The 72,089-nt window shown below is 38.0% G+C and overlaps 4 protein-coding genes and 1 pseudogene across 4 annotated transcripts in view; 3 read left to right on the forward strand and 2 right to left on the reverse strand.

The window, feature by feature from the left end:
- Nucleotides 1-14,222: 14,222 nt before the first annotated feature.
- On the reverse strand, nucleotides 14,223-14,834 carry LOC145067923 (uncharacterized). The gene has a single exon (XM_079014948.1). The coding sequence runs from the start codon at nucleotides 14,832-14,834 to the stop codon at nucleotides 14,223-14,225; it is 612 nt and encodes a 203-aa protein (XP_078871074.1).
- Nucleotides 14,835-22,868: 8,034 nt separating this feature from the next.
- LOC145068838 (uncharacterized) lies at nucleotides 22,869-23,862 on the forward strand. The gene has a single exon (XM_079015817.1). The coding sequence runs from the start codon at nucleotides 22,982-22,984 to the stop codon at nucleotides 23,675-23,677; it is 696 nt and encodes a 231-aa protein (XP_078871943.1). The 5' UTR covers nucleotides 22,869-22,981; the 3' UTR covers nucleotides 23,678-23,862.
- A 25,555-nt stretch (nucleotides 23,863-49,417) lies between these two features.
- LOC145067925 (secreted RxLR effector protein 161 pseudogene) lies at nucleotides 49,418-50,047 on the forward strand (annotated as a pseudogene).
- An 18,294-nt stretch (nucleotides 50,048-68,341) lies between these two features.
- Nucleotides 68,342-69,342, forward strand: LOC145070705 (uncharacterized). Its single transcript, XM_079017662.1, has one exon. It carries the CDS (start codon nucleotides 68,443-68,445, stop codon nucleotides 69,145-69,147), a length of 705 nt encoding a protein of 234 aa, XP_078873788.1. The 5' UTR covers nucleotides 68,342-68,442; the 3' UTR covers nucleotides 69,148-69,342.
- Nucleotides 69,343-70,008: 666 nt separating this feature from the next.
- Nucleotides 70,009-72,089, reverse strand: part of LOC145066355 (mannan endo-1,4-beta-mannosidase 2-like) — a 5,823-nt gene continuing 3,742 nt past the window's right edge. The window contains exon 5 of the mRNA XM_079013586.1: nucleotides 70,009-70,668. Within this exon, the coding sequence (XP_078869712.1) occupies nucleotides 70,260-70,668 (409 nt within the window). The 3' untranslated portion in view covers nucleotides 70,009-70,259. The remainder of the gene's footprint in view (nucleotides 70,669-72,089) is intronic.

The following is a 72,089-nucleotide window of genomic DNA, read 5'->3' on the forward strand; positions in this document are numbered from 1 at the left end:
AAGATACTCACCACCTCTATTAGATCTGAGCATCTTGATCTTACTGCCTAATTGATTCTCGACTTTTTGTTTGCACTCGTTGAACTTTTCAAAGGTTTCTGACTTATGCTCTATTAAGTAGATATAGCAATATCTACTATAATCATCAGTAAAAGTCATATAGAATCGATTTGCATCTCTTGTGGTGGATCTGAAGGGACCACATATATCTATGTGTATAAGATCCAACAATCCCTCACCTCTTTCACAAGAACCAGTGAAAGGTGATTTTGTTATCTTTCTAAGTAAACAAGATTTGCACGTATCATCCGACCTTAATTCAAACAATTCCAACACTCCATTAGACGAATCAATTTGTAAAACACTATTGCCTAAATTGTCTACAACCATCATAGTTTCATATATGCCATCACAAGGTAAAGCTTCAAAATAAAATACACCATTTTTAAAAGAAGAAGTATATTCATTCTCATTATTGAAAGAATATCTAAAACCTTGTTTATATAAAACATGAAATGAAAGGATGTTTCGTGTCATCTCTGACGAGTAGCAACAATTAATCAAATCTAAACATAACCCACCACTAAACATTAAGTTATAAACTCCAATCTTGGTAATAGGTGAAGATTTCCTATTGCACATGATCAAGTTCATTCTCCCATGCTCCACATCCTCACCTTTTCTTAACCCATGTCGAGGTTGGATTCACCTTGCCATCCTTTATGTCTTGCAAGTATTTAGGGCAGCTTCGTTTCCAATGTCCTTTCTTGTGGCAGTAAAAGAAAGTAGCTTCTTTAGAATCAGAGGCAGTGGGAGCGTCAGAACTGTCCTTTCCATAGGGTCCATTGCGTGAGGACCCAACTTGGGACTTTCCATTCTAATTTTGATTTAGAGGACCTTTCCTCTTCTTCCCTTTTCCTTGCCCAATGGCCAAGTCAGGAGTGGAAGCAGGAGTGGAGGTAACACCTTTTCCCTTCATTCTCGCTTCAGCAGTTCAGAGCAGCTTGGTCTTATCTTTACAGTCGGCAATTGCCGGTGAGTTCTCCTCACTATATCAATAGGGTCTACGGCACCAAGGCCGACCCTTTATCGGATGGAAATTCGGGTATTGTTTGTTATGTTATTGCTTTGCTAGATATGCATCTTGGTAATTAGGATGGTGTTATGTTAGTGACCTGGTCAAGGTCGGTACCCGGTATATAGGGTAATGTTATGCAAGTGACTACGTTTCTCACCCTAGAGAACCCCAGTCATATTCTTCCAGAGATCGACGGATCGTATTGTGTGTACCTCGGTTATTGAGGACTCCGTCAAGATTTTCATAGAAATCGTTATCTCTGCCTCGCATAGATGAAATGGTTGAGCAAACACAAGGAAATAATTACTTCCAGGAATGGACCTGAGATCCGAATATCACCAGTTCGAGTGTTAGGGAAAGATGTCCGGAAGACTATCTCCTGAACTCGATGCGGACACTTCGAGTCCGTAGTGATACCCTTCGGATAGGACCAATACGCCCATAGCTTTCATGAGCTAAACGAGTAGGGTACGTCTTCTTACTTGGATCAGTTCGTCATTTCTCCATGTAATGACTTACTTATCTATCCTCGTAGTAAGAAGGAAACCCATGGAAACATTTCCTTCAGAGGAACTTTTAGCGATGTTCTCAAAGCACGAGTTTTGAAATAGAAGAGTCAAATTTCTAAGACACACTGTTAGTAATGTGGGGGAAATTTTGAGTACTCTTTCAACTTGTCAAAGCCGTTGAGCATTTATCGACACCAGAGACGCCGACAGTCTTTCGCCAAATTCTAGGTCTTACCGACCTATCGCCTTAGTTCATTCAGAACTCCTCGCAAGCTACAGAAACTCGTACGACTTTGACCCAGCAAGGGGTGGCCTTTGACTGGGAAGTTACGCAAGAAAAGGAACCTTTGAGATTCCAAGTGAGTGACCAAGTTCTTTAGGATAACTCACTCTGGGAATGGCTTAATACACTTCGTAAAGCGTGGAAAGCTAAATCCAAGATAGGCAGGACCTCCGAGATTCTTATCAGAATTGGTCCTGTGCCTCGCACAAACTAGACCTACTCCGCGAACTCAGTAACGTACTTTCTACTCTTCGCATCTCGATCGTGAAACCATACCTTTCCGTTAGGACTCTTGCAAGTCCACTCGTCGAGATCCTCGCCTTCGTATTAGAACCGTAGTGACCCTCGACCGAGAGGTCAAGCGGACGAAGCAACGCCGTCGCCAGTTAGTGAAGGTTCATTGGAATGCCAACCGAGAGCCCGTTTTCACTTAAGTGCGCTAGAACCAATCGATTAGGAAGTTTCCTCCTCACGACTCGATCATTCGTGCATACTTCCTTGCCTAAATTCTAATTTCGGGACGAAATTCCCTTTAACAGGGGGATGATGTGACAACCCGAAATTTCCATTCTGAAAAAACCATATCAAGCCAATAGATGTAGATCAGTTACAATGAAAATTCAGACTCCGAGTGTAAGTTAGGCAGTTTCCAGGATTTACACTTAAGAAGATATTAGGAGAGTGGTTGCACTAGGGTTTTGTGCAACACTGTTATTCCATTACTCTAAGACATTAGAGTTCGTTCCAGGAATAAAAATATTTTCTGCCAAAAATATTTTCGGACTATAAATAGAATTCTGAACCAAATTGGTTCATTTGTTGAATTCCATTTAGAGAAAAGCCAAATTTCCTCTCACGGATCTTCGGGTTTTTATCCCAGATTGTGAGTATACTTCTCTAGTTGTTTTATACTACTTGTTTTAAGCTTAATAACATAGATTGCTTTCCAAATAAGTGAGATCCGGGAGTTTACCACCCAAGAACGTTCTTGGGGAGTAAACTCCATTTTAAGGTCCTTAAGGGTTCAAATGACCCTCAAAGCTTTAGAACTCGAACTAGAAGCCTTAAATTCATGCTTTATACCAACAAAACCATTAGGAATCATGGCTAGAAGGGAGTTTACGGCCAAGAAGCTTCTTAGGCCGTAAACTCCATGTTTTAGGTGCCAAAATGCCTTAAAACTTTCCCTAAGGCTTAGACTTTATTTTTGGCATGTACCCTAAAGTGTTTAGAACCTGGAAAACTCATGGAAACTCAAGTGTGGAAGAGTTTACGGCCAAGAGTATTTCTTGGGCCGTAAACTCCTTTAAAGGGGTCAAAGCACACCCTAAATCCTTCCTTAGGCCATGAGACAATTTGGGCATGTACCTAGATGAGTTTTGGACTAGTTAAAATACTTAGAACACCAATAGTGAGGGAGTTTATGGCCCAAAAGGTTCTATGGCCGTAAACTCCATAAAAATGATGCTAAATGTGCCATAAACCCTCCTAAAGCCAAGTACTAAAGTCTAGATTTGTTCCTAGAAATGTTTGAGACTTGAAAGCACCATAAGAACCCTCCCAAGGGAGTTTACAGCCGTAAACTCCAAGGGATTATGGTCCCATGGTCGTAAACTCCTTAAAGGAGTTGATATGGCACCCTAAGACTTGATTTAGCCTTGAAACAATTCACCACATGAATTGTATAATTGATAGACTTCATTTAGGTGCTTGTTGAGAGTTTACGGCCAGGAGCCTACTCCCCTGGGCCGTAAACTCCAAGACATATGGTCCTTAGACCATAAACTCCCATTAAGGGAATTACACTCCTTTGTTGCAACCCTTCAGCCTCCTAGCACTTGACCAAAAGTGTTATCCTCGCGCTTAAATGTTATTACTTGTATAATTAGTGTTATAATCACTAATTATTTATATACATATGTTTTCATATGTAATTAGGATCATTGTGTGTGTCTAAGTCTCCACTTGACACCAAGCACTTGTCTGATCCTTCCGTACGATAACAGTCCGTTCAATTCCAGTCACTTGCTGCAGGTGAGTTCATACCCCTTAACTAATGTTTTAAACTATTTTAAATGTTTTATGGGGGCGATACAAGTAGAATCATGCTACTTATTATGTCAATCACATGTGATTAGTAAGTAGGATTATATTACTTATTACATCAATCACATGTGATTAATATACAGCATTCAAATGATTTGGCTACTCATTAGCCGTTTTACCAAACAGTTTCCTTCAAATGATTTTTATAAACATTTTATATGTTTTAAACTCCTTATTACACAGTACATCTTACTCCGTACATTACCTTTCAAACTTATTTACAACTATGTTTCAAACAAATGTTTCCTTATACTTAAACTGTTTTATCAAACTTATGCCTTCAAATTGTTTTATAGATTGACATCAAGTCGATCTTTTCTTGAAATAATATTTATGTTTCAAATGTCTTACAAAACTTATTTATGCTTTTATATTATAAATTGCATGCCTCTATATGTATAGTTATATAAGGAATGTTTAAAAGACTTAGGAAGGCTATCCACCCTATTTCCTTTTCGCGCTTGAGATGTGGTCTGGTGGGATATCGGGTATTCGTCCGAAAGTCGTTTAAATATTAGTTATATATCATGTGTACATATATAGTCATAAAAGGTCCTTCCAGTTCAACATATGCCCTTGGGTAGCAAGGGTATACATCCATGTTCATACGTACTAGATAGATTACTAGTAAACTACTATATGGGTAGTTTAGGAAGATACTAGAACAATTACTAGAACGCGATATCATACAATGAGTCAGTTCATTCATGAGTCAATACTTTCTAGAACATTACAATACATTACATATACAACTATACTAGGAAGAGAACATATACAACTATACTAGAACGATTACATTACTATACTTGCTAGGTAGAGAGCACGTACATTACAGCTAGAACAGTTCATTACATTACAGCTAGAACAATTCATTACAGTACATATACAAGAATATGCTAATTATTGTGATTTAAATCGGAGCATGACTTAAATGTCATGGCTCGAGTTGTAGCCAGAATTCTCTTGGAGGGAGAGCGTGAGTTTGCGTATAGATCTATACTGGATTGACAATCCTACACCTTGCTACTAGCTACAGCCAGAGCTGCAGGTCTGCGGGTGCCAAACGTCATTCCGTTATTACGACCATTCATTATGTCGTTGTTACTAGTCGATAGTATGGTGCAATTTATCACATAATGCCTTAATATAAATCTGGTTTAAGGTAATTAGTACGACAGTAGTTCTTATAGCACTACACCATAGTACTATTTCATTTTCCCATTACATTCACTTCGTGAACATTCACACGACGCACAATAATGTAGAAACTATATTTTTGGATAATGATAGTTATACTTGGGAAAATACATACTCTTACAAGAAACACACATTCAGAGCAGTTAGGTCTTGGTAGAAGACTACATTCAGAACAGTTAGGTCTTGCTAGAAGACACCTTCATATACTAGTAGGAATCATAGGGATTCTAGGGTTTTTCAAACACTTATAGTTCATATACACTTTCAATACTTACAAAACATAGACATACAAATTCTTACATACAAATACTTACATACAAATTAAGACACTAAATACTTATGATCACACCAGCTTCAAAGCTGATACTCGCTTTCAAAATTACTTGTATCCTCAGGTTATCATAGACAGGTACCGATGCGAGGAGAAAGGAAGATGGAGCTTGTTCAAGACTTATCTTTCATTTTGATTTATGCTTTAGTGTTTATCAAAATTTGACAGAACACATTTGTATAATAATTATATTATTAATGCAATGGATGATGTTGTTGCTTGTTTACTACTTTACATTGTTGTTGATATTATACATGACGTCCTCCACCCCAGAACGTTTCCGCCGTTCCTGGTTTTGGGGTGTGACATCCTGGTTTAGGATGGTTGCTATGTTACTGATATGCTATGTGATTTGTTAGACTGTTTGTCTGGTTAAGGATTGTTATGTGATTAATTGTTTATTGTGCATACGATTGGTTGACGGGGGTTGGGTTGAGGCGGGTCCTGCTTTGTGCTGTAGGCCAACATACCCAGGGCGGACTGGATATTCTGAAGGCCCAACGAGCGGTCCGGATAAGCTGAAGGCCCCAAGAGGGCGGACCAGACATGCCGAGGCTCGAAAAGTGGACCAGGCCGACTGAAGGCCCGGTATGGGCGGACCAGTCATATTGTAGACTCAGAGAGTGGACCAGGTGGATTGAAGGCCCAGTGCGGGCGGACCAATCACACTGTAGACCCGATGTGCATGGGTGTTCTATTTGCGATATGTTATGAGTATGTTTGCATGTGGTCGGTATTTTGCGGGTAACTCACTAAGCTTTCGGGCTTACAGTTCAGTGTTTTGTTTCAGGTACTTCAGGAGAACGTGGTAAGGCGAAGGCGTGATCGTACCGCTCCTTATGTTTTATGATTTATGTGATATGGTTCTGGGGAATACTCTGATGTTTAAACTATTTTGAAAACAAATGTATTAACTTAATGGTTTTTGAATGAATTAAAACGTTTTAATTGGGCTCGAATTTTATGGGTGTTACAAGTTGGTATCAGAGCCTTGGTTTGAGTGAATTGGAGGAACATTCGTGTGAATCCAGTCTCGAATCAAGGAGGGATTTACAAAATGGTTTTCAAAAGGTTTCGAAATAAGTAAAAGAGGATGCAGAGGGTACGATCAGCCAGATCTAGTAAGTAGACCCCAAAATACCACACAAGTTATTTGATTGTGTGATATGTTAGAACAGCATGCTAGTACTAGGCTAGGGATCTTCAGGAATTGCATGATAGAATTGCCTGATTTTATGATGCCTATTAGCCTAGGGTTTTCCCTATATGAAATTGACATCCTTACTGTAGTTGTTTAGTGTATGCATCACGGCTGTGCATAATCAAGATCTTATAGCCTGAGAATGTTTGATTCGAACTTAAGGTATAATTGGATATTCGAAAGTCTATTGGGTCAAGCGTTATGTGTGGCTAGTATACACTAATGTTGTAAGGTCGGTGGAAGTTTCATGGATTGGGTGGGTAGTGAGAGGCCGGGAGGCCAGATATGAGATGTATAGCATTCCTCTAAGAGTGAGAATTTAATCGCTCGTTACATTTATGTATATTGTTAGGACGTTGTGATGATACTTGAGACAAATATGGGTAGGTGTGGAAGGTAGTATGAGCCCGTACTACTGAACGCATAGGACCCATACGCGTGGCAAGGAAGTCACAACCCTTAGGGTTGGGTTTTGGAGTTGTTTCCCTATCATTATATAGGTTATTAGAGACCTTCTAGTGTATTGCCACAATAGTGGTCACAAGACGTCTTGTGACCAGATCTAGGCTAGGATCGGGAGCTGGCAGCCAGGATAGGCCAGCATTGTCAAGGGATCGTGTCAGGGAGATCCTCCGGGAGGAGACGATGGAGATTGTTCTGGGATAAATTCCGAAGATGATTGGGTCTTTCAAGACCGCCATGGTTGGGTATTTTGTCGAGCGTCATGCAGACATTGCTGAGATGGTGGCCGTGGCAGCTTTGGCAGCTATAACGACGGCGGGGAGAGGAGCTGGACGAGCTTTCCAGGACCAGGACATGTTATCGGTACCTAATCTGATGAGCAGAAGGATACAATTATCTAGGAGCAGGAAGATGACTTGTACTCGTTATATTCCCGCGGGTTGAGCGGGAGAGTCTAGCTTGTGGGTTTATAGATTTGAGGCTCGGGGGGTTTGCTTGAGGCCAGGTTATGGGTCGTGGGAACTCCGAAAAGGAGTGATGATTATGTTCAGCTGGGGTTTGCAGCTGGAAGTGAAATGGTTGATTGATGAATTGGACCGTCGTTTGGTAGGGCAAGGATTGCACCCTCTCAGTTTCCAAGCTCAAAGGAATGAGCAGGCTTGTAACCCCAGGATCAGGTGTATTCCAGCTCGGGGTCAGTTGGTTACAGGAATATGCAACCTTATTTCAGCGACGGTGAGCTCAGGACGGTCGGCGTGGCATAAGTGTTGTGAGGTCCGGTTTTCCTTGGATCTCTTGTATCGGATGGAAAGGATTGATTGTGCGATCTATTGCACTTTTGGGACTGTAGACTATGTCTTGGGAGTGGTGTGTAGCCCGGTTTAGGGCAGAGGTTTATTCAGCTGCTGGCGTTCAGCTGTGGGCGTTTGAGTTAGTGAGTAATTCAGGGTGTGAACCCTGATGAGAATTATTTCTAAAGCCCGAAAGTGGGAATCTTGTTTGGAACACCTTTGGAAAAGGGGTTTTATGTGGGAGGACTACGGATGGAGTCCCACAAAATAGTTATTCATCATTGTCCGGATTTAGTGGTCAGCAACCATTAGTGGTTGACAGATTAAAAGCGCCAAGAGAAGTAACTCGTTGCCGAGGTATTAGTTGGAGCATCTATATGGTGGCCTTCAAGAAGTGAGTGTGGAGTCATTCACGCATTGGTGACTATCGGTTTCATTGAGGTTCAGGAAGTGATCATCTGATTCTTAGAAGTGTGTGATGAGTCAGGTCTAGCTAGCAACGGAACACTAGTGGGAAAGAGTTGGTTGTCATCGGATAAATCTATGGAAAGTGAGGAGGATTGAGAATCCTCCAATCTTCATGTATTATGAAGGCTTAGTAGAATCTAAGTGGGGGAGTGTTACCCTGAGATGCTAAAGTGGGAAGGTTTTGAAACGAGGATAATTTTCACAACCCGACAGGGAGAACAGAGGCCCTATTGGCTGCTTAGTCGGGGGTTGTGTTGTTTGGGGGTCGGAAAAACTCCCCAGCATAAGAGCACGTCTTCTGGATGCTTGATAGCAGAAGTTGGGTAACCAAGTTGGGTTCCTAGTCAAGAATCAAGTTCAGTTCGAGTTTTCGGTCGAGGGTGTGCTCGACTCTGAGGGTTTTGGATTGATAGATTGAGGGTTTTGTTAGATGTCAGGGCTCAGCAGTGCATTCAGCACGGGGGTGTGGGTTATTTAGCGTGTATGGTAGACATGCGGGCCAGGGAACAGACCTCGGATTTTCAAGAAGGTGGACGATTGACGGAAGGCCTGGTAGGGCGTTCCAGTCATGCTAAAGACTCTGTTTATGTTTGTAGATCTATGTTCGGGTATTGAGTAGATTGTTACGCTTTAGCACTCAATAGGTCTGTTCCACGTTTTGAGTATGCTGCTAGAGTAGGCTGAGGACTCCGGTGTACCTTGGTTGATCGGAAGTTATTATTAGGGGTCGGACGGAGTTCAAAGAATCTTGGTGATCTCATCCGTTCGGAGTGTCTCCGAGGTTTCATCTTCTCAGATCAGGTAATACTCCGGTTAGGGACCGAGAATGGATCCGAATGGGTGTTTTAATTAAAATGTTGGATCCAACGGTGTTGTTAGCCGAGAGTGTGGCATGATGGGAGCAAGCGATAGACAAGTGGGGCAGGGAACAGACCATGGTTTCAGGGAAGGTAGTTGGTCGATGTGAGGCCTGGGTTTAGGCCACGGAAAGGATTCCGAGAGCGGAATGGGAGTTCGGAACCCCTAGAGGGCTAGAACAGACTGCATCGGAGAGATTCCCGGGAAGAATGGTTCAGGGCGACGTACATCAGTTTTGAGCAGTCCGGATAGACTGAGGGCCGGGAGGCGTACCAGTCGAGCCGAAGGCTCGGGAAACGGTCCAAACAGGCTGAAGGCCCGGGAGGGCGGTCCAGACATGCTGAAGGTTCTGAGAGTGGTCCAGATAGACTGAAGGCCTGGAAAGGCGGTCCAGTCATGCTGAAGACTCTGTATGTGTTAGTGGATTGGTATGAGGAAAATAAAGGAATATGTCGCCATGCAATGATAATTGATATGGTCTGCCCCCAAGTATTGATCATGATGATAGAGTTGGCTGAAGGCCATGCGTGGGCCTAGTTAGTTATGTGATCGGATTCGGAATATATGGGAGTTCGAGAATAGCGGTTTCTCTACATGGATAGTGTAAAATGGAGTTTAGCTCAGTGGCACTTTTAGGTGCGGTAAGGGTTGTTGTGTAGACTTCCTGGAAAGGAAAGATATGTAGCTCTGGAAGGAGTGTAGGTCCTCTGAAAGGGAGGCAGCAGAGTAAATGGATGATCGAAAGTGCTTCAATTGCTGGTAGTAAGCACTGGGATTGTACCAGATATATGGAATCACATACGGGTTGGATGCCCGTTGAGGTTATGGAAATGTTGGATGACGCGCAGGCATGTTTTCAGTCTCCTTGGAAGAGGAGGATGATAGTGGTTCCAGAGTGGAGATTTTGGACAGAGGAAGGTAAGAAAGCAGGTTAACAGACTCGGGATTCGCCTGGACCGGTGCTGAGGATTGTATAAGGATATTACAGTCGGAGGTCAAGGACCTAGAGATCGTGATGGCGAAGTGTAAGTGGGTTGCACTCCGTTGTATTGAACCGAAGGGTTCGAGGGTGACGCAAGGACAGGGTCCTTGGTTCCGAGTATGGTTGAGTCGTGAGCTCTGAATGTAGTGGTGTTCCATCCTAGGGATGGTTGGGCCATCGTAGGCATGCCTGGTTTTCCTGCCTGAGGCTGTTTGAGCCAGTTTCGATGTGTAGGAACTTTATAGTTGAGTGTTCGGGAAGGTTGCACGGAAGTTGTGAAAGGTTTCATCGTGTCAGCATGGTAAGGGATTTGATCCAGGGAGGAAACAGGATGATTTTCCATCAGTGCAAGTTGAAAAAGGCAGCGCCAGTTGGGCGAAAGATAGTGAGCTAATACTGGGTCAAGACCCGGTGGTTTAGAATGGTATCCAGTTTTCGCAGGTGGCGAATGACTGCGTAATTCGGAAGTAAGGTAATGCCTTCTGGTGGCATTTAGTCGATGAGTGTTGTTATCAGAGAAGGAAGCCAGTGGCCGGCTTGAAGCAATTATCAGGACCCTGCAAGGGAATTTATGGATTTTAGGGTTTCGACAGCAGTGTTTGAAAGAATCTGGGTTGGTTTGAGACCAGTGGATGCATTGTGGGAGTACCATCCGGAAGTTTGTGTTGTCGCAGGCTTCGAGGACGAAGCCTATTTTAAGTGGGGGAGAATTGTAACATCCCAAGTTCGGAAGCAAGAAGTTGGAGGGTGCTAAGTGTAAATTAAGAATGCTACTCGACGAGTAGGTATGCTACTCATCGAGTCAGAGCGGGATTGATCGCGGGTTTAAGTGGCCAACTCGTCGAGTCAGCGGTGGACTCGACGAGTTGGTGCTGAAGAGAGAAAACCCTAATCTCGAGGGTTACACCCTATTTAAAGGATTTTATGTCCTTCCCCCAGCCTCCTAATCCCCCTGGGAGTTCCAGAAAACCCTAATTTTGTGTGAGGTTCATTGTTGAGGAGATTGGGACTTGGAAGAGGAAATTTTTGGAAGGAGCTTGAGAAATTGGAAGCTAGCATCAAGGGGTGTGTATAGATCTGGCATCTACATCAGATTTGGGCGCATCTCTGAGGTAAGGAGCCCTTATCTTAAGCTATTTCCTTTTTGGTTCATCCTTGGTGGTTGTTTTGGGAGTTCTTTAACTTGTTTTAAGGCCTATCTCGGATTTGGAGTTAGATCTGGGGTTGCTACTCCAGATCTAGACTCATGATGGCCTAGAATGTCATAAAGCTTCAGTCTTTGAGTTGTTGGTGAAGCCCCTTTGTCTAAAACCCAAGCCCTAGTATGTTTTGGACCCATATCTCCTTGGTTTCACGTAAAGTTTGCAAATTTATGTGAGGGTTAGATTGTAGAAGGGTGGATCTATGGATTGGAGCCCTTGCATGGCTGGAAAAGCTTCTGAATGGATTGAGAACTGGAGAGACTCGGCGAGTCACATGGGTGTACTCGACGAGTTGTATGAACATGTGCATGGACTCGACGAGAAGAACAACTCGGCAAGTCTGTTGAAGATTGCCTTGGACTCGGCGAGTCTGGTCGTAGACCCCAACCTCTTTTGGTTAAAGCCTTGGATTAAGTGGGTCGGGAAGGATGGGACTCGGAGATCGTTGGACTCGATGAGTCTTGGAGCGACTCAGAGAGTTGAGTCGTATTATGGGAGTTTCTGAGTGTAGGAACTCGACGAGTCGTCGGGGTGACTCGGCGAGTAGAATCAACTAGGAAGGTTGACTTTGACTTTGACCAAGAGTTGACCAGTTTGACTTCCAAGGGTATTTTGATAATTTTGGGTATTTATGGAATTGATTGGTTGGTAGTGTTCTGTGGTGAAGATCGTGTCGGTGGTCGGAGCAGCTTGGTCTTATCTTTACAGTCGACAATTGCAGGTGAGTTCTCCTCACTATATCGATAGGGTCTACGGCACCAAGGCCGGCCCTTTATCGGATGGAAATCCAGGTATTGTTTGTTATGTTATTGCTTTGCTAGATATGCATCCAGGTAATTAGGATGGTGTTATGTTAGTGACGTGGTCAAGGTCGGTACCCGGTATATAGGGTAATGTTATGCTAGTGACTGGTTAGGTCGGAATCCTGGTTAGGATGTTGCAATGTTATTGATATGCTAGATACATCCTGGTTTAGGGTGGTTGTGATGTTACTGATATGCTAGATACATCCTGGTTTAGAATGGTTGCTATGTTACTGATATACTATGTGATCTGTTAGATTGTTTGTCTGGTTAAGGATTGTTATGCGATTAATTGTTTATTGTGCATATGATTGGTTGACGGGGGTTAGGTTGAGGCGGGTCCTGCTTTGTGCTGTAGGCCAACATACCCAGGGCGGACCAGATATTCCGAAGGCCCGGCGAGCGGTTCGGATAGGCTGAAGGCCCCAAGAGGGCGGACCAGACGTGCCGAGGCTCGGAGAGTGGACCAGGCCGACCGAAGGCCCGGTGTGGGCGGACCAGTCATACTATAGACTCAGAGAGTGGACCAGGTGGATTGAAGGCCCAGTGCGGGCGGACCAATCACACTGTAGACCCGATATGCATGGCTGTTCTATTTGCGATATGTTATGAGTATGTTTGCGTGTGGTCGGTATTTTGGGGGTAACTCACTAAGCTTTCGGGCTTACAGTTCAGTGTTTTGTTTCGGGTACTTCAGGAGAACATGGCAAGGCGAAGGTGTGATCGTACCGCTCCTCATGTTTTATGATTTATGTGATATGGTTATGGGGAATACTCTGATGTTTAAACTATCTTGAAAACGAATTTATGAACTTAATGGTTTTTTAATGAATTAAAATGTTTTAATTTGGCTATAATTTTATGGGTTTTACAAAGATACTCACCACCTCTATTAGATCTGAGCATCTTGATCTTACTGCCTAATTGATTCTTTTGTTTGAACTCGTTGAACTTTTCAAAGGTTTTTGACTTATGCTTTATTAAGTAGATATAGTCATATCTACTATAATCATCAGTAAAAGTCATATAGAATCGATTTGCATCTCTTGTGGTGGATCTGAAGGGACCACATACATATATGTGTATAAGATCCAAAAATCCCTCACCTCTTTCACAAGAACCAGTGAAAGGTGATTTTGTCATCTTTCCAAGTAAACAAGATTTGCACGTATCATCCGACCTTAAGTCAAACAATTCCAACACTCCATCCTTTTGGAGTTGGTCGATGCGTTTCTTGTTAACATGTCCAAGACGACAATTCAACAAGCATGCTTTATCTAAACCATTAGACAAATCAATTTGTAAAACACTATTGCCTAAATTGTCTACAACCATCATAGTTTCATATATGCCATCACAAGGTAAAGCTTCAAAATAAAATACACCATTTTTAAAAGAAGAAGTATATTCATTCTCATTATTGAAAGAATATCTAAAACCTTGTTTATATAAAACATGAAATGAAAGGATGTTTCGTGTCATCTCTGACGAGTAGCAACAATTAATCAAATCTAAACATAACCCACTACTAAACATTAAGTTATAAACTCCAATCTTGGTAATAGGTGAAGATTTCCTATTGCACATGATCAAGTTCATTCTCCCATGCTCCACATCCTCACCTTTTCTTAACCCATGTCGAGGTTGGATTCACCTTGCCATCCTTTATGTCTTGCAAGTATTTAGGGCAGCTTCGTTTCCAATGTCCTTTCTTGTGGCAGTAAAAGAAAGTAACCTCTTTAGAATCAGAGGCAGTGAGAGCGTCAGAACTGGCCTTTCCATAGGGTCTGTTTCTTGAGGACCCAGCTTGGTACTTTCCATTCTAATTTTGCTTTAGAGGACCTTTCCTCTTCTTCCCTTTTCCTTGCCCAATGGCCAAGTCAGGAGTGGAAGCAGGAGTGGAGGTAACACCTTTTCCCTTCATTCTCACTTCAGCAGTTCTCGGGAGGTTCTAAAGTTGAGCCAATGTGGTCTCTTGGTTGTTCAAATGATAATTTTGGATAAACTGATCATAAAAATTGGGTAATGAGTGCAATACTATGTTAATAGCCATTTTCTCATCATAGTTCACATTTAGCTTTAGCAAGCACTCCATGTATCGTTGCATTGTTTGCACGTGGCTACTGACAGACTCTCCATCTTTCATATTGCTAGTGATGAGGGACTTTACTACCTCATACTTTTCTTGACGATCTCGTTGGTGGTAATTTTCCACCAAGTCCTTGTTCGTCTCGTATGGCCAGCAATCCTCGTCGAACCTTTGGATCTCAAGAGTCATAGTAGCCACCATGATGCATTCCACTTTGGTTGCATCATTGTAATGCTTCCTATGCTCAGCTAGTTCTGCGGTAGTAGCTTTGGTTTCATCAATATCGAGAAGTTCCTTTTCGAGCACATACTCTTTGTCCTCAAAATGTATATCCATTTTGATGTTTTGCATCCAATCATTGTAATTGGTGCCATCAAAAGTAACTCTCGAGCAGATGTTTAAAAGTGAGAAGTTGCTATTAGAGGAGTTGTTGTGGTTGGAGGAGGAACCAGAAGCATTGTTGGGATTTGACATCAGAAAGATAAGAAAGACAATTTTGGTTTAAATAGGAGTAATCCTCAAAAGAACACCCAAATGAAATATTAAGGCTAGGATCCAACTAGATATTTCACAACTTAGAAACGGGATGCCGTAATCTAATGACGATTTACCAATTTCACCACGAAAAATGAAATTTAAACAAATTAGGTTTTTAATGAAATTCCTAGATCATTTGAGATTCATTGAACTATTCAATAGCATGTTTAATCTCGATTATGCTCTTCCATTTGTGACTAGGATACCAAGGATCACAAACAATATGTGAATAACCATGCAAATTAGCTTGACACTCTTGATGTCATTTATCATCTCATTTTAACGTGCCGGTTAGCCACACCCGCTCCATTAATCAATGATAATTTACAAAACACCCATTGCCACCCTTTTTAGTCCACATTAGTGTGTTGGTTAACCACACACGCTCCACTAACGATTTATAAAGTGCAATGTGCAATTTCACCGATTAGCATCAAATTCACATTTTCCTAAAGTAACTAAGATTGGGAATTTAATAAAGGAATTTATAATTACTTTATAATTTCACTTATACTTATTAATGAGAATTATTTGTCGTATCAAACATGTTCGGCTGACGACTCTCCACCAATCAAGGATGTGGTGGGTGAGAGTGGAAACTTGTTCAACTACCATTTTATAGGCAGTTTCCTTATACCCTTATAGATCGGCTTCGTGAATGAGACATACTAGCGGTTCGACTGACTTGTCTTATACATATAGTAAATAGTAAACATTTAATTTTACGTATGGTATAGGGTGTACTTTAAACATTTCAAAATACTAGGATTAATTATGAAATTTCGAAAATTAAAACCTTTAATTTAAATTTAAAATTAAACCACATGATTTAATAATTATCTTAATTAAATCAGATGAGGATTAGCCAATTAAATTAATCAAGATAATTTAACCTAATCCACTTTCCCTAAATTTCGAAAATCATGGAGGGGATAAATCAAAATTTATAATTATCTGGAGATAATTACCAAAAATAAGAAACCCTATCAAAACCCTAATTTTCGAAAATAACAACTCTTGGGGAGGAAGGCAAGGATTTCAATGTTTTCCATATTTCGAAAATCTGGAGGGTTAAGGAAACCCTAATTTCGAAAAACCCTAAGTCCAAAAGGGTTTAATTTCCATAAACCATAATTGATAAAGTTCAAACAATTTGCAATCAAATTCAATAGAAAACAAGCCAAGTATCTGATATCATTGATGAGTTTTGAGCATAAAAAACAAGATCCTATGTGTGCACGAAACCCTAATTTCTTGGATCTATGTTTTCTCTAATTGAACATACAACTTTTGAACATCAAATGGAAAACCCTAATTGCACTGATATATTTTCAAAATATATAAAATCAGGTTAAGAAAACATACCTCAATTGTTACATAGCAATAACAATGAAATCCTAGTCTTCTTCAAACTTTGAGAGCAAGCATCACAAGTGTCACGCCTCTAGTAGATCACACCCAAACTAAGAAAGAGAATGGGATAAGAGAGAGGAGGAGGGAGCTTGAAATTTTCGGCTGCTCTTCTAGGGTTCCAAGTGGCCGAAAATGTGAAGGGATAAGGCTCTTTATATAGGTGAGGTGGCTTAGAGCCAAAGCTAGGGTTTTAGGAGGAAATCCTAATTCCTTAGCTTAATGACCAATCAGCCCACGGACTCCCATCCAATAGCCCGTGGACAAAAATTCTAGGGCCTTTCTAGAAGTTTCGTCCAACCTCTTGTAGGGAGGTTCTAGAGTCTCTTTCCTTAGCTATCAATAATTTGCCAAACAACCCTTGCACTCTTAGTTAATTCAATTAATCCCAAAACTAATTCAAATTAATTTATGATTGATTATTAATTAAAAAATATGATTTCTAATTAATATATTATTCCTATAATACATTAATAAATCATTTATTTGAATTTATTAATCAAATAATAAATTCAATGTCTCTCCAAAAGTCATCTTGTTTAGTTTCTAGTTATGAGGGCAACCTAAAAGGATTGTGTTACTATCAATTCAAGTATATACCAATTATAGTTAGGGGCTTAAACACCTAATCCAACAAGTTCCGCATATGCATTAGATGGAACTCTCTTTGTTGATTATTAGAGAAGTATTGGACCATATATATAGTTGATAACTTGTCCAAGTGGGAGACTGTTGGAAAGTGTGTCCAAGGTCATTAACTATTGGTGATATTTCTAATAATAGCAGGGTCCTCTTGGGTTGCCCTCAAGACTCAAATTAAGTATAATAAATAAATAATGGATTAGTTTATTAATTATTATGGTTTGATAATTAATTATAAACTAATTGGAAAAACAACATTAGGAATTAATTAACAGTTTAATTAATAGAAGGGTTGAATATCCATTAATCAACAGTTGATTGATCAAGAATATACTAGAACCCTAAAAAATAAGGGTGTTGGACAAAAATTCCCTTAGGATAAGGGAAATTTCGTTCTTAGGGTTATCCATCCCACATGGGCTTGAGGATAAAACCATGGAAGGTATCCAAGTCTATAAATAGGGCCTTAGGTATTCATTATTTCTTGCTCATTCTTGGCTTGAATTTTCGCCACGTCTTTCTCCTTCTTTGTGGACGAACTCTCCTTATAGTTCATATATTCATATTTATTTTTCATTATACTCATTTGAGTTCATTAGGTGTGAACTAAGAGAGGTATTATGGTTTGGGTTCTTTACATCCAAACAAGGTGGCATGCACGAGAGCTCAAGCAAGAAGGTATTTCATTGCAAAAGAGGTATGTGATTCTTCTTTATATTTTTGTTTTCATAGGGTAGATGTAATTAGTATGAAACCATAGATACTAGGGTGCATGTACACTTAGGTATATTGTGGTTTTGATTTTTCTGCTACCTAGTTTAGAGTGTATTTGATGCATAGAAATCCCAATAATATTTTCAATTAACTTGGATGATGATCCTAAGACCTTTACTGAAGCCATGATGTCTATAGATGCTCCTTCGTGGAAGGAAGCTATCAATGATGAAATGGACTCAATTGTGGGTGAAACCTGGGATTTAGTTAATCTACCCAATGGGAGGAGACCCATAGGATCCAAGTGGATATTCAAGAGAAAATATCATCCAGATGGATCCATGTCTGCCTATAAAGCAATATTAGTTGCTACACGCTACAGGAAGAGAGAAAGGATTGATTATTTTGATACATATGCCCCGTTTGTTAGGTTTAGTTCTATTAGAACTCTCATATCAATATCAGCTTAGAAAGGATTGTATATTCATCAAATGGATGTGAAGACAACCTTTCAAAATGGTTATCTCAAGGAGGAGATTTACTTGGAGCAACTTGAAGGTTTCGTGATACATGTACATGAAAATAAAGGTTTCGTGATACCTGTACATGAAAATAAAGTGTGTAGACTTATTAAATCCTTGTATAGATTGAAGCAAGCTCCCAAACAGTGGCATGATAGATTTGACACCATTGTGACTGCTTTCAGATGTCATCATAATAGTGTTGACATGTGTATTTATTCCAAATTCACTTTCGAATACATAATTGTTATATGTCTTTATGTTGATGATATGTTGATCATTGGCACTCACCTATAAGGTATTCTTGAGACGATAAAATACCTATCCTCGAACGTTAATATGAAATATCTTGGAGAAGTTGATACAATTCTTGGTATCAAGGTGAACAGGACAGGCGGTCTGATTTCTTTGAGTTAATCTCATTACATAGATAAAATTTTGACAAATTTTCAACCTTTGAATATTAAAGAATTCAACACTCCTTTTGATTCAAGTGTGAAACTTCACGTGAATTCTGACCAAGAAGTGGCTCAACTATAATATGCAAGTGTAATTGGAATCATGATGTATGAAACACATTGCACTCGACTTGACATCACATTCGTTGTAAGAAAACTGAGTCAGTATACTGTAAATCCAGGGATGGAGCACTAAAAGGTAGTGGGTAGAGTACTGGGATACCTGAAAAGGATAAGTACTTTTAAGTTGACATATTAGTCATCAAATGGAATACTAGAAGGGTATTTTGATGCGAGTTGGATAGATCACACCAGTAACTCAAAATCCAAAAGTGGTTGGATTTATACTCTAGATGGCAATGCTATTTCTGTTGGATTAGGTGTCTAATCTCATAACTATAATTGGTATACACTTAAATTGGTAGTAACATAGTCCTTTTGGGTTACCCTTAAGACTAGCAACTAAACAGGATGATTTTGGAGAGAGATGTTGATTTATTATTTTGAAATAAATAACTTGTTAATATATTATGAGAATAAAATATTAATTAGAAATAGTAATATTTAATTAATATTTAATCAGAATTTAATTGGAATTAATTTTGAGATTAAAGGAATTAATTAAAAGTGTAGGGAGTGTAATTGCTCAATAGTTGAGAAAGAAGCAATCTAGAACTCTCCATTAGGCTTGGACGATTTCTTGAAGCCTAAGGGATTATAAAATAATCCTTGGTGGATAAACAATAAAGTGGATAATTACCCGGTTTAAGATATTCTTGGATTTGGGCTTATCTAGGGTTTCCTGACTACACTATAAATAGAGCCTCAACCCTAGAATTTTCGGTCACTCATTCTTTTGAAGAGATAACCAAATTTTCTAGCCTCCCTCCTCTATTTCTATCGTCTTCCATTGCTAGTGTTGGATGTGAACCACTAGAGGTGCGACATTTGTGGCACTTGCTCTCAAGGCTTCAACAACATAAGGATTTTCATTGTTATTACTAAATAGCAATCAATGTATGTTTCTCCTGACCCTATTTGTATTTTCAAAAATATCCTAGGTATCCTAGGGTTTCTATTTTGTTGTTCAAAATCATATGTTCAATTAGAGAAAACATAAATCAAGTATTAGGGTTGCATGTACACATAGGATTTTATATGTTTTGCATAATACCCATCAAGTTATAAGGGCGAGAAAGAAATAGATATGCATAACTTATTCAAAGATGGAAGAAGAGCTAATTTCCTTAGTAGCAACATGCAAAGAGGCATAATGGATTCGAGATCTACTCATGGATATCCATATATGGGATATTCCAATGCCATATATACCCATGTACTGTGACAGTGAGGACACACTGTCTAAAGTATATAATGCGGTATATAATGGGAAGTCGAGACATGTAGGTCTACGACATAATTCTATGAGACAACTAATTAAAATTGGTACCATCAAGGTTGTCTATGCCAAGACAAGGAGGAATTTAGCAGGATCCGTTTACCAAACATCCAAAGAGAGATTTGGTCACATCTACCATGAGAGTAATGTGTCTAAAACCACAATAGAAGCGCTCAATGATGAAAACCCAACTCGACATTAGTGCTCCCAATTCTCAAGTTTAAAGGGTAACAACGAAGTCACTAAAGATATATTGTACTATCATTAATGATAGATCCATGTGAGGTAGGATAATACATCATTACCAAGAACGAGGTTAAGTTAATACTCTTAACAAAGTTTTGGAGACATTTAAGCAACGAAGATGTTGGAAAACTTTGCCAATATGATCTAGAGGTGGTGTCGCCTCAAGTGAAGATTAATGATTTATCTTACAAAGGGTCGTGAAAAGTATTTATAGTGCATGGCCATATTCACACTCAGGGAGAACGCAAACATGACATGTGATGTGTGGGGGTAAACCGGAGAGGTCACAAGGTTCATGGTTTAAACCTATAAGGAAACCATTGAATTGGTCTCTTCTTATTTGTTCTCATTAAACTAGGGTTTAATCTTCGTGACACCCAAGTGACATCATATGTCCAAGTGAAAGGAAACTTTCCAACTTGGTGGGGATTGCTGGAAATTATAGAGGAAATATTGCAAATTGGCAAGTGTCCTCTATCCCACATTGGTGGAGGGAGAAACCTTTTGTGAGCTTATAAACCATTTCCCTTGATAGGCCTTCAAAGGATTTAGTGTATCAAAGGAATGGGCCAAACCCACACACGCACGCCTGGCCTAGCCTAGCACTAGACAACGTCGTGAGTGCGTGAAATGGCACGATTTAGGCGCACTTGACACATCAGATGACGCACCAGTCGCTGAGAGCCAAGGAGCTTTTATTTTTGGCGAAGTTCGGGTCAAGTTGGTTTGATCGATCTGATCAAACGGTTGACTCGTGAATATGGTAACAAAATCTTCTGCAAAGCCCCAAAAACGGTTTTTTTGGAGAGCAAGGCGTTGCCCTAGGGTTTCTAAGTCCCTTTATTACTTCCTAGGGTTTCGAAACCTATAAATATAGCTCCCTAGGAGTCGTATTCCACACACGAAATTCGAAGCTCTCTTCCTCTCTTGGCGATTTCTTCCAACTTTATGAGTTTTCATTTTGTGTTTATCGTTTTCCATTGATGTTGGAAACTCGGTAAATCTACATTAAACCTTGGGGTTTTACTCTGTTGATTACACCGATAGAAGCGAAGTAAAAACCTTTAAAAACAGGAGTGCGATCTGTGCAATTATTCCACTTTCAAGATCAACCGCTAACAGACTGGTTGTTTTACCTTACTGTCTTGCATTTACTTTTTACAAATACTAAAGTTACAAAATTCTTATGTAGTTTTAGCAAAATGTTGTACAAACTAGAAAATATTTCAAATTAGAAAGGTTTGTAAGGAACACTGGTAAATCATTAACTATAATAAATGAAGATTATTTTGCCACATGTCAATCTCTCATGAGTTTTGACACTTGTCATTTTATCATATTTTTGAAATTAAATAATATTCACATGTCAATTCTTAGGTTTTTTCTAATTTTTAAAATTAAAGAAATCACATAATACTTATATATGCAAAGTATTAAATGTAATAAATATGATAATAATCGTAATTACTTCATTTTTCTTTCCTTATTTCAAAATTTTATTTAAAAAAATAATTAATGTTTAATTTTAATATTTAAGTTTTTTAATCAACATGTGTAATACATGGGTTTTACACCTAGTATTTAATAAATAAATGTTTTTCTTTTGCCACTTGTCAATCTCTCATCAGTTTTGACACTTGTCATTTTGTGGTATTTTTGAAAAAAAAATATTATCCACTTGTCAATTTTTGATCTGTTTCAATTTTTAAAATTAAAGTGATATATTTATATATGTAAAGTATTAAATATAACTAGATGTGTGCCCGCGCAAAGCAACGACGATAAACAATTATTTTGGCGAATAGTTTTTTTATGGGGAAATAATTATTAGATTTTATTCTTTATTATTATGTAATAAAAAAATTACCATTTTTAAATAAAATATTTATGTTTAGAACTTATATTTATATTTCATGTTTATACATTTTATGTATATTAATTTTTTTTCAGTGTCTAGTTTAAGAAATATAAATTAATTTATATAGATGAATTAAATATTTTAAAATTGTTATTTTGCTTCAAATTAATTTCTTAATAACATTCATTAATTCAAGTCTTCAAATTTTTGGCAAGTATTAATAATCTGTTTATGCATAAATAATTTGTACAAAAAGCTTTGTATATTATACTTCTTAAAATTAAGATATGACTAATATACTTTATAATATAGTATAAGATATATATGAAATTAAATTGCAATGAATATGTTTTTTCGTTTTCTATTTTAAAGTTTTACATTAAAAAATATTTAAAGCTTATATTTTAATGTTTTTTTTTTTTTAATTAACCCGTATAATATACGGGTCTCACACTGATAAATAAAATAATATTTTATAACATATTTATAAAACTGTTTTTTTCATGGTATAGTTACGCCTCATATTTGGATATTTTAGTGATTAAATTCGTTTAATCGTATTTAATATATTAATCAAAGATTATAAAAACAAATTAAAGTGTGTTAACTCAACCTAACCCATTTCAAAGCACCCGCATTTCACCTTGGCGCCGTAAAACCCTTCTTGTCCCGCCCAAAATACTTGTTGCGCCATATCCCTCCCAAATCACCATCTATAAGATGCCATCTCTATCTGTATCACTACACATTACAGTTTCATTTTCTAGACCTAATTGCTTCAAAATCATACAGATTTTTTGGTAATTCGTTTGTGTTCTTACAGAGAGACCTGAGAGATGGTGGTAGCTTTAGGTCCTGGAAAGTTTTATGGAAGCGGCCTCCCAAGACCACGGATCTACACAGACATCAAGTACAACTCCTACCGAGTCGATCCACCTGTTTCTGTTACAGATCCTTTAATGTCGTGGGCAGAAGAAGCTCACTGGTCAATGGGTAGCTTGAACTTCAATCGCCATCGTCTTCAAGGTCGTATCGAAGGCAACGTCGAGAAGCTTCGGAGCCAGATCGAGGAGTCAATTAAGAATAAAGAATCCCGAAGCCTGCCGTCATCAAAGAAAAAGCCCGTTTCCAAATCGTCGGAAAAATCAGCCAAGAAGAAAGGGGCTGATATGGATCGGAGTCGGAGCCCCTCGCCCCCGCCAGCTCCGCTAGCTAACAAGCGGAAGAGGCGGTTTCTGGGTTTGGTTGATGAGGACGAAGAAGGTGAAGAGAACATTCCGTCTAGGAAGTTTCCGGTGAGGAAGCTTTCTGATGAGTTTGATCTCGTTGCGAATACGAAGAAAAGTCCGGCGAGAAGCTCCAGAGGTGTTGAGTCCGAGACGGCGACAATCGCTTCAAGGACTCGGGGTCAGAAAACGGTGACTGAGGAGCCGATGAAGGGTAAGAAGCGATTGAGAAAGATTGGTGAAATTACAAATGTTGATGCATCTTCTTCTTCCAGGATTTCATCGAGATTAGTTAAGCGTTTGTAAACTCCATTGTAATAAACAAAGTTGGAATTAGGAAAACAGGGGATTTATTTAAGAAAACCTTTCTGCTTAATGATATTGAATTGTAAAAATTGAAAGCAGTTTAATTAGAAAAAACAAATATTTGTTTAATATTATGTTGTAATTGTTGAGTTATTGTCTTTGTTATAAAACATTTATATTGTTCATTATATTGTTGCATGAGGCGGGCTCTGTTTGTCTAAGTAACCGGGCCTTTTAGATGTTTTCGATTCTAAGCCCAACTGATTAAACTAATGACATTCAAACTATAGTTGTTAAATATAAAATATATGAGTCATACTAAATTAGAAGATTAAAAATAAGTTGAATATCAATAAAGAGTTTGTAATCTAAAAGTAATGATTACAACTATAGATGAAAGATAAAGATATGTTTAATACAAATGAATTAATTACTTAGCTACGTATCTCATGCATTTGTATACTATTTGGTTTTTCCGTTTGTATACTTTTTAGATTTTACATTTGAAAATAACATTAAAAGGGACACATGTTTTTCCAATTTTGTGGAAATTGTCCAAGAAAATAAACGAGTGATTTCAATGACAATGATCAAGTATTTGAGACAAACTATTATTAGAACATCCATAAACACATTGATTGGAATTTAAGCTTGAAAACCCTCTTTTAACCACTTTGTACACTTTGTAATTGTTTTTTTTTTCAAGTGTTTATCTTTTAATATCTTTAGCCGTTTAAAAAAAATCCATAAACAAGAATTTTTTTTTTTTTTTTAGCTTATTGGTGTGTTACATATTGAAAAGTCTAAAAAAGTTATGAAGGCTTTTCTTTGAATTATTTTTATATTGATTACAAAATCCACAAACTCAATGGATATAATTTATTTATATTTTAAATATTATTTTAATTATTTTACCTTAGAAATTATATTAGTACGACCCATAGATAATCTCTGTGAAAAAAACTCCTCAATTACGGATGTTAGTTATAAATATACTTTTTTCTTTGTTGATTTTATGGATATAGTTTTACATTTTTATTTTTAAATATATTTTTAACACATTTGAGGTAGCCATGTTGATTGTTGGGGATGTTTGACACATTGTTGATAACATAAATATTTGACTTTTTTAATGAAATATAAATTTTGATTTTTCAATAGAAAAGTGAAGGGAAGTTTTTCGACATTTTATATTTTGAGATACTATACAATCATTGTTAATATGAAAAGTGGACGACTACAACGTATTAATAAACTACATCCATCCATCATACATATCATTATACTACCCATTGTTCCTTTCTTATAGCCTTACAGGGATGATGGCTACACACCTAATATTGCCCATAAATATGTGCTCACTTTTAGCTTAATAAAACAATCAAGGTTTAATAACACGTGAGTTTTTTTTGTTAAGTGTAGAGAGTGAGTTATTTTTTAGATGTTCACAAGATCAGTATGTAGCTTCTTATGCTTGGAGTAGTTGCATGTGTTCGGTGGAGTCTGCATTTGCTTATGCTTGGAGGTGGAGGAGTCAACACTACTTATACTTTCAACGGGTTGACTTAGGTTTTCTTAGGGAGGAGGAGTCATTTCCTCCCAACCCATTCAACCCACTGTCACATTAATTTTTGTCACTCATTCTTCTTCATTTTTCCTAACCCATAACACACGGAAATCCTATCTTTCTCAACTCACTCAATTAAAAAAATACAAAACAACTAAGGTACAAGTGGGAGAAGGGTGACTCAGTGAGTGGGATTAGGGACTTGTAGAGTAGGACCGGGTTAGTGGGAGAAGGACTCGGCGAGTCCAGTCAACTGGAAGTTGACTTTGACCAAGGAGTTGACCTTGGACCAGGGGTGGGCCAGTCATCTGGCCTATGGGTGTGTATGAGTGGCTAATCTATGTTTATGATTTATAGCCGGAGGATTACCGATTCAGCAGTCAGACGCTTAGCAAACAGATTTTCAGCAGCTACTTTTCGAGGTGAGTTACCTTCCAGTAGCGGTGGGTCTAAGGCTACAATGCCGGCCCACCAGTAGGAGACGTATGATAGATGATAGTCTTTGTGATATCATATAGGTTTGTTACTACCTGATATGTTATATGCTAGCATGATAGGTTGTATGTGATAGTAGTGGAGTTCGGTTGTTAGGACCGAAGGGTAGCTCAGGCACCCTAGATATGTCTGATAATATGTTTATGTTATGTTATATGTGATAGTAGTAGTAGGGGTGAAATAGTCCCCGAGGTTCGGTTGTTAGGACCGATGAGTAGTCAGCACCCTAGAATGGCTTGACATGGGTAGGTCGGCACCCCAGAATGGTCGTACGAGTAGGTCGGCACCCCAGAAATGTCTGGCAATATGTATGTGATATGATTGTATGGTATGTGGTACGATGGGGGGACTCACTAAGCTTCGTGCTTACAGTTTTCGGTTTTGGTTTCAGGTACCTCTTCAACTAAGGGGAAGGAGCTGGCGCGGTAGCGGCACATCATACACACACATTGGACTTCCGCATTATGAGATGTTCTGGGATTGTACTCTGACATTATTATTATTTTCATGTTTTGGGTTTTCAGATACGGGATATGTTTTATGAAATGATATGATCGGATGATGTTTTACTACAAATGTTTTACAAACCACTTATTTTAAATGAAATTTTTGGGCGTGAAAATTGGGTCGTTACAAGTTGGTATCAAAGCCCTGGTTTGAGGGATTCGGACACACCCTTGGGGGTGTTTGAACTCAAATCGAGGGATTAAAAGATCTTGAAAAAAAAAATTCTAAAAGTTAAGTAAAGAGTTTTGGAGAAAGAACGAAGTGTGTGATGTGCGCGACCGGCCGATCTCAAGTAAGTATTCCCCAAAGTACCCATACAAGTTTATGTTACGTTTATCAGTTTCAGTAGAACAGCATGCTAGAATAGGACTAAGGATCTAGGAGTGAGGCCTTATGTGTCTGCTTTATGTGCTTCAGCTTATGAGAGTTGCATGCTAGTATTGAGTAGACAGTAGTAGGATAGCTTGTTTAGGTTATGCCTTGTAGTATGAGCTTATCATTGTATGCTAGTGCAGTTCCTGTTATGAGGATAGAGTTGCTTTAGATTGTTCCCTTTTGTCCGAATGTTGTTTGCTTTGTTCTATGTGGGCTTTGAGTGGTGGGAGTTAGCTGTTAGGTAAATACGTTAAAGTCGCATGTGATCAGGGTTGAATAATATCAGAGTGTTGGATTTGACCCTATTGCGTAGCTCTTGTTTGAGTCCTAACAGTTGTAGGGATGAGTCCCTTACTCGAAGGATTATCCGAGCCTCGTTGCATGTGATTGTATTCAGGTAATGGCTAATTGGCATTACAAAGAGGCCTTCAGCAGCTGAGGATTGGTTTAAGTGGAGTCAGAGATTTTCCTAGGGCAAGCCTAGGATAAAGATAACAGTGGTTAGCAGTGGTAGAAAGGGATCTGGTGGAGTCAAGGCAATCCTTGAAGAAGGTACGGATAGATGTGGAAGGTATTATGGGCCCGTACTACTGAAAGCAGAGGATCCGTACCCAAATTAAGGAAGGCTGAGGCAAGACCAGGGAACTTGTAATAGATGTGGTCCCTTTAAGAGGTATCAGTATCACTAATGGTTGCCTAAGTGTATTGCAAAATGGTGGTACTACGATCGAGGCCAGAAGTTGGCAGTTCAGGAGAGGGATCAGGTTCGGGATCGGGTTCCGAGCTAGGGGATGAGAGGCTACACGAGTTCATCGTGTCAGAGATCACCAGGGGCATCCTTGAGTCGACCCCCATTATCTTCGGGTCGATCAAGGAAGGGATAGTCGAGTTAATGGAGGATTGCCTCAGGGCATTCAGGAGCGACATGGCATCTGGCCAGACGGCATCTCGCACACTGTCCTTTAAGGACTTCAGGGGCAGTGGTGCGCCGGACTTTCACGGGGCGAAGGACCCCATAGCTGCCAGGCGGTGGATTGCAGACATTGAGTCTGCACAGTTGACTAGCTTCTTCCCCGAGGGGTCGAAGGTGAGGTTTGCAGCAAGGTGTTTACGAGACCGAGCTAGAGATTGGTGGGAGTCCGTCGGTGACGCATTGGGAGCCTCGGCTGTCGAGGCTATGACCTGGTCAGACTTTGTGACCAGATTCAGGGCAGAGTTTACGCCGGCTGTCGAGCTTCAGTAGCTGGCCAGGGAGTTTTTAGATATGAGGCAGACGACATAGATTGTGGCGGAGATCACCGCCAAGTTCCGGGAGAGGGCGTTGTTAGTGCCCCAGTATGCAGGTGATGAGGATATGAGGAGGACCCGCTACCATGACATGCTACGGGTTGACATCCGGGAGCATGTTAGTTTTTCAGCTAGCCCTACCCTGGATTCCATGATTTCCAGGGCTAGGGAGAGGGAGATTGATCTGGAGCATATCCGGAAGAGGAAGGAAGAGGAGGGACAGGTTGCAGGGGCTTCGGGGAAGAAGCCCAAGGGATCAGATGTTGGGCCAAAGGGCCAACAAGGGCGAGGCCGGTGCAGGAAATGCGGCAGGCCACATGAGGGGGCATGTAGACTGGGATCGTCAGGCTGCTACAAGTACGGCAAGACGGGGCATTTCAGCAGGGATTGTACTGCCCCTGCACCGGTTATTTAGACGTCTGAGTTGTTGTGCTTCCACTGCAACCAGAGGGGCCACAAAGAAGGCCAATTTTCCCCAGTTGACAGCAACATCAGCGCCAGTGAAAGCGCCAGCTCCAGCGACCCTGCGGATCACAGATGGCCGGCAGGGCAAGTCGAAGGCTCCAGTGGTGAGGAGTCGGGCCTTTCAGCTGACTACCGAGGAGGCACGCGTCACACCCGATGTGGTGACGGGTATGATTCCTTACTTATGCTTTTATGTTATGCTGCTGTAATTTTGACATGTTATATGTATGTGCTCTGCTTAGGATCGTTCCATGTGAACGGTATCCCAGTTCAGGTGTTGTTCGATTCGGGGGCTACCCGATCATTTGTTTCTCTTGCACTTAGCAAGAAGTTTCCTGAGTCTTCGGGCAGGTTGGATTGCCCTTTAGAGGTGAAGATTTCCAACGATCGATCGGTGCGAGCATCAGAGGTTTTCCGGGATTGTGTATTGAGATTGTTTGAGGAGCGTTATCTGGTGGATCTGGTTCCCATACCTTTGCGGGGGAACAAGTTTATTATCGGTATGGATTGATTAAGCCCCAATGGGGCAGTGATCGACTACGCGCAACAGTTGGTGCAGATCGGGACCCCAAGTGGGGGAGAGCTGGTGGTTCAGGGCGAGAAGCCACAACGAGGACCAGCCCTATGTTCAGCAGCGAGAGCTAGGCGTTACCTCCAGCAGGGTTGCGCAGGTTATGTCGCGTATGTTATGGATACTCGGGAGGCGGGTAGAGAGACAGTGGGCGACGTGCCCGTGGTTCGAGAGTTCGCAGGCGTATTCCCCGAGGAGCTGCCTGGGATACCTCCGGAGCGCCAGGTGGAGTTCAGGATCGACCTAGTCCCTGGTGCGGCTCCAATAGCCAAGGCACCCTATCGGTTGGCTCCTCCCGAGATGCAGGAGTTGTCTATGCAGCTGCTGGAGCTGCTAGACAAGGGGTTTATCAGGCCGAGCAGTTCACCCTAGGGAGCCCCGATTTTGTTTGTGAAGAAGAAGGACGGGTCGTATCGGATGTGTATAGACTATCGGGAGCTGAACAAGGTAACAATGAAGAACTGTTACCCACTCCTGAGGATTGATTATCTCTTTGACCAGTTACAGGGAGCATATTGGTTCTCCAAGATCGATTTGCATTCAGGTTATCATCAGATGAGGGTCAGAGAGGAGGATGTGTAGAAGACCGCGTTTCGGACACGTTATGGCCATTATGAGTTTGTGGTGATGCTGTTTGGGCTCACCAATGCTCCTGCCGTGTTCATGGACCTCATGAACCGCGTGTGCAGACCGATGCTGGATCAGTCTGTGATAGTTTTCATTGATGACATCTTGGTTTATTCCAAGATGCAGGAGGAGCACGAGGGGCATCTCCGAGAGGTGTTGGAGACCCTGAGGAGAGAGAGCTTATATGATAAGTTCTCCAAGTGCAAGTTCTAGTTGCACGAGGTGCAGTTTCTTGGGCACCTTGTCAACCAGGACGAGTTTTCAGTAGACCCGACCAAGGTGGAGGCCGTGATGAGATGGGAGGTTTTGAAGTCTCCATCCGAGATTCGGAGTTTCCTGGGTTTAGCGGGCTATTATCAGAGAGTCATCCAGGATTTCTCCAAGATAGTCGTACCATTGACCAGGCTAACAAGGAAGGTCGTGGTCTTTCGTTGGGGGCCTGAGCAGCAGGCAGCGTTCGAGACACTAAGACAGAGATTGTGCGAGGCGCCAATCTTATCCCTGCCAGAGGGCATAGAGGATTTTGTTGTGTACTGCGATGCGTCCATCTCAGGTTTGGGCACGATATTGATGCAGAGAGGGCATGTCATCGCCTACGCGTCGAGGCAGCTGAAGCCTCACGAGGCGAATCACCCGACGCATGATTTGGAGCTGGGGGCTGTGGTGTTCGCCCTCAAGATTTGGCGTCATTACCTCTATTGGGTTCCCTGTACGATCTACACGGGCCACAAGAGCTTGAGGTACCTTATGGATCAGCCGAATCTGAACATGAGGCAACGTCGGTGGTTGGATGTGGTAAAGGATTATGATTGCGAGATCATTTATCACCCAGGGAAGGCCAATGTGGTGGCCGACGCGCTTAGTCGTAAGGCAGCGCCGATCCGAGATATCTGCCTACGGATGACCGTAGTGACTCCGTTGTTGGAGCGGATTCGGGAGGCTCAACAGGAAGCTATGAAGGAGGAACATCGGAAGAGTGAGCGGATTGTGGAAAAGGTTTCCTATTTCGACTATGATAGTCGAGGGTTATTGACTCTTCACCGTAGGGTGTGGGTCCCTTATCATGGAGGCGTGCTTCAGATTCTGATGGAGGAGGCGCACAAGTCCCGATTCTCTATTCATCCCGGGGCGACGAAGATGTATAGGGATCTTCGTCTAGACTATTGGTGGCCCTGCATGAAGCGGGATGTGGCTTGGTACGTTGAGCGGTGTTGGACCTGCAGGAAGGTCAAGGCCGAGCATCAGAGACCGCACGACAAGATGCAGCCGTTGGACATCCCGTTGTGGAAATGGGAAGATATTACAATGGATTTTATCACGAAGCTTCCCAGGACCGTGCGAGGAGTGGATTCGATATGGGCATCGTGGATCAATTGACCAAGAGCGCCCATTTTATTCCAATTCAGGAGAGCATATCGGCCGAAAAGTTGGCCGAAATTTATATCAGGGAGATAGTGGCGTGACACGGGGTGCCAGTATCCGCGATTTCAGATAGGGATGTGCGTTTTACTTCCAGATTTTGGAAGAAATTTCATGACGAGCTGGGCACTCATCTGCATTTCAGCACCGCTTTTCACCTACAGACAGATGGTCAGAGTGAGCGGACCATCCAGACTCTTGAGGATATGTTACGGGCATGCATGCTAGACTTCGATGGTAGCTGGGATACCTATCTTCCTCTAGTTGAGTTCTCGTATAACAACAGCTACCACGCGAGTATTGATCGACCTCCCTTCGAAATGTTGTACGGAAGGAGGTGTCGGACCCTGATATGTTGGGGTGAGGTTGGACAGAGGGTCATGGGGAGCACCGAAGTGGTGCTCAAGACGACCGAAAAGATTCAGCAAGTTCGGAGCAGGCTTCAGACTGCACAGAGTCGGCAGAAAAGTTATGCCAACAAGCGTCGTTCAGACTTGGAATTCCAAGTCAGGGATATGGTTCTTCTGAAGGTGTCGCCATGGAAAGGCGTCATCCGATTCAGAAAACAAGGCAAGTTGGGCCCAAGGTACATCGGGCCATTCAGGGTTGTAGCCCGGGTGGGCAAGGTGGCATATAGGTTGGATCTGCCAGCCGAACTCAACCATATCCACAACACTTTCCACGTCTCTCAGTTGCGGAAGTGTTTGGTGGATGACTCAGCAGTGGTGCCCTTGGAGGATATTTAGGTCGATGACAACCTGAATTACATCGAGCAGCCTGTGGCAATCCTCGACAGGAAGTTGAAGGATCTGAGGAACAAGAGGGTGGAACTCGTAAAGGTGCAATGGCAGCACCGGAAAGGATCGGAGTGGACTTGGGAGCCGGTGGAAGAAATGATGGAGCACTACCCCGAGCTATTTCAGGATCGAGCAGCAGACTTCGAGGACGAAGTCTAAAATAAGTGGGGGAGATTTGTAGCACCTGGTTCCCGGTACGTATTCCTTGTAATTAATAATTTTTATTTCATGCAATGTAACACCCAAAATCAGGAAGGCCAAGAAAGGAAAGGAAACCCTAAGTTAAAGGGCCGACTCGTCGAGTCCAAGGAGGAACTCGGCGAGTCCGAGCGGGATTTGGGTCAATGAGTAAGTGACCGACTCGGCGAGTCGGCTAAGGGGACTCGGCGAGTCGGGTCTGAACGAGGAAAACCCTAATCCCGAGAGTTGCATCCTATATAAAGGATGTTATGTCCCTCCCTCAGCCTCCATATCATCCTAGAGAACCTGTAAACCCTAGATTTCATGTGAGCTTCCATCATTTGAGAGAAATAGCTTTGGAGGAAGGAAACTTTGGAAAGGAACTTGAAGATCAAGAAGGTTGCTTCAAAAGGGAGGTGTAGATCCGAGATCTACTTCAGTTTGTGTTCATCTTGGAGGTAATAAGCTGCTATCTTCCCTCCTTTGCATCTAGATCTATTTTGTTATGAGATTTGGGGGTTTTATGGTTGTTTGAGACCCAATTCGAGTTTAGGGCTTAGATATGTTGTTGCCACTTCAGATCTAGTGTTGGGATGGTCCAATATGTCGTAAAGCATCAGAAGATGAGTAGTTGGTGAAGCCCTTTTGTCCTTAAACCTAGCCCTAGAGTGTTTTGAGCCTAGATCTCTTTAGTTATACGTAAAGTTTGCAACTTTACGTGAGGATTGAGCTTTGGAAGTATGGATCTATGATTTGGAGCCCCTGCATGGCTCAAAAAGCCACTGTATGGATTAAGAACTGGAGCGACTCGGCGAGTCACATGGGTGGACTCGGCGAGTTGGTTGAAGTTGGGCAAGAACTCGGAGAGTTGGAAGAACAACTCGGCGAGTCTGTTGAAGATTGCCTTGGACTCGGCGAGTCAAGTCGCGAAACCCCAAACCCTTTGTGACATCCCCAATTTCACGACCAGAAAACACCGATTTGTTTATGCTTTGTTTTAAAATCAGAGTTATCTTTTAAAGAAAACAGTTGCGGAATTTGTCCCAAAAACAAAATATGATAACCATCTATCAAAAATATTTCTCAAAAAGAATGTATTTTTATTAAATAATAAAACCTCGGGATGTCATGTTCCGATACAGACCAAAAGCATAAACAATATAAAATAGACCTTACAATAGTTATTTACAACTACTGATCTATAATCCAAAATCTCTCGTCAAGTCCACCAACTTATACCCTTGTGCCATTACCTGTAATGAAAAGAAAACTGAGTGGGTCAGGCTTGGGAGCCTGGTGAGCATATAGGGTTTTCAACCCACAATAATATAATTATTATATTTAATCAGCAAACAATCAACCCAATTACCCATCCCCATTATCTTCTTAAGGTTTTACCCTAAGAACCAACTATCCTTCATTCATTTATTCCTAAGGATTTACCTAAGGAATTGGCACGAAGTCCATTGCTGCCAAAGTTTATTTATCAGGTACTAAATCCATAGCTATCAGGTGCTAACTCCATAGTCACCAAGGTTGACTTAACAAGCGCTAACTCCATAGTCGCCATGGTTTACTTGACAAGCGCTAACTCCATAGTCGTCAAGGTTTACTCAACGTGCGCTAACTCCATAGTCGCCAAGGTTTATACAATAGGCGCTAACTCCATAGTCACCAAGGTTTATACAATAGGCGCTAACTCCATAGTCACCAACTATTCCATCTACCCATGTTCTACCCAACATTTTTGTAGATATAAATACAAACATAATTTAAATCATTTAACACCTGTATAAAAACATCAAATCCAAGTCCATCTCAAATAGACAATTAATATATAACACATAGCACGTATTTCTTAGCTAATACTTTATATTTATGTGTTAGAAAAAGTAACTATGCACTCATGCATATAAACAACAATATATATATATATATATATATATATATATATATATATATATACACACACACATAACACGTATTTTATAAAATACTTCATATCTATGTGTAAGATGAAAGTGACTATACACTCACTTGATTAGAAGTTGATCGGACAACACTACGATTTGTAGAAGTAGTATTCTTGGGTAGATCTGGAAGATATTCACAAAAACCGGGCTCCTCGTGGGCAGAGCTTCGGCTCGGGAATAACGCTCTTCGGGATCCTCAGGGCTTCGGATCTTGCTTCGGGGCTCGAGAATGATACCGGGGCTTCGGGATATGATCGACACGCAAATCGAGGCAAAAACTAGAGAGAAGAAAGAGTTTGAACAAGAGAAAATGGCTGATCTCGGTTTCTATTTATAGGCTGCTGGGTCTGGGATTATGTTGGGCGTAATTTTGGAGTACGCTGGGCGTACATAGAGTACGCTGGGCGTAATCTTCGGATAAGCTTTGGTATGCGTGCCATGATCTTCAAAAATTCATAACTTTCACATACGAACTCCGTTTTTGATGTTATTTATATCCACGCGTAGGTGAGATTATGCTCTACAACTTTCATTTAGACTCCGTCGGCTAATTTTGACTTTATTCTTATTATATTATTTTTAGTAGGCCGGGACAGGAAAACTTCGTTATAAAATCATAACTTCTTCATCTGACGTCCGTTTTTTCTGTCTTTTTACCGCTGCACTACTAATGACGGGATCTTCGATTCTTGTTTAGATTGTTTCGGCTAAAATGCGACATCCCCATTCACGACCAGAAAAGACCGATTTGTTTATGCTTTGTTTTTAAAATCAGAGTAATCTTTTAAAAAAAACAGTTGCGGAATTTGTTCCCAAAACAAAATATGATAAGAGTTTATCAAAGCATTTCTTTAAAGAAATGTATTTTCATTATATAACAAAATCTCGGGATATCATGTTCAGATACAAACATATAAGCATAAACAGAACTTACATTCAATTACACTAATGATTTATATCTCCTTTAAATCTCTCTGTGAAATATGTCTTCATATCGATACCTGTGATACAAAGAAAACTGAGTGGGTCAGGCTTGGGAGCCTGGTGAGCATATAGGGTTTTCAACCCACAATAATATAATTATTATATTTAATTATCAAATAATCAATCCAATTACCCACCTCCTTTTATCTCCATTTATTTAGTAAAGATTTACCCTAAGAACCGAATACCCTTCTCCCATTCATTCCTAAGAATTGCCCTAAGGAATTGGCACAAAGTCTAGTGCTGCCATGGTTCTTAGATTACCTTTGGTGAACACGCAGTTTAAAATAATTAATAAACACCTAGTTCAAGAACACCCATTGAACATACTCCGTTGAATAATACCTAATGAACACCTAGTTCAAATATCCCTGGTGAACTCAATCACCTAAGGAACACAGAGTACGAAAGCTCTTAGTTCAAACCACGTGATTATAATGTATATCTCGATCCTACAAAACCACTAATATTATTAACACATATAAATCATATTTCTAAAACAATCTATCCCATCCCGTCGATCCCCACATATTGACCCTATACAATGATCTTACGAGATCTAGCCTAAGGAAATCGATATGAACAACAACTGACGAAGCTGCTTCGGAAATTCCCTAGCAGCAAACGAGGATCAATAAAGACATCAAATGAGGGGAATAGAATGAGTTTCACCACAAACCTTCGTTCGTAAAAGAAAGAACCACAAGACATTTTAAGTCAGGGGTAGTTATCTAGATAACAATGCCTAGGCGTGGTCTGACTATCATGAGGTATTATACCCCCAGACTTTACCTATCCCAGCATCGAATTTTGCCTAGCAGTGGCCTGAATACATGAGGTATTTCACCTCCAGACGCACCCTATCCAGTAATATAACACCAGACATACCCATCAGTGGTCTATAACCGACACACTTTATTAGGCAGTCTACGAAGCTCCCTTAATTACTTCGTGAAAGAAAAACGCTGACATATGAAGCTCGGTCGATCACCTCATAAAAGAAACGCTGACTCCAAAGCTCTCTCAAAATAAAAGTATTGGGAAATACTACTAGAGTACTCCCGTACGCTCCCGTAACCGACACACAAAATTGTCAAAAAGACTTTATACATGATAGTCCTTCTGGCACATTATAGTACTTTGGTATGCGAAAGAATTGTACCCGAGAACATAATAGTACCCTGGCACAAGCAGCACCCAAGACATAGAGCTTTGAAAAAGACTTCGTACATAAAATGTACTTCTGTACGTAGGACGTACTCCACCGATCATCAATCTCGCAACGCACGTACTCTTAATAAGAGACTACCCAATGTCCAAACTTAAGTGAACTAAACATCCCTATTTAAGCCTTAACCCATCACTAGGCAAGCCTGCAATGCTTATAATCAATTTTCGATATTAACTCCGTTTAGGAAATGCTAACTAGTGTATACTTAACACAGAGTTTTAAGTAATAATATCATATATTCACATCTTAACACATATTGAACCATAACTGATTCGCACGTTGTATATTATCAAATATATCTAACCCGTATTTCGGACGATAACAAATACTTTACATACATATGTATATTTCATACTTTAATCAATACACGTATAAAAATCACATTCCTAAAAGGGACTATACGCATGATACCTTATCGTATGAACACGTAATTCAAAAATACATAATCCGTACTCCCGGATCTTAAATTTGCCTCATTACCTAATCCATATTCCCAGTTCTAAAACTAACCTCTTGATCTGATCCATACCCTTGGATCTAAAACTAACCTCTTGATTTGATCCTTACTCACGGATCTAAAACTAACCTCTTGATCTGATCCCTACTCACGGATCTAAAACTAGCCTCTTGATCTGATTCCTACTCACGGATCTAAACTAATCTCTTGATCTGATCCATACTCACGGATCTCATCTACCCATGTCCTACCCAACATATTTGTAGTTACAAAATACATATACAGTTTAACTCATTAAAACCTATATAGTTCATCCATTCCACCAACATCTCAAATAAACAACAATATATAAACACATAGCACGTATTTCAAAGCAAATACTTCATACTTATGTGTTAGAAGAAAGTAACCACACACTAACACATATAAACAACAATATACTTAATACACTCAAACCATACTAGTATTATTATCGTGTTTATGAAAGGGACTATACACTCACACATATAAACAACTATATATATACACATAGCACGTATTTTATAAAATACTTCATATCTATGTGTAAGACGAAAGTGACTATACACTCACATGATCAGAAGATGATCGGACAGCACTACGGCTTGTAGAAGTAGTATTCTTCGGTGAAACCGGGATCACTTCACACACCGGGTTTCTCGCGGGCAGAGCTTCGGCTCGGAAACTCTTTTCTTCTTGGGATCTTCGGGCTTCGGGACTTGATTTGGGTCTCGGGGTTGACACTGGGGCTTCGGGGGGTTAAAATAGGGCTTAGAGGGTGTATCGGGAGTGGGAGAGCAGGGATGGAGCAACCATAGTCGGCTGGCCCTTCAAATCTATTTATAGGGCAAATTTGGCCCTTGCCACGTCGTGGGATCCTTTTGCCACGTCGTGGGCTTGATCGTCACTGCATGTGTCATCCCAAGTTGCATCTGGGGGACTCCCGGAGCTATCAAGAGACTTGCCACGTCATGGCACTGCTTGCCACGTCGTGGTCTCTGACAGTTTTGGGGTTTCGCGCCCCGAACTTCAGAAATTCATAACTTTCGCATACGAGCTCCGTTTTCGACGTTCTTTATATCGAAGCGAAGGTGAGATTATGCTCTACAACTCTTGTTTAGACTCCATTGGCTAAATTTGACTTTATTTTTAATAGATTACAAGTATATTACTTATATATTATCTTTAGTAGGCCGGGACAAGAAAACTCCGTTCGAAATTCATAACTCCTTCATCTGAACTCCGTTTTCGTCTGTCTTTTTATCGTTGGACTACTATCGATGAGATATTCAATTCTCATTTAGATTGTTTTGGATAAATATCGCTCTAACATAAATTCACTATTTACGTCACATTGTGTCGTGCCGGTTCTGTCGCGAAACTTCGACAGGTCATAACTTCTTCGTTATAACTCGGATTTTGGCGTTCTTTATATGCACGGAAACCTTGTGACATATACTACAACTTGGTTAAGATTAATCCTTCTAAATAATCTTCCATAAAAAAGTCATTTTTGATGCTTATTGTCTCTAAATTGACTAGCCCGGATCTACGGGCGTTACATAAAAACCGCTCGATCTCAAATCGAGTATTCGGGCTGCATACCGCTAAGTCGAAACTTAGAAAAATCATAACTTCCTCATACGAAGTCAGATTTGGACGTTCTTTTTATGCAAGCTCACGGTTTAACGAACTCTACAACTTTCGTTTAGATCGCTAATGCCACATATCGCTCTAACGTAAATTCACTATTTACGTCGCGTTGTGTCGTGCCGGTTCTGTTGCGAAACTTCGACAGGTTATAACTTCTTCGTTATAACTCGGATTTCGGTGTTCTTTATATGCACGGAAACCTTGTGACATATACTAAAACTTAGTTAAGGTTATTCATTCTAAATAACATTCTACCAATAAATTCGTTTTTTTGACGCTTATCGTCTCTTAATTGATTAGCCCTGATCTACGGGTGTTACACCCTTTGAGTTAAGACTCGGATCAGTGTGTTGAGTGGTTACTCGGTGAGTTGGACAGGTCAGGGCTCGACAATCGGTGGACTCGGCAAGTCATGGACTGACTCGGTGAGTCGAGTCGCGAATGGAAGGACTCTGAGTATATGAACTCGGCGAGTCAGTAGGCAGACTCGGCGAGTAGGCTTGACCTGGAAGGTTGACTTTGACCAGGACTTTGACGTTGACTAGAGTTGACTTAGTTGACTTTCGGGGGACAGTTAGACCAAGTGTTGCATTGATATTGGTAGCTCGGGGAGCTAGTGGAGCAGGAGTTCAGAGAGTTGTCGGGCAGCCGCTAGAGGGGTTATCAGCAAGTGCAGGTGAGTTTCCCTTTGTGTGAATGGGTCTAAGGCTACAATGTCGGCCCATGTAGTTATGAGTAGAAGACCCGGGGGTTAGCCCTAGGCATAGTATGCTAGTATGATATTCAGGACGAGGTCCAATGATAGCGGGCGGGTGCCCAATAAATGTTTTATATGATAGTTTATACTTGTTTTCTGTATGATACATGTATGTGTCTGGTAGGGAAGTGAGTGTGGGAGAGGTCCCGTACCTCACCAATAGCAGAGTGTGTATGGTGTTCCACATCTCATTAGCAGCAAAACAGGGGCAAGGCCTAAGTTAGGGAAAGAGTGAGTGTGGGTTGGGCCCATATCTCACTACCAGTAGGAGTGTGGACGGGGTTCCATGACTCACCAGTTGCAGGACATGGGCGAGGCCCAAGATAGGCGAGGCCTTTAGAACCGGATTCGGTAGTGTATGCTTAGTGTGTATCTGTTGCGATATGTTTATGTGTTAGTATTTGTTGACGGGCGAGGCCCAATGACAAGTGAGGCCTAAGTGAAACAGATCTGTATCCGAGTGGGGCTCAAAGCCAGGCGAGGCCTGGAGCGGCTGGGCCGTTGTAGCGGGTGAGGCCCGAGGTAGGGGCGAGGCCCAGAATAGCGGGCGTGGCCCAGTATGTGCAATATGTGGTTATGCATGGTATGTGATAGGTTGGGGAACTCACTAAGCTTCGTGCTTACGGTTTTCAGTTTTGGTTTCAGGTACTTCCGGTAGTGGAGGGAAGAGCTCGGGGTGATCGCATGGCACACACCATAGATTAGACAGCCTGGGAATGTTTTACTCTGATAACGAATATGTGTTTGGAAATTAATACTCTGATTATGTTTTGGATTGATGATTTTGCTTTAAGTAATGTTTTATTAAAAGAAATTTTTAGTTCTGAATTTTGGGACGTTACATGCAGTTTGCCTTGGACTCAGCGAGTTGAAGGACCAACTCGCCGAGTAGGAGCGGGATGAGACGCGGGGTCTGAGCCTCGTACTCGGTGAGTCGGTTCCCGGACTCGGCGAGTAGGCGCTGTTTGGGGAAAAACCCTAACCCGGGTGTTTGCATCCTATTTAAGCACTCTAACTCGACCTCCTTTGTCCCTAACACTTCCAGGAGAGCTGTAGAGCGATACCCTAGCCCCTTTGTGTCCTTGTGAGTGATTTTGGCCTTGTGAAGGAAGTTTGAAGCTTAAGAGAAGAAGGAGGAGGTGGAAGAGTGCAAGGAGGAGAAGTAGATCTGACATCTACCCTGCAAGAGGCTTCCATTCAGGTAGAAAGGTCCCTACCTTGATCACTAGTTCATTAGATTCCCTTTTTGTCCCTAATTGGTGGTTTTCAAGCCCTAAAACACTAAACTCCATGTGTTTGTGCTTAATGATCCGAAAGGACTTCAGATCTAGACCTTATGGACGTATTAGAAGTATAAATTTTCTGTGGTTGAACTGATTGAGGTCCCCATTGAGTGTACATAAAGAGCTTGGATTTGCCTTTTGGAGCTTGTAGGGTCATGCATGCACATAAAGTTTGCAATTTTACGTGATAAGCATGCCCTAGGAACATAGGCCTATGGTTTTGAAGCGTTGCATGTCTCAGATTTGGTCTATATGGGAAATGGGTCAATGGACTCGGCGAGTCCCAAAGTCGAACTTGGCGAGTTCTATGAAGATGGCCTTAGACTCGACGAGTTGGATGAACAACTCGGCGAGTCCTATGAAGATTGCCCGGTACTCGACGAGTTGTTCTTCAAACTCGGCGAGTCAGATGAATTGTTACTGAGTAAGAGGGGTTTAGGTGTTGTAGGTCCAACCCTTCGTATCTGCACGCGGAATTAGCAATTTAATGTGTTGCGATGGTCCCAGAAACCCAAATCCTCATAAAGGATGCTCAAAGCGAGTAGGAGATCTGCTCGTATGGACTCGGCGAGTCGGATTGCGAGCCGGTTCTATCATCCCAAGTAGTGAGTTAAGGGTGACTCAGTGAGTGGGATGAGGGACTTGTAGAGTAGGACCGGGTTAGTGGGAGAAGGACTCGGCGAGTCGGTGCCATGACTCGGCGAGTCCAGTCAACTGGAAGTTGACTTTGACCAAGGAGTTGACCTTGGACCAGGGGTGGGCCAGTCATCTGACCTAAGGGTGTGTATAAGTGGCTAATCTATGTTTATGATTTATAGCCAGAGGATTACCGATTCAGCAGTCAGGCGCTTAGCAAGCAGACTTTCAGCAGCTACTTTTCGAGGTGAGTTACCTTCCAGTAGCGGTGGGTCTAAGGCTACAATGTCGACCCACCAGTAGGAGACGTATGATAGATGATAGTCTTTGTGATATCATTTAGGTTTGTTACTACCTGATATGTTATATGCTAGCATGATAGGTTGTATGTGATAGTAGTAGAGTTCGGTTGTTAGGACCGAAGGGTAGCTCAAGCACCCTAAATATGTCTGATAATATGTTTATGTTATGTTATATGTGATAGTAGTAGTAGGGATGAAATAGTCCCCAAGGTTCGGTTGTTAGGACCGATGGGTAGTCAGCACCCCAGAATGGCTTGACATGAGTAGGTCAGCACCCCAGAATGGCCGTACGGGTAGGTCAGCACCCCAGAATGGCCGTACCGGGTAGGTCGGGCACCCCAGAAATGTCTGGCAGTATGTATGTGATATGATTGTATGGTATGTGGTACGATGGGGGGACTCACTAAGCTTCGTGCTTACAGTTTTCAGTTTTGGTTTCAGGTGCCTCTTCAACTAAGGGGAAGGAGCTGGCGCGGTAGCGGCACATCATACACACACATTGGACTTCCGCATTATGAGATGTTCTGGGATTGTACTATGACATTATTATTATATTCATGTTTTGGGTTTTCAGACACGGGATATGTTTTATAAAATGATATGATCGGATGATGTTTTACTACAAATGTTTTACAAACCACTTATTTTAAATGAAATTTTTGGGCGTGAAATTGGATCGTTACACATTGTGTCGAGGAAGTTGGATGTTGACTGGGTTCTTCAGTCACTTCCCTGAGTCGTATAGTGAGTTTATTAAGAACTACTATATGACAGATCACGACATGACCCTTATCGATCTTACATATTTGCTTGTTGCTGTTGACTGGGTTCTTCAGCAACTTTGATTGGAAGATCTACTCCCCAAACTTCCATGGACATTAACAATGGTAACATCAGAAGTCCAGAAAAGCTTTCTCTTCCAATGGAAAGGGATTGGCCATGGTCAAGTCATTTGAACGAATGGTAAAGAGAAAGGGTAAGTCTGAGATAGTCTCATGTACCATTCCCAAAGAGTCCATATGTTTCTATTGCCAAGAGAAGGGGCATTGGTTGCGAAGCTACCATATTTATTTGAAAGATCGTAAGGATTGTAAAGTCAAAAAGTTTGACTCTGCTTCAGGTAAGTCCACTATCTAACTATATTAAGTTCCTATTTGGAGATTATTAATACATGATATAATGTAATTGTATTTTGATGTTTTGTAGAATCGAAGAATGAAAGAAAACTTAAAGGAAGAGTAAGCTGATTCAGATCGTGAAAAGATGGATTTCAATCGCATGGCTCGATGATCATAATTTTGAGTTGCTACTTAAGAGTTACGATAGATTGATTAGGAATATGTAACAACATAGTTTTCATATATATTTTCATTGTAAGGATAAGTTTTCTGCAATTTTTTTTAAATAAAGAAATATTTTGAAATTTATCTTATTTTAAGTTTCCTTACAATGACATTTGCGTAAATTGTTGCTTATATGTTTCCATTGATAGCAATATTGGAAAATGGATTTGATTCTTTCTTTTGTGGTAGTGTCATAATTTACCTAATAAGGAAAGATTCTAATCACCCAAGTTTCGGTTGGATAGAAACTTTGAATCATGCAACTTGTATTGTGTGATGAATGAGAACCTTCGTCTTTGGGGAATTAAGACTAATTCCTTGTTCACATGTATATGTGAGTCGAGTGAAGGACTAGGGGATCGGGTACACTTGGTTGTGTGTTGGTCAGGTCCACCACAAAGAACGATAAGACAATTCGTTATGATTTACTAAAGTTTAGTAAATATGGTTATACTTACAAGATTAAGTGTAATTCTGAATCATTGAAAAAGTTTCAATGAATGACAGAACGAATAAGAAGAATCAAATTAGGTAGAAAGATAAAACTTTCTCCAGTCTGAGAAGAAGGGAGAGTACTTTAGTATCGTGTTTTATGATCATCCTTATGATTATGAAAAACCATGTCACAACTGATCCTCTATAGATACCTTAGTGCACTTGTATGGCTAAGAAGAGGAATCATGAAATGTTTAAATGATTAAATCAATTAAGGAGAGTCATGCTTCGTTTCAAAATCAAGTCTTAGAGTTATGCTCCAAGATTGTGTTGTTAGTGACATAATCTTAAGAAAGGTTTATACCACTTATCAAATGTAGAGTAAAATGTTTTCTACTCTTGCACATTTGAAATTGGTAAGTTGTGATGTTTTAGATAAAACAAAGACCAACTAAGACCAATTGTCAGAAGTGTTTGTCTTGATACGAAACCGCACTAACTCTTGAATATTTGTTTGTCGAGGAACGTTTCTTGACAAGAGAATCTTATATGTCAAGAGGACAGTGGGAGTCTTAATGATCTTGAATAGTTTCAAGAACTAATCAAGAGTAAACCTATTCTTAATCACTAGCACACGACTTGAGGTTGGTAACCTATCGTGTTGACATATTCTTCTTTTTGTGCCTATTCCAGTTAAAGTTGACTATGCATGTGAGTTCTATAAGTTCTCATTTGTTTGCATAAGGCAAAACACCTTGATTAGTGAAAGTTCATTGATCAGTGAGGATGAGATGCTTAACAACTTGGAAGACATGGTAGGCCCTTGTGCTACCAGGTGGCAAGAAATTAAGATTGAACAAGTTCAGTCCATATGAGTTTGGATTTGTCACTAACCTTGTCTTGTGATTATGGTTATGACAAATTCACATGGATAGGAACATTTACACTATAAAAATCTAAGTGTCATAAGGTTTCTATCCAATTCATGAAAATGATCGTGAAGAAACGTTTTCACTAAGTAGATTATAAGGAGATAGCAATTGTGTTATTTGCATTCTCAAATTCAATTATGATTACGACATCTCTCTTCATAGAAATTGTTAGAAATGGCAAAAGGTCTAAACATTTCACACGTATGGCTGTAAGTTCTGTCCCGGCCTATTAAAAATAAATAATAAAAATAAAGTCAAAATTAGCCGACGAAGTCTAAACCAAAGTTGTAGAGTGTAGTCTCACCTTCGCGTGGATATAAAGAACGTCGAAACGGAGTTCGTATGAAGAAGTTATGAATTTCTGAAGTTTATTAAATAATTTATATTTAAATTTAATCTTTAATTCCGGTATTATCCGAGGACGAGTCATCGGACTCATCCGAAGTACGCCCCGCGTACACCGAGGATGTCGACACTCGCATCAAGTGGCTTCGGATGACGAACGCAGTGACGATTTCGGACCTGTACGTCCCGCGTACTCCGAGGCTCCAGCCTTCTATAAATAGGATCCGAGGGCAGCCGAGTTCTTTTGCTATTTTCTCTCTTCTCTCTCCCGTTTTGCATCGATTTGCGTGCCAGAAATATCCCGAAGCCCCGGTATTATTCTCGAGCCCCGAGGCAAGTCCCGAGATCCCGAAGATCCCGAGAAGTGCGGTTCCCGAGCCGAAGCTCTGCCCGCGAGAAGTTCGATTTTTGAAGAGATCTTCCAGATCTGCTGAGGATTACTACTTCTGCAAGTCGTAGTGCTGTCCGATCATCTTCTGATCAAGTGAGTGTATACTACCTTTCATAAACACGATAATAATACAAGTATGGTTTGAGTGTATTAAGTATATTGTTGTTTATATGTGTGAATGTGTATTCACTTTCTTCTAACTCATAGATATGATTTATTCTCTATGAGATATGTGTTATGTGTGTGTGTGCCTCATCTGTTATGTGAAATATGTGTTGATTAAAGCATGTTATATAGGTTTTTTATCTATGTATAAAAATGTATATTTTTATCTACTAATATGTTGGGTAGAACATGGGTAGATAGTTTGTGTGTAATAAACAAATGAGAGGCCTCCTTGTTGTTTGATTTAGTCATCTAGCGAAGTTTAGATGACGACCACGGGCTATTCTAGACAGTCTTGTGGAAACATTAGCAGGTTCGCCACATATAGGTGTTAATGAACTTGGGTGTTCATTCCCTGTACTCCATCCCCCTCATGGTTGCCTTATTTGACTTATATTGCTGAGGTACCCCCGAAGCATGTGTTGTCACCCCGATGAAATATTCTTAGACTAGGTCCCTTATGTTAGTTGTCTTAGGGACAGAAAGTGAGAATAACGGGAATGGGTAATTGGGTTATTGTTGGTTGGTGAAAATTAAATATGATTATTTATTGTGGGTTGAAAACCCTATATGCTCACCAGGCTCCCAAGCCTGACCCACTCAGTTTTATTTGTATTACAGGAAGTGGCGCGAGGGCATAAGATGGATGAACCATCAAGTTGTTTTGTTTACAAGTCTGTATATGTATATATTTGTTGAATGACTTGTAATGTTATCGTTTATGCTTATTCGTCTGTATCGGAACATGACACCCCGAGTTTTGATTATATAATGAAAAATACATTTCTTTTATGAAATGCTTTGGTAAACATTGTTTTATCATGTTTTGTTTTTGGGAACAAATTCCGCAACTCTTTCAAATCAAAAGGATTTACTCTGAAATTATTTTAAAAACATAAATGAAAATCGGTCTTTTCTGGCCATGATTTTGGGGATGTCACAGAGCATAAGTGTTATGCAAATAAGAATGTAATTATTATGCTAGTGGGAGCACAATTATTACGTTAAGAGTTGCGAGTTAGCAGTGTTAATTATAGAAAACAAAAGTTTCAATTTGCAAAGATGCAGGGTTTGAAAAGTTGTTTTGCTATAATTAAGGGAGAGAAATTCATACTTCATTTCGAATCTAAAAGCTCAGATTGAGATTTTAATCGAATTTAGTCATGGACATATGTGAATGTTATGTTGAAATGATTCAACATAAGGGAAGTCTATATGTGGAAATATTATAGCGAAAGACTAGTAAAGTATCATGTCTTTATGTAAACCATTATGAATCGTATTCCATATGCTTCAGATATAGGATCGATTACATAAGTTATAATATTAATATGTTCTAATTTTCCAAATGCCTAGGGCATTAAGAGGGAAAAGGGACTAGAACGAGATATGACTAAAATGGTTAAGCAATTGTCGAGGACAATCTAAGGTTTACCAAAGATTGGTTGCTTATGGACAGTTGGAAGTATATTCTGAAGTTTTGGAAGGACCATATTGACATACTCCGAGAAAAGGTAACTCTCGTTTAGAAGTGATAGTCAAAAGGGCTAAGCAATTGTTGAGGACAATCTGAGGTTTACCAAAGATTGGTTACTTATAGACAGTTGGAAGAGGTAACTCTTGTTTAGAAGTGATAGTCAAAATGAGAATATGGAAATGTTTCCATAAGTGGAAGTTATTCTTTAAATCTGTGTAAGATTAGAAAACTTAATGCAAGAAGGATGTTCAAAGGAATGTACTTTGAATGTGAGACTTCGTTTCCATGGAATTTCTCTCCATTGGAATACTTTGTAGTGTCTGTCACCAAGTCTCTGTGACTTTTGTGCATAGTCATTACAAGAGGATCATTGCATATAAGTTTTGAATATAACAGATTACAATGAATGTCAATAATTTGGTATTCTTATATTTACGATAAGGATTTGGAATTGTGAAATGAGTTCCATTGAAGATGTGTTCAATTGATCTGTTTCACAAAGAAAGGACCATTGGCAAACATAGTGTGCATGCTTGGAGCATGACATAACTGTTGTTTTAATTCAATTATTAAGTTGATTAATCGAAACATTATACAGTGAATAATGTGTAATCAATATGGTGATTAAATAAAAGGTGTTTTATTTATATTCATAAGTTATGGGACCATATTGGATTCAATTATTCTTGTGTTTCACTTTGCATGCTTTGAATTCTCGAAAAACTAGGTTATTTAATCTATCCACAATCGATCATACTTTGGAAGTATGTATTGAGGCAAGACTGTCATGAATCTGACTGTAGATTGTCTAGGTGTTTTTTAAGGGTTTTGAGCATTCTAACACTCCTAAGGTGTACATGCACCCCTAGAAACCTTGGATCTATGTTTTACTAAGATACATGCAAATTTGATTTTCCAAGGTTTTTAACCTAACTAGCATGGCATGGGAACTTTGAAACATAAAAGCTAGTAGGAGAACATACCTTTCTTGTTGCTTGGATTCCTTGAGAACCTTGTGAGCCTAGCACCTCAAGTGTGATGCCTCAAATGTTTCACACAACACCACAACTCTAGGAATAACCTTAAGAGAAGTTCACTAACACTCAAAATCGGCTAGCCCTCTTGCTCTTTCTTTGTAGTACCGATTTTGCTAGCCATGGGGTCCTTTTTATAGTTGTGTCACAAGTAGGGTTACAACATGTAAACCCTAATTGACATGGATTTTCATATTCCATGATCCATGAGTTTATAACCTCCATGGACTATCCATGGAGCACCTTATGGGTTTTAGCCCAATTCAATAACCATGGATCATTAGACCACTATAAAAAATGGATGATTTACACAATTAGCCCCATATATTTAATTCGTCTCCTTTTGATCACCAAATTAATTCTAAATTAATTATTGATCAATACTAATTAAATAATATTATTAATATTTTAGAACTTATAATATATTAATAAACCTTAAGTGTCCTTTCTCTCATTTAGTCTATCCAAGTGTTGCAATGCCATGCAACCCAAATGGACCATGCTAATCGAGTCAAGTACATTCCATAAATAGTTATGAACTTAGACACCTAATCCAACAATTTTAGACATAACACAAGTTTGTTGCAGTGTTCTTGAGTAGTTCTGGAGTAAGATTCGAGTATTGGATTAAACTCACGCTCATTTGAATCACTTCATGGATTTTTATCATGAGTGATTATGAGACGATAATATCTTATATTCTTGAAACCAAGACATGTGAGTTGTGTTTACAAGTCGGTTGCACATTGACATACGTAAACGCACCAGTAACTTGGTGTTATAAAACATATTGTTGTGCGTGATTTGATGAGTAAGTACAAGCAAGCATTTGAGTCGAATTTTATCCATTCCTTTTACCCTTAGAGGGATAAAAGCAATATATGTGGGCCCCTCGATGATTTAGTGATGACCAACCTAAGTGTTTGGCCAAACCTGGACTCATTTGATTTGTTCAATTAGTCGGTTGTCATAAATCAGAAATCAGGAAACAACCAATGGACGGAGAGAATGATTATAATTCATGTCTCAGTCCATATGATATCTTGTAGAATGGAGGAATATATGATCCCTTATCTAATGGACGCTTCACTGACTAGGTCAGAGTTCGACAACGGCTTTTAAGAGCTACTATTGCTAGTCAGGTTGTGGAGTCGTACTTGCAATAATAGTTATTGGACTTATCCAAGTGGGAGACTGTTGGATTAGGTGTCTAAGCCTATAACTATAGTTGGTATGTACTTGACCCGAGAGTAGCATGGTCCATTTCGGGTTGCATATCACCAGGAAAATTTGAGGATGGATATTTGAGTAAGAGGTTATTTATGATTTATTAATATATTATAAGTTCTAATATATTAATATGAAATCATATTATTTAATTAGTATTGATCAAAAATTGATTTGGAATTAATTTAGTGATCAAAAAAGACTAATTAAATTAACGGAGACTGGTTATGTAAATCAATGATATATATATATATATATATATATATATATATATATATATATATATATATATATGGTTTGGGCTATTGATCCATGATGGGATAAGCTTATTTAAGTTTCCATGAAGAGTTAGCCCACATGGAATATGGATCATAACCCAAAGTGTATGGATTAGGGTTTACCCATGACTCTTGGATTCCTACATATATATACAAGTGTTCTTGGAGTTCATAACCGATTTGTGTGCCCAGTAATCTCTTTCAAGTCATCCAATTGTTCAAGGGTGTGTTGTGAACCGTTTGAGGTATCACATTTGGGGTACTATGTTCTTAGGCCAAAACTACAAGCTACAACAAATAGGTAATTATATAACTTACTTTTATGTTGTTAATGTCAATTGTATGCTAGTTGTAGGCTTTATGATTTGGAAACAATAGTGCATGTATAATTAGAGAAAAAATATATCCAAAGCATTTAGGCTTGTATGTGCACCATAAGATGTTGTAGTATACAAAACCCAACAATTATATGGGTTGAAACAAGCCCCAAAACAATGGCATCAAAAGTTTGACCATGTGATGTTGGAAAATGGATACAAGATTAATGAATGTGACAAGTGTGTTTATGTTAAAAACACAAGTGAGGGTTATGTTATCTTATGCCTTTTATGTTGATGATATGCTTATTGTTGGTAGCAATGATAAAATGGTTCAATCAACAAAGGTCTACAAATTGACTTACTTTAAATCAATTGATACAAGTCATCATCTAAGTAAAAATAGAGGTGAAGGAGTTACACAAGTCGAATATGTAAGCATTATTGGTAGTCTGATGTACCTTATGAGTTGTACCAAACCTGACTTAGCTTTTGCAATAAGCAGACTAAGTAGATATACCAGTAACCCGAGTGCTGAACAGTGGAAGAGTATTAAAAGATTATTACAATACTTAAGGTACACTCACAATTATGGGTTGCACTATACAAGATATCCCGAGGTGATAGAAGGGTATAGTGATGCAAATTGGATATATGACATTAAAGACTCCAAGTCAACCAACGGGTTTTTGTTCACACTTGGAGGTGGAGCTATATCATGGAAATCTTCAAAACAAATAGTTATAGCTAGATCCACCATGGAATCTGAATCTATAACACTTGATAAAAGTGGAGAAGAAGTTGAATGGCTACGAATTTTTTTGGAAGATATACCGGGATGACCTAAACCAGTTTCAACAATCTCAATCCATTGCGATAGTCAATCGACAATTGGACGGGCACAAAGTGCTATTTATAATGGTAAGTCTCGACACATCCGTCGAAGACACAAAACCATTCAACAACTACTCTCAACTGGAGTTATCTCAATTGACTACATAAGGTCCAATGATAACATTGCAGATCCACTAACCAAAGGGTTAAATAGGGAGTTAGTTGCAAAATCGTCAAAAGGAATGGGTTAAAACCCATTGAACGAATAAGTTATTGCGAAGGAAACCCAACCTAGTTGACTGGAGATCCCAATATCTAGGTTCAATGGGATAACCTAGTTGCATATATGTGGATCATTGTGGGGGTCAACCCCAACCCATTCCTATAAATAAAAGTGATGCATGTTAAGCTTATAGTAGTTGGTGATAAGTTGGTAATCATCACGCTTTAGCTTTTAATGATTATGATATAATCACCTATGTGAGAGAGAAATGGGGTCGCTTCAAAGGGAATTGAATGGACAAGTTCTTAAGAGCTCTTACAGAACCATGCAAGTGTCCATGACCAAAAATGATCACAACCTAACTAGGTCAGGGAGAATAATGTGAGACATGTATTGATTATTTACAAAAATGGCAGAACAGTTCAAGGACATCGAGTTTACTTGTCCGATAATAAAATAAATATGTATCTTAAGGGAAGGTTCAAAGGGTCAGACCTACATATCCTATGCATGATTCAACTGCTGGATTTTACCTAAAGCAGCTTGAAATTGCAGATGCTGAAGCAATTTTCATTCATGTGGGGGATTGTTGGAAAATTAATTTTGTTAATTTCCATAAATGGATTTTCTCCATTTTTGAGCACAAGTTTTGGACTCTAAATATAATCAAAACGAGTTATTGATTATATATTTGTGTTCTCCTCCGTGATATATTCGTTTTGATATATCACACGTCCAAAACGGATTAAAAATGAATGAGAAATTACTTGTCAAAGCATGGCAATTGGAAGAGAAAGTAAAAGAGTTAAGTGGGTTTAAAACTCATCCCACATTGGTAGGAGAATGAAAAGAAAATTGGTTTATAACTACAAATACTAGCTACCTTTTTAAGGTTTTTAGAACCAAGGCTCTCTCTTGCGCGCACACACAGGGGGTGCAAATGCGAGCCAAATTGGCTTTGGGCCACTGAACTTGTGTGAGAGCGCGCGTCCTGGGGGCACGAATGCACTACCAATCGACCATAAAAGTTCAAGGACCTTTTTTGAATTGTTTTTCCTCTTGGTTAACAGTTGCAAAAATGAATTAAGAGTAATTAATCATAGATTTCGGTTTTGATTTCTTGATTGATTTTCTTAATTAATTGTGACAGTTATAATTTCGTTTTAATTCCGCCGGTTACATTGGGTAGTATATATACAACGCCTATGTGACTGATTCAATGCACCGGATGAAACGAAATCACTCCCTTCCTCTCTTACGCTTCTGGTTCATCTTTTCTCTCTTGCTGCAACCAAGGTATAATCCGGGCCAAGTGAGGGTTCGAGCAATCTAGAATAATTGCTTTCTACTGTTGTATCCTGGGAAACAAACACCCATATAGGGCGAATTTGTTTTAAGGAAATTGTGTTAAACACAGGCCTCGGTCAAGAATTTTACGCTTTTGTTCTTTCATACAATTTTGAGTTATATTTTCCTAACATTTTATTTGATGCTTCAAAGTAAGTATCGTTGGTTGATGATGAATTGAAAAAAATTTGTTTGAATCTTTTTAAAGTGCCAGAATTATGCTTAATTATATGAACTCAACCATATTTACTTAAACATCAGTAAATCTTGACGAATAAAGTTATCGTCATTTGTGATGGTTTTGAATAGTCCATATCAACATGCACTCGATCCATTAGTCCTTCACTTGACTCACATAAACATGTGATCAATAAATTAGTTATAATTTTCCAATGAACAAGATTCTTATATACTATACAATGCAACTTGTACAACACCAACTATCTGTCCAGTTGGTGATGATATTTCCTTTTACTTGGTTAATTATGACAATACCACAAGCGATATTATAAAAATTAAATCCTCAATTAATATTGCTAATATTAGAAATGTAACTAACCCTTTCATAAATGCCATTGCAAGGAAATATAAAATAAGGCAACCAGATAAACCAAAATTTCACTTTTATTAAATACAAACGAAAATTAGGAACTTATCCTTACAACGCATAAAATGAAAACTATGTTTCTAGACATCTCGGAAGAGTAATAACAATCTATTAAATTATCCCAACTCCTTAGTAGTAGCTTCAAATTTTGAGCTTCGAACCATGTGAACAAAGTCTATTTCTCATGATCATATTTAGCTCACATTACTCAAGCTTCCTTCTTTCTATTGGCTCCTTTAATACCATCAAAATGTGATCATCACATCATGTATTAGGAGTCTATGAATACGAACTTATAAAATAATGGAGTCAGATAATGGACGACTTGACTTTACTATCTCTAAGATCTTTCAAGTATTTTGGGCAACTTTGTTTCCAGTATCCATTCAATTGGTGGTAGAAACAAATGGACTATTTGGGGTTAACAGTTGGAATGATCCCAGAACTAGTTTTTTTCTTTTACAAAACAATCAAACCATTTGATCTTGGATGACCCCCTTCCGTTGGGAAGATAAATCTTTTATGGACCACTATTGTCAATGTCCATGGAAATTTTGGAATCAGACCCTATAAATACATCTGCTTCAGATGTGCTCTTAAGCATTTCTGCTTCAGTAACTATCAACAATTGGTTCAGATCAATTAGGGCCACGTTGATATTCATCGTATAAAAGTTCTCAATGAACTGATCATATAACTTTGGAAGCAAGACAAGAACCTAGTAAATGGCCTGCTCCCTTAGGAAACAACACCCAATCTATCCAACTTGTCAATATACAGCTTCATTTTCAGAACATCCGCACACACAAAATTTTCATCTTGATGTTTACATGTCAATAGGGATTGAGTTGTTTCATCTTTTAACTTGGGAAACGTGACTTTAGGAGAGTCACAATAGGAAGATATGGAAGAGTCGAAGAAGCATGATGTCCAGTTCCACCAATTCTCGAATATGGGAAAACATTTTCACCTTGAATAAAATATGGAAGATCATATTTAGAAGGAAGAGGAAAAACATTTTCAAAAAGAACTAGGAAGACCATAACTATCTTCATAAGAAGTTTAAAATTAGGATAAAAAATAGAATTCAAGTTAGTTGATTTTAATCATGAATTATTAACCCATAATTTTAAATTAAGGCTAGGATCTATATTTTGCGATTCGAACTTTGAAGATAATTGTCGTATTATGCTCTCATTTTTGTGACTGGGATGCTGATGATCACAAATGAGATGTGAATAACCATGCAAAGCCGCTTGACAACTTTGATGTCCTTTATCATCTCACATTGATGTGTCGGTTAACCACACATGCTCCATCAACAATGATAATTTTCGATATGCCCATCATATTTCTTTATAGTCCCTATTAGTATGTCGGTTAACCAGACACGCTCCACTAACGACATATAAAGCATGATGTGCGTTTTTCATGGATTAACTTACTTTTCACATTTTTCCTAAAGTAATTAAGAGTGAGATTTTATAAAGATTTAGTTACTTTTTATCATTAAAATTATAATGAGAATATGAACTATAAAATCTGTTCGGCTAACGACCATCCACCATACAAGAGAGCGATGGGTAAGAGTAGATAGCCAATGTCGGTCATTTAACTCCCCTTCTAGTATGACTTCGTGAATGAAGCGTCGATTCGACTCACTTGTCATATACATATAAGAGAAAATGACAAAAATAGCCATTTACACTAATTGCATTACAAAAATAGCCAAAAAAAATCGAAATTACAAAAATAGGCAGCGATTTCGCAGATGGAGATGCCCCATCTGCGAAATGACCTTCTCATCTGCGAAAGTACAAGCACCTAAAGCAGCTGTGCTTTAGGTGCTTGTACTTTAGTAGATGAGAAGGTCCATCTGCGAAATGGTGCCCCATCTACGAAATACCCTCGTTTTTTACTATATAAACGTTTTTTTTTCTCCATTTTTCACTCTTCTCTACACAAAAACTCTCTCTATCTTTGGGCTTCTCTCGGAATTTTGGCTAGTTTTTGAAGAAAATGGAGGATTATGTCAACAATCCCGCAAATATGGTTAGATTTTAACTCTTTTAATGTTTAAACTTAATATTTATTTTATCATTTGTTGTATTATTTAGTGTTAAAAAAGGGTAATTTTGTTGTGTTTGATAGTTTTAATATTTCTTTAGTATACTTGAAGTTTAAATGCTATTTTGTTAGTGTTTGTTTGAATGTACAAGTAGAGACTCCGTAGATAATGTTTACAATTTGTTATTTTTGTTGTTTTTTTAGTTGTTGTATAACTTGAAAACTTGTATATTCTTATCGTATAATTGTTTATATAAAGTGAAAAATAGTTAAATTATAGTATGTGCAAAATAGTCGTTTGTATATATATTTGTCGTATAAGTATAACGTTTGTATAAGTTGAAAATTTGTCGTATATATATATTGTTTGAAATTGTTTGTGTTTGTCGTGTAAGTTGAAAATTTGTATAAAGTTGTCGTATAACTTGCAAAATTGTTAATTTTGTTGTCGTTTTATTTTAAAAATTGTTTGTTTATATGGTTATAAAATGTTAGTTTTAATTAGAAAGATAAAAATTGTTTATATATTTGTCGTTTAAGTTGAAAATTTGTCGTTGATATATTTGTCGTTTAAGTTGAAAATTTGTTTAATAAAATGTTTATATAATTATGTATGATATTGTTTTTTATCGTAAATATATTTGTTGTATAACTTGGAAAATTGTTTATATATGTGTATGTTATTGTTTTTTATCGGAAATATATATATTAGTAATTAAGAAATTGTATTTGCATTACTAATTTTTTATGTAGTTAGTGCAGTTCGTAATCATATATTTAAAAAAAAAATATTTTTTAGTTCTCTAATTTGTTTTTGTGTTTTTTTTGCAGCATGATTTTAGTTTTATGAATACGAAAGCCTTTGCGAACTTAAAAGGCTCGGGCGGTAACATATGAGAAGTATTTGAAGTTTTAGATGATGCCAGACGTGTCATTTTCAGAGATACCGTCTTTGGTTATTTTATTGATGTCCCTCGTTTACAAGGGGACGCATTATTGTTTCATAAAATGTTCCTTCATCAGATCCGGTCGGACCCTGTTTTATCTCCAGATGGAATAAAACGATTATATTTTCGAGTATGCAATACGAAAATGGTTTATGGGCTGGAAGAGTTTTGTTTGATTACCGACTTCAATTTTGGGGAGTATCCAAAAAACATTGGGAAAAAAGGGTCGGAAAAATTAATAAGCAGTAAAAAAAGATGTTTATTGCGTGAACGGCTATTTCCGGACCATACTAATAGTTCGGTGAAAATCGGCGACCTGAAACGTTTAATTTTAAATTGAACATTCCTAGCACTTGACGACGTTGATGCAGTTAGAGTATGTTTGATATACATTTTGTGTGAAGGTTTTTTGGGTAAAAAAGTTAATGATCGGGTGCCACAAGATTGGTTTTTTTTTGCTGAGAATTTGGATCTCTGGAACAGGTATATTTTGTTTACGTTAAAAGTTATATTTTATTAAAGTTATAATTTATATAATAACCAATTTTGTTTTTTTTTGTTTTGTTAGCTTCGCTTGGGGTAGCTATCTCTGGGATTTTACTTATGTTGACCTTGAGGATACATAGAACAAAATACATAATTATTTATCACTTTCTGAGCGTGGTCAAACTTTAAAGTACTCCGTCTCAGGATTTACGGCTCCAATAAGGGTATAAAAATTTTCTTATATTTAAATTGTTTTATTGTTATGTTTTTTATTTTAATTTTAACTTTTATTACTGTAATTGTAAAAAATTGTAGATATGGATATATGAGATGATTCCAATTGTTCGTGCATGTGGATTTGCATCGAGAAAAAATAAAGACTTGCCTCGGATGAAACGATGGAGTGGAACAAAAAAATTGAAATGGGTTGACGTGAACAAGATTTGGTCAAAGATGCAGGTTTAAAAATATTTCGTTTATTATTAATAAATTTGATTACTATACTTTTATATGCATTTTTAATATGTTTAATTTTTTAGGATGGGCAACCACCAAGACAAAACATGTTACCGGGTGATGGTGAGATGACATCTTCTTATTATATGTCATTTCAAGAGTATGTATATGGTGAAGGGAAAGCAGTTCCATCCCCAGTACGGGACCATTTTAGGAGACAAGACGAATCTTCGTCTAGTATGTCGTCCAGTGGTCGCTCTCATGGTAGAGGTCGGGGCAGTGGGAAACACAACCTAGACGAGGTGTTGAAACGGCTACATGCACTGGAGCAGCATGCGTTTATGAACCGACAACCTACAGAGGTTTTTGTTGAAGAAGTGAATACTGAACAATCTTGGAACGACATTAGTTTTGATGATCCGATAGTGTCACAAAGAAATTATGATGAACAGGTTAGTTACACGCTACATTATTTTTTAAATTTTATTAACATATATGAATACCTGTGTTCATATTTTATATTTGAAAATATAGGTTGTGCAAGATGAAGTGATGAATAAAAACAATACAACTGAAAATGTTTTTGGTGATATTCAAGACGACAAGGTTGTTATAGATATTACCTTTACGATTTTAATAATTACTTTTTAATAAAGTGTCTTTCGTTATTAAGTAAAAAGTTATATTTTTAATGTAGGTGTTGGAGGAAAGGAATGAGTATGCGGGGAACAAATTTGATGATGATGTGTTTGATGTAAATGATTATAGTGAAGTTAAAGAGGTTCTTATAGTTACATTAATTTATATTTTGTTTTTAGTAGATTAAATCATTTATTTAATTAGATATTATTGCTTATTAAATTATGTGTATTTCGTTATTAAGTATAAAGTTTTATTTTTAATGTAGGAGTGGGAGGATAGGAATGACAATGCGGGGAACAAATTTGATGATGATGTGTCGGACGAAGACGAACTAATAATAACAGGGATTGTAGATTATTTTGATGATGATGATGGCAAAGAAGTTACACCCGATAAACCGAGGACTCGAAAACCATCACAATATTTGTGCCCTCCTTACACCGAGGTATTTGTTTTATTTATAAACTGATGATTTTATGTTTATGTGAATTATCTGAAAGATATAGATTTAAACATTTGAATATTGTTTTTAGTTGCACACGACACCGAAGCAAAAAAGAAAAACAAAAAAGAAGGTTGATATCAAATCAACAAGCCCCGTTCCTCCTCCAGTTTTTGGTGTTGCTCATGACTTCTCCATGTTGCGCCTACAACCTTACGTAGTAGGCGGTGAGGTTGTCATCCAAAATTATATATTTCATTCATATGATGTCCAGCATCGTTTGTTTAATTTCGTGTTAGATAGAGATTTTTGGAGCTCATTGTTTGGGCATACACACGACGGATGGTTGGAGTCAGCGGTAAATTAATTGTTAATTTATTATTTTAAAAGTTAATTGTTTTTTAGTCAATAACAAAACTATCATGTGTGCAGCATATAACCATTTGGTACCGACTATTGATGGAGAGACGGTTTGAGAGCGACCGACATACAATAATGCCTCCAAATTTTTTTGTTTCTCATGCTTTGGAAGAAGGACAGGACTGGAGGGCGTTTATGGCTGGTATTGCTACGTAGCCCAACTTCATGGTTGCTTGGTGGGATGTTGATACGGTAAACTTAATTGTTTATATTGAAAATAATATCGTTTTTTTTGTTATGTTTTTGTATTGTGATGTAAATAAGCATAATTTTATTTTCTAATCCTTATACAGGTCTTATTGCAGATTCATTCATCCCCTAATCATTGGCTATTTGGAGAACTACGATTAGCGTCAATGGAAGTGCATATTTATGACAGTCTTGGTAGAGGGGCTTATGAAAAATTCAAATCTGAAGGAATCTTTTCCAAATTTGAACGTCGGGTGGCAAATTATTTGGACAAGATTAAGTATTGGGCCCGGAGGAACATCCCAAGGATTCCATTGAATATGCAATTCATTTATGAAGAAAATGTTCCCCAACAAAGTAGTCATTTGGGAGATTGCGGTGTTTTTGTTTGTATGTTTATGGAGCAATTGGTTTCATGTCAACCAATACGTGTTCTTATTGACCCAAAGAACGCAGCTTTAGAGTTCCGTCTACGGATGACAAAAATTATTTGGGGGTCTAGTCTTGGTCCTATGTAGTTGGATTATATAATTGTATATATAAATTAATGTTGGATTTGATTATTAGTTTATTTTTACAGTTTACTCAACGGATGGCAATAAATATATAACGTTACGACAATTACAACAAATTAATGACCTACTAATTACTTATCAATACATACAACATAAGAACGACTACAACATTTGTTTTAACGTTACAAATACAACAATTTATTGACCTAACAACTTCAAAACCATAAAAACAATATTGAAAAGCTTACAACTTGTAAACAAGAACTGCCAAGAACAACACCCAACTACAAACCAACGCTATCTTTAACTTCTTATTTTCTGATTGAAAGAGCTTATTAGAGTTAGCTACTTTAGCTATTACCATAGATGATTGGTCCTTCTCTTCATCAACCCAACTGATAAACCCGCATTTTGGTCCCTGTTAAATTTAACATTGACAGTAAGAAAATAATTTTTTGTGATGTAAAAACGAGGGTTTAAATTTGAATGACGTTAACAACATGATACCAAATATAGGCAAGCATAAAACAATCTTCCTGGGTTTTTAGCTGTACCCGAAATCCTAACGATATGTTCTCCTCCGCAATTGCAGTATGCCATTAGCCTTCTTTTTCTTTTAAATCGGAGTTACTTTCTCAGTTAAATTTTTCATACTGAGTGACACCCATTTATAGAAGAAATCATATTACAGACAATTCTTTTTTACTATGAAATGAATTGGTTTGACTATGAATTCAAAAAGTTGAACTACGAAATGCAGACAAGTACATTCTGTAGTATTGTCATGTCGGTCAGTGAAATTTGACTATGAAATGAACTGGTTTGACTACGAATTAAAAAAGTTAAACTACGAAATGCAGACAAGTACATTTTGTAGTATTGTCATGTCGGTCGGTGAAATTTGACTATGAAATGAACTGGTTTGACTATGAATTAAAAAAGTTAAACTACGAAATGCAGACAAGTACATTTTGTAGTATTGTCATGTCGGTCAGTAAAATTTGACTATGAAATGAACTGGTTTGACTATGAATTTAAAAGGTTAAACTATGAATTTTGAACAGTAGAGATACAATATTTTCTATTTATAATTGCATTTGTTTCATATTGCATTTGTGTGATGATTGTAGAGCACTATCATCGGTATTGAAAATGAGTAGTTACAGCGAAAAAACATTTTCTCAACTACCAATTTTCTTGCATAACCTTCAAAGAACAAATCCTAATACCTTCACAGCCATTAAGAAAACCGATACCAACCGCTTTCAATTTTGTTTTGTGGCTTTAGGTTGCGTGGTATAACATACTTCTTTTATTGAGTTATATAATATTTGATGGTAATATATCTCGATTAGTTTTTACTTATCACTAATATGTGTTCGTTTTTATGTAGATTTGTACCTTCCTTAGGTGCATGATACCGCTGATATATGTGGGTTATTTACCCCTTCTTGGGAGCTTTCTGACAACAATGTACTTCGCAGTGGCTTTAGATGGAAATCATGAACCACTACTCTTAGCAATTGGTTTAGGAACCTTACAGTGTGAATAATCATGGAAATGGTTCATGATGAGGTTAATAGATTGTTTAGGTGAGGACATAGAGGTTGGTTTCATAAGCAACCTGTGTGATAACATAGACTTTGGTGTTCAGAGTGCCTACCCGGATTCCTATCATGGATATTGTCCTAAAGATATAGCTCGAAAGATACGTGAGTCTGTCGGACATAACAATACGAAAGTCAAATCGTTGTTTTGGAAGTCATGCAATGCATATAGCGTTGATGATTTTTACTTGTGTTTGGAAAGGTTGCAAAGTACATGTAGGAAACCACCTTTCTGCACCTTGCTTATGAGTCCAATTTACTGGCTTGACGATATACCGATTTCAAAATGGACAAAAGCATTTTTCCTAAAAATACGTTACAATGTTAAATCGATTGACGTCCCTGAAATTTTGCAAACTATATCCACACGTGAGTTTCCTATAACAACGATAATTGAGTTAACCACCACATCGATACAATCAAAGTATGCTGAACGGGCCGAACTGGCTGGTAAGGGAGATTGTTATATTTAGTTTTTTTTTATTGTGCTACTATTTTTATTAAAATATCAAATTTTACAGGGAGGTTGTCTGGTGGGTTGACCCCTTACGTTGAGAGTAAGGTTCAAAAATGTCTCAACAAGTCTTATAATTGTAATGCAAGACGTTTGTATGGGGATACATTTGAAGTCGATGACACTTTTGCCACCAGCAACGTACAACTTGAACGAAGGGTATGTGGTTGTGGTAAATGGCAAAAAAGCGGTATACCATGTGGCCACGCTATGGCATGTCTAAGAACCCGTACATCTGAGTCCATTTACAGAATGGTTGATTACAAGTTCACTAATTATGTGTATCGACTTGCATATGGATCTGAGTTGGTGAATACTATACCATCACATGTGCATTGGGAAATACCAAATGAAACGGTGGTCCTGTTACCTCCCTCAATGCAGTAGTTATTCATGTAGCACCTTTATGTTTTATGTAGTATTATGTATTAGTTTTTTATGTACCCCGTTTTTATTTTAGTGTTGTGTTACGTATTAGTTATCCATGTACCCAGTTTATATTTTATGTCGTATTATGTATTAGTTATTTATGTACCCCATTTATATTTTATTGCGTTCTATATATTGGCTATTGAGGAAACAACATACATTAAAAGAAATGGACGTTTATTAAATAGTAACGACTAGACACATACAACAACAAGCAACTTAAATAACGAAAAACAATTAACTTGACCAACATGCATATTAAAAATAAGGGACATTCTTTAAAAGATTTCATGCATCTAAGTGGGTAAACTCGCTACCATCATATTCAAAACGGTATAGTTCCAAAGCCACCTGCAGTAGAATGTCTTCATCCGTATTTGCATGTTCGTTATCCAACTCGTTATAAATACGTTGAAATTGTTTCGCCTTCATTTTCATATCCAGAAACTTCGCTTTGACATCTCTTCTTCTTCGATATTGAGTACGACTCATTAAATGGTGAAACAAATGACAGACACGAGACCAAAATGATCCAGCACGAACTTGTGGGGGACCCGGTGGAAAATCCTCCTCTACAGTTATAATCCAAGCTTGAACCAAAGCGACCTCCTCTGTGTTCCTCCATATATGTGGTGAGTCCATAATTGCAAGGAGGGAAGTAATACAATACTATTACAACGGATATTGAAATCTATTTATAACGACTCCTTACTTTCCTGGTGCAATGACTTGTCAATTCAAGCAGCAATGTATTGTGTTGTCATTCAACCGGGGATGAATTGTCAACTCGAACAGTGATCTGTTATGTTATAAGTATAGTACACTGCATTCGTAAGTTAATTTTGACTATGAATTGCAGACATATTAGAAGATTGGACTGCGATTTTGTGTAGAAACTACTATAAATTGACCTCAAGTTACATGCAATACTTTATTAAATAAACCAATACAGTTGTTCAAATATTGTTTTTTAGATTCTACTCGCTTTGTTTCAATCAAAATGAGTTCTATATCATGGAGCAATGAAGAGTTATTGGTTCTTACACATGCTTATATTCATGTGTATGAGACAAGCAAGTTGAACGATCCAATGTTTGGAGCCGTTTAACCAATATTTTCAATGCTGAAAACCGAATGGCTACAAGAAACGATCGTGACGAACTAGACATCTTAGAAAGATGGTATGAAATGAAAACCGAAGTTCTATTATTCAACGATCTTTATACCAAAATTGACGACATCCGTTTAAATGCTACTGAGGAGGTCATCTTGGAAGCTGCTAAGGAGGAATACAAGTCATTAAGTAATGGGTTGGAATTCCAGTTTGAAGCCCCTTGGAATATTTTGAAATATATCCCGTTTGTTTAAAATCTATTTTAGTTTATTATGTGAGTACTAGGTTATTTTCATGTACTAGGTTATTTTCATGTATTTCTTATGTATTTCGTATGTATTTCGTTTGTTTAAAATCTATTTTAGTTTATTATGTGAGTACTAGGTTATTTTCATGTATTTCGTATGTATTTTATTTGTTTAAAATATATTTTAGTTTATTATGTGAGCAACTCGTATGATTAACTTGAGTTAATAAATGGCCATTGCATTAGTTTTCACAATAAATTAGAATACATTAATAACAAGGATTCCATGAACCATTAAAAACATTACAACAATTACATGAAAAACAACGACATAATACGAACAAAACATTAACGTAAAACACAAGTCCATGGGTTATTCTTAACAGAAATTAGAGCGGTCTACTTAAAATACTGTTTATCTCTAACAACCTTCCAAACTTCCTCATATTCGAAGTCTCTACCGTCATGCTCACAGATGTAAAACTCTGTAACAACTTCCAAGAACTTTTCTTCGTCACGATAACGAACATTGTTACGTTTCGCATAACTACATGCTCGATTGAACCATGTCACTTCTTCCTTTACATCCATCCACTTAGTAACAACATCTGATTTTTCTCTTTTTTGTCCTTCTCCCATCTCATGGTTAAACAAAGATGTGATGTGACTCCATTCATCACCAATTAGGCAATGCGGGGGAGCAAGTAATGATACACCATCCTTGACACTTAGCCAGCATCGTGTTAGAACTAACACCTCGTTTGTCGTCCATGACCTTTCAGAATTGGAACCAGGTACTTCATTCGAAGAACTTGCTGCATTCGACGACATTTCTAATAATGGGAGTTCGTTTCGTTTAGGTGATTTGGGTGTTTGGTTTTTAGATCTTAAACATCTATTTATATAAATAAATAGACTATGAATTAATACCTTGACTACGAAATGGTTATATTTGGACTACGATTTTCAGCTTTATGTAGTGTTTTGTCATGTCAAACTGTCATTTATCTCTTGTCACTTAAGGGTCCCACTGCGATGTGCAGGTTACTATAGTGACTTGTCATTAATGTCTAGTCATTTCAAAGTTGGACTTCTCATTACTGTCTAGTATGTATAAATACCACTTATTGCTCCAGTTTAATACAATATCGACTTTATTATGAGTTCCTCACACATATTCGAAATTTGCTCATGCAACGAAGTAGATTGTTATTACTATGATTCGGTAGACCCTTTTTTTACACCCTCTTCAGCCGGGCCATATATGTCACATGAAAATTTTGAAGAATTAAAGAAGGCTGAAGCACAACAAGAAGAGGACAAAGAGTCATCCCGACTTCTCACTCAACTTGCTAATGATATTGAATCAGAATGCAAACAAGCTCAAGAATGGATTGACCTCAATAAAAACAAAATCAAAGAACATAAAGATTGGATAAAAAAGAGTAAGAAAGCAATCAAAACGACTGAAAAACGGCTTGCTGAGAAGGATGAGCAGTTGATACACATTATGGTAAAAAAGGATCGTTTCGAAGACAAAATGAGAATTAGGGATGACTATATAACAATGGAGAAAGAGAAGTACCCGTTGTAGTTCCCTGAGTTTAAAAATTAGTTACAAAGTTGTTGTAATATTATCATGAAACAGATTAGGTTGCAAAAGGATCGTTTGTTGTTTTTTTAAATAACATGTTGTAACTGTTAAAAAAAATCTGCAAACTATATTTTATAATATAAAGGCTTCATTCATTGTTATAATCAACAAACTTAACTAAAATATGAAAGCATAGCAATGTCTTGTAATAGTTAATAAAAATATTACAATACATAATAAGTTAACAACTCGTCATTACTCTTAATTTCAAGGTTGTTTTATATCAAAATCAGCGTTATAGGTTTGTGAGCAACCCGCTGAACCACCAATATTATATGCCATTTATGCAGTAGAAATTATGTGACCTGCTCTGCTACCGGACGCCCTTCCAGTACAATTATTTCTCGTGTGTCCTAATTGACCACATGTAGAACACTCTTTTATAATCGGACCCTCGCCTTGGGATGGAATGCGGTCTGTGTTTCTTGGCCTGCCTGGCTGACGTTTATCCATTATAGGTGGCTTAACAATCATCAAATCATCGGGGATCTCCCATTCGGATGGCTTCGGCAGAGGGTTTATTGATTTCTCATATGTTTTCCTCAGTGTTTCGGTAAGGTAAGCATTTAATGCAAACCTCGAGCAGTCTTGGTAATTGTTCACTGTTAAACATCTTATGACATGACCACAAGGTATCCCATCAAGTTGCCAATGCTTACATGTACATGTCATATGTTGAAAATCAACAATCACATTTTGTGCCCCCTTTTTGACCTCGCATTTCGTATTTGAGATCATGCGAACATCCCATTTGGTAAAAGTTTTCTTGTTTTATTTTACAACTTCATCCGCCCAAGGGGTAAGTGTTGTTGCTTCCGCTAAAAAAACAGCCAAAATGAAGAAGTTAAGATCAATAACATCAAAACTAATAAAACATTAATATTACAAATTTACTTAATACCTGCAAAGTTACGTCTTTGAAACCACCATTGTTGCATTGTAGCACGAAAAAAATCGATCAACATAAGTATTGGCACCTTACGTGCGTGTCTAGATAATGCATTTATAGACTCCGCACTGTTGGACGACATAAGATTGTATCGGTTCCCTTTAAAATGTGCCCTTGACCAGGTTTCTGGATTTATACTTTTTAAGTACTCTCATACTGGTTCTTTTGTCTTTTTCATAACATCCATGGCAGCATCAAAAGCATCAACTGTGTACGCCCTACACGCCTCCCAAAAAATTCCTTTAACCGTCTTACTCTTGCCGAATCTAGATACTATGTTGAAATACAAATGGACACCACATATTCCATGATGAGCGTGAGGAAAAATGTTGGCAACGGATGTTGCTATAGATGGAGACCTATCAGATATAATTGTAAGCTCCTGCATATTTCCTATGCAATCATGTAGTTTTTGAAAAAACCATGTCCAAGAATCGGTACACTCATTTTTGCATATACCATATGCAACCGGTAATATTTGGTTTTGTCCGTCCTTAGTAACTGCAAGTAACATGGTACCTTTGAACTCGCCCTTTAGGTGAGCTCCATCTACTACTAGGGTCGGCTTACAAAAATTGACAAAAGCGCGTACCTACAATACATTGTATATCTATTCAAATACACCAAAATAAATATTAAAAAATTAATATAATATGATAATACTAACCGAGCAACCGAGTGTGACGTACAAAAACTCAAAGCGATCATCAACATCTGTTTTAATATGTGTGACAGTACCCGGATTATGTTTGGCCAAGTTGTGACAATACGCCGGAAGTTTGGTAAAAGAATCCTCTTTCGTACCCCTTAACGACAATAATGCATATTGCTTCGCACGCCATGCCTGATGGTAAGAGATATTGATATTCAATTGAGCATTCATATCATTAACAATTTCTTTTCCCCGATAAACTCTACTATAGTCTTCAGCCAAAACATCAACAACATATTCACCAAAAACATATTTGTTTGCTTGTCGATGATTAGGTTGCAACAATGTTGAAGAACATGTGTGTACATCAACAAATTTATTCACTTGGAAAAGTCCATTAGAATTTTTAATTGCTTTTGCTCTTAGTAACCAAGAACAATTTTTCGAAACACACAAAGCTTCATACCTTGATTTGGTGGATCTACTTGTCCTTGTCTGGAAACCTTCTCGAAGACATTTTTTACCAATACACCGCTTTAAAAGTTCTTTGTTCTTAAATATACTGTCACATTGAATCTTTTGAAGATTCATGTCTACCATCTGTGTTGGGATATCTTCATTAATATCAACTTGCCATGCTGGTACAGGGGGCATACCGTGAAAAAAGGTTATCGAGAAACTTAGCTTTAACTTCATCACCCAACTCATCTCTATCAGAATTGCTTTGTAGCTCAGTTATATCTAAACATACATCACCAACATCAACATAATGCCCGTAAATATGATTTTTTTCATTTTTTTGACTTGAATTTTTTTTCTTTTTACTTTTATCTACCACACGCCTATTCATAAGTTTAACTTCTTGTTCGACAACATCATCACAACGACCACCCACATGATTAAGATATGTACCAACATCATCATCACCAACAGACTTGTAATTCTCAGGATCCACATAGTGAATAGGTGAATAACTAACATTAACATTTTCAGCAACACTGTGAAACTGAGGTACACTAGGAGTATTGAAAGTACCTATCGGATCGTTGCTCCCTTTATAACTACATAAATTACCAACAAGCTGGTTTCCAATTTCACCACCCCCATTAACCTCCTCAACTTCATCAACCACCACAAACACTTTCACAGCCCTTCCTCCACTACATTTGATTACGTTTATCAACATTCTAACATCCATGTCTTCAACTATAGCTATATAATAATTTAATTCAGGATGGGGGAAACGAAGACTAATTCTATATCTGTCTAACAAACCAATTTTGCTTCTTACCAAAGATACAAAATCTATAACTAATATACTCAGAAAATATCAAAGCAAGTTCAGAAATACCTCCCTGTGGACATATGTATTCCAGATTAGTTCCATTAACTTGCCATCTCCCACCGGTTACAAGACAAACCAAATATTTAATCATTTTTTGAGCAAATTGTAGAGAGAGTTCCTAAACAAATAACAACCAAAATGATATTTTTTCTACAAAACTTTTTATATAGCAACATGATTTCGTAGTCAAACCAATTCATTTCATAGTCAAACTTAAAAAAAAAAATACAAAAAATACCACGATTTCGCAGATAGAGTAAGAGTAAATCGCAGATGGACCTATTCCATCTGCGATTTTACCCCTATATATACAGCAAAAAAATTAAAAAAAAAAAAAATTAAAACCACCTGCGAAAGTACAAGCACCTAAAGCACAGTTGTGCTTTAGGTGCTTGTACTTTCGCAGATGAGAAGGTCATTTCGCAGATGGGGCATCTCCATCTGCGAAATCATTGACTATTTTTGTAATTTCGATTTTTTTTTTTGGCTATTTTTGTAATGCCATTAGTGTAAATGACTATTTTTGTCATTTTCTCTATATATAATATATTAAACTTTTAATTATACATATAGTTGAAGGTGTATTTTAAAACTTTTCTAAAATACTAGGTTTAATTTTAAATTTTTGAAATCAATATAAAATTAATTTAATTTAAAATAAACCAATTACGATTTTAGTCTTTATCTTTTAATTAACAACTAGTTAAATTAATTAAATCATAAGGATAATTTATAAATTCAAGATATAAGATATCATATTACCAAGTTGAATATTCAGGTTTTAAATAATTAAAATAATATTAACTAGAGTAATTATCCTAATCAATTTTGAAATAAGCAAACAAACACATTGAATAGTGGGTTCACCACGTCGTGGCAGACAATTGCCAGGTTGTGGCAGAATGAAGAAAAAACGTGGATCATCAGATCCCCACATCGTAGAAGAAGAGGATCACGACGTGGTGCTGCGACAGAATTACGACTTTGCAAATTCTTCAAGTTGGATTTTGTTCAAGTTCAAGCAATGTACCATCAGTTGTTAGACAACCATATCTCTGATACTACTGATATGTTTTACATATAATAATTTTCTAAGGGAACTTAACGGTGGAAAAAAATTGTTCGCACAACAGAAAAATAATTTTCGGAAAGAAACTAATCTTCGGAAAACTCTATTTTCACATGAGGCTTGACACATGTAAACGACTAGTATAATATAAATACAAATGTGTGTTTCATTAAATTCAATTTTATTATAAAAGTTAAAGATTAAAATAAAAAATAAAAAATACTGTATTTTTTTGCAAACCAACTTGCGCCCGCTTCCGCATTCTTAGCTTGGCGCCCTCAAACTCTAAAAACCTTGCTGTCCCGCCTAAAATGCTTGGCGCGCCATATCCCTCCCGCCATAAACCCCCCCAAATCACTATCTATAAGATGCCATATCTATCTGAAACATCACTTAGACATCTCCATTTCATTTCCTAGACCTAATCGCCACAAAACCATATATTTGCTTTCTGTCCGAGTTTTTACAGAGAGATCCGAGAGATGGTGGTGGCTTTAGGTCCCGGAAAGTTTTACGGAAGCGGCCTCCCAAGACCACGGATCTACACAGACATCAAGTACAACTCCTACCGAGTCGACCCACCGGTTTCTGTTACAGATCCTTTAATGTCGTGGGCAGAAGAAGCTCACTGGTCAATGGGTGGCTTGAACTTCAAGCGCCATCGTCTTCAAGGGCGCATCGAAGGCAACGTCGAGAAGCTTCGGAGCCAGATCGAGGAATCAATCAAGAAGAAGGAGTCCATAAGCCCTTCGTCGTCGAAGAAAAAACCCATTTCTAAATCATTCGAAAAATCAGCCAAAAAGAAGCAAAGCGCTGATTTTGATCGTAGTCCATCGCCGCCGCCAGCTCCGTTGGCTAACAAGCGGAAGAGGCGATTTCTGGGTTTGGTTGATGAGGATGAAGATGAGGGTGAAGAGAACATGTCAGCTAGGAAGTTTCCGGTGAGGAAGCTTTCTGATGAGTTTGATCTCGTTGCGAATACAAAGAAAAGCCCGGCGAGAAGCTCTAAAGGTGTTGAGTCTGCGACGGCGACAATCTCTTCAAGGACTCGTGGTCAGAAAACAGCGACTGAGGAGCCGATTAAGACATTTTCGAAGGGTAAGAAGAGATTGAGAAAGGTGGGTGAAGAAAAAATTGTTGCTTCATCTCCTTCCAGGATTTCACCCAGATTGGTAAAGCGCGTGTAAACTCCATTGTAGTACAACTGTTCGATGAAATGCCAGAATGAATCGAGGGTTTAATGTTATTAGCATAGCTGTTTTTTCTTAGTTATTTCTTAAACTTGGATCAATGCTTTATAGTTTGAAAATTGGGTATATGTCTTCTTGAAATCAATGCTTGTCTATGGTACAAACTTTATGCAACAATCTTTGCTTTAGCAATTTCGAAGTCCACTATAACAAGCTTTAGTAAGTTCATATTTTGTGTGTCTAAGTTGTATTCTTCACTTGATTTGATCCTTTTAATGAGTTTTTGAGTGAGTACATAGCTTGAAAAAGTTTTTTAATACCATTTAATTTGCATTAAATAATCCTTTAAACTTGTTGGGAATCTACATTCCTATTTTATTTATTGCTTTGCAGAAAAAGAACTCATTTTGATTAGAATCCTTTAAATATTATATATTTTATGGAAAATAGAAGAAATTTAATTTGAACGTTTAATAATTATCAAAAGACTAGTACCTTATATAATAATTCAATTAAAAAACAAATATATATTTTAAAAATAAATAAAATTACTACATATTAAAGTTAAAATACTTATTTTTATCAATGAATTTAATATCATTTACTTGCAACAAACAAAATTTGGGTGAGCTAAGTACTTGTTTCTCTTGTTTCTCGCAAATCCAAACCTCTCAACATATTTTTAGTTTGGATAATAATCTTAAAAATAAAATTGGAGAACTAGAAAAAGTGCAAATTTATAAGAGTTCCACAACTTAGATATGTTTGTGAATAAGCTAATGTTTTTGGTACTTCTGTTTGAGTTTATTGCAATTTAACAAGTTGACTTTTTTTTTTCTACTACAAATGTGGTATAAATTGCATTCAATGCTAGTCCACAAAACTCATGGATCGCATTAGTTATCTTGTAAAATTCACAATACATTGATAAACTAACTTTTATAAGCCTAAAAGCTAGGAGCCTTATAGTGAAAATCTTTTTTTCTATAGATAAAGTATTGTATGATCAAACAAGTATACATAATGATATACCTATTAAACTAAACCCTCAAACTTCACAACTCCAAACTCAATTATTTCCATCAAAATCACAAAGTTTTTACTTTCTTTCACCATTTACCCTTACAAATATTCTTCATATTTCGTGTTATCATCATACCAACTCCATGAATCTTTGCTAACCTACACGTATGTCGGGTTATAATCCGATAAGTTGAAGCTCTTTTCCATGGAACTATTCCAAAATCATCATTAAAATCCTCCATTCCTTCCACCAAAAATTGCCATGCAAACGACCCTCCACCCGCTCCTTTTTTCTTCGCGGATTCATATATAACATCAAACACAATTTTATAAAATTCGTCTCTTTGTGAAGGGTCAAACCCTTTGTTTAAATCCGATAATCCGAATTCTGTAAACATTACGGGTTTTTTTAGCACTTTGTCACCATCTTCGATGTGAGAGTGCATCCAATCCGCTACGAATTTTAGTTTTCCTTCGAGACTTTTGTTTTTAAACCTACATAAAATGTTATTTGTTGATACGATATTTGTCGCATTGAAAAACATAAATGATATATGTTACACAAAACTAGATGTGTAACTTTTATTTATAAAGAAGTATTTGGTGAAAGTAGCTGTTAGCTTTTAAATGTATAAAATTAGTTTAAAACTAAAAGGTAAAAGGTAAGTAGGTTTTGGGATTCAGAGTTTTTTGTTTAAAATTAAAAGTAAAAGCTCATGTGTTTTTGCGAGTTTTTAAAATGGAAAATTAAAAGCTCTACACCAAACACACCCAAATTGTTCTTTTCTCAAAACTAAATTTGCCGCATTGAAACATAAATGATAAGTTTCGCAAAACTAGCTGGTAGTTGGAAACAGTAACTTTTATTTTATTTATATAGATGTGTTTAGTAAAAGTAGTTGTTAGCTTTTAAATGTATAAAATTAGTTTAAAACTAAAAGCTAAAAGCTAAGTAACTTTTGGGATTCAAAGTTTTTTGTTTAAAATAAAAGCTAGAAGCTCCTATGTTTTTATGAGCTTTTAAAAAGCAAAAACTAAAAGCTCTACGCCAAACATTTGTCCCATTAAAATTGAAATGTTTTTGAGGGCAAAATACAAAAAAATCACATGTTACTTTCACCATTTTATCTATTTAGCAACCTAATTATCTTGTTACTTGGTTTTGAAAAAAAAGGACAAATACAGGAAAAACACAACGTACTTTCACTATTTTATCGATTTAGCGATTGAACTATGTTTTTACGATTGTTGTGATTATAGTTTGGTGGCTAAATCAGTAAAAAGCAATAGTTCCCTAACTAAATCGGTAAATGGTAAAAATACATTATCCTTTTTTTTTTTTTTCTAATATTTTTTTTGAGATATCAACTGGCTTCCTTCGAGTGTCAGAAAATGTAGAATGGTTTAATCACTACAAAAAATACCTTTTAATAAAAAGGTTAAATGCAAGAAGTAACAACTTGCTTTCATAAGATTTGTGTATTATAGCATCTCTTTATGCATTTTTATGAAAGCATAGTATTCTGTTAAACCACCCAATAATAACATATCTTACTTCCAATCTTTTTTCTTATTTATCTAAGAGTAAATTACATGAATGGTCCCTATGGTTTGGGGTAATTTTCACGCCTGGTCTCTGACTTATTTTTTTAACTCGCTTGGTCTCTACTGTTTGTTTTTGTTACGCGCTTTGGCCCTACTGTTTGATTTTGTTACGCGCTTGGTCTCTACTGTTTGAATTTGTTACACGTTTGGTCCTGTTTTACCTAAAAAGACTATTATTTAAATAGGGAAAAATGGTGGGGTATGTAAGGTAAGGTGAGGGGGTGGGGTTGGGGGTATGTTTATTTAAATAAATTAAAAAAAATGAAGGGCAAAATAGTCTTTTTAGGTAAGACAGGAACCAAGCGCGTAAC

This window comes from Lactuca serriola, chromosome 8 (assembly GCF_051521515.1).
Source record: "Lactuca serriola cultivar US96UC23 chromosome 8, Lser_US96UC23_V15, whole genome shotgun sequence".
Taxonomy (NCBI): Eukaryota; Viridiplantae; Streptophyta; class Magnoliopsida; order Asterales; family Asteraceae; genus Lactuca; species Lactuca serriola.

Excerpts from the sequence above, each read along its gene's own strand:
- LOC145067923 (XM_079014948.1), bottom strand. The coding sequence starts at position 14,834 with ATGTCAAATCCCAACAATGCTTCTGGTTCCTCCTCCAACCACAACAAC.
- LOC145068838 (XM_079015817.1), top strand. The coding sequence starts at position 22,982 with ATGGTGGTAGCTTTAGGTCCTGGAAAGTTTTATGGAAGCGGCCTCCCA.
- LOC145070705 (XM_079017662.1), top strand. The coding sequence starts at position 68,443 with ATGGTGGTGGCTTTAGGTCCCGGAAAGTTTTACGGAAGCGGCCTCCCA.